Source organism: Colius striatus, chromosome 1, assembly GCF_028858725.1.
Source record: "Colius striatus isolate bColStr4 chromosome 1, bColStr4.1.hap1, whole genome shotgun sequence".
NCBI classification, from domain to species: Eukaryota; Metazoa; Chordata; class Aves; order Coliiformes; family Coliidae; genus Colius; species Colius striatus.
The window spans coordinates 87,982,502-88,054,590 of record NC_084759.1 but is presented as its reverse complement, the minus strand read 5'-3'; the positions used below and the strand labels follow the sequence as shown (position 1 = coordinate 88,054,590).

Genomic DNA, 72,089 nt, shown 5'->3' with positions numbered 1-72,089 from the left:
CGTATGCATTCTAATTTCACCCAAAAAGATGATTGTACCAATTTATCTCAATATTTTATACATCAAAGCAGTTAAATCAATACGTGTGTGTGTGTGTGTGTGTGTGTGTGTGTGTGTGTGTGTGTGTGAGTGTAAACCTGATGATGTTCATCTGCACTTCTCTTTTAACTAATCTTTCTGGCAGCTGCAGCATATCCTGCCTACTAACTAGTCCTTGTGTGGGCTTGGGAGAAGTTCAAAGACTGTAACTAGAAAAGGATTGAGCTGCAAACAAGACAAAGCAGAAGTGAAACTAAACTCCCAATGTGTTTTTCTTATTGCTCAGACCTCCTTTACAGTACAGCATCTCACCATGCCCCAGATTAGGAGGCTTGCCAACAAAGACTGTTTGAAACCTGTTTGATAAGACCACATTTTCTAATGCTGTTTAAATACATCGCCCTTTCTAGACCTGCAGTGCAGAAATAATTAACACTTACCAAATTCTAGTAACAATTTGTCTTTACAGGACCTGAGCTTAATAACCACCTTTAAACTTCTGCTGATGGTCATTCTTACCTTTCTCCTTAAGATTCAACTTGACTGACATTTAATCAGGTGGATGCTGGCAGTCCCACTGCACCAAGTGTCTCTGCTCAGCCCCAGCATCTTGTCCTTGTCCCTACTTCTTCATGTTAGTGTAAATATTTGTGCAGTTGGGACTGGTATAACTGGGGAAAAAAATAAAAAAAAAGAAGAAAGATTAAAAAATTGCTTTCAATAATATTAGTCTACTGATGCTGCTTTGCCTTGTGGATATAGAACCCATTTTTCTGGCAGAGGGGAGGAGTTAGCATAGCTGAGTGTGATTGCTAGAGGCAAGGAGAGAGCAGGACATCTTTCAGTGGCTGTGCTGACTTGGAGTGTTTGTCAGACAGTACATCCTTCAGTTCAACCTTCTATTTTATGTGATGCCTCTTCCTAATGAATTCTTCACAATAGTTGATATTTGTCATGTTGACTAAGTGCATCTGGTGGCACCTCACCCTGGGAGCTGAGCGTGTCTGGGCTGACTCTCACTGCCTGGGATGCTATGTAGGAGTCCTGGTCACTGGAATTCAACCCACAGTTAACATCAAATACTCAGCAATAACAAATGGGCAGAAAGACTTTGCTATGGCCTATCTGAAAGACAGGAGTAAACAAAAATCTTATTTGTGCTTACATGTTCCTGTAATTAAACCACTAGCATGCTGAAGGCTTAATCCAATTGAAAGTTCTTTGGTTATAGTGATTAAAAATGTACCTTCATTACAAACTCAGTAGGCCCTCTTAATTTGTAACCATAAACATTAATAAGGGGTATAGGAAAATCAGGGCAGCCTGGAGGATTTGGAGATGGTAACTGCTCTTGAGAAAGGTACAGATGTGTTGTCAGGAGTGCAGCTGATCAGAAGCTGCTACCAGGCAATCTGTGACCTGAGGGGAACCTCCTGGGATGTGGGGTGGGAACCTACCTAATCTCATCACCTTCCAGAGGGAGAAGAGACTTACAAAAGTCTCCTCATCACCATCTGCTCTGAGCACAGAGAGGGCAGCCCCAGAGGAGACAGGAGCAGGGCCACATGCTCTCTTCCTCAGGACCAACAGAGAATCAAGCATTGACAATTGATTTTCACAGGCTTTGTGTTGGTGCTTTTTGGATCAGGGCAGAGAAGTCATGATGGTCATGAAAATGACTGATAACAGAAGCCTCTCTGACTCAGCATGGTCTTTGTTCCCATATCTGCCTTTTTATTGAAGTTTTAATTGAGGTCCCTGGGATAGGCTTGACTCAACTAAGCTCTGGCTCTTGCATGTAGTTTTCTCACCAGCTACTTTGCTGGTCCATTCTTGGTTCCAGATACCAAAGTGATGTAACTGGAAAAGAGACCACAGGCCGGTGACCATTTCAAATTATACAAAGTAATCAAACAAATCTGTTTTTATAATGCTGAGGGGAAAAAAAACCCCAAAGTAATGATAAAGCAACAGTTATCAAGTGATTATGTATTAATCATAATTTGGTATCAACAGCACTCGGAAAACCACAACGCATTTTGGCAGAGGAAAGCCCTAGTGATCGTTGCTGTTTCACGGTTCATCTGCCAGCTCTACTAAATGGCTGTTTGGAAAGCAGGTGGAATTTGAGACAACAGCCTAGGCAGGGTTTGTAGGCACACGTGTCCTGTCAGTGCAAGCTCTGAAGGAGAAAAGGCAACAGATGAGCATATATTAGTCTCAGGGCTTTGAACTCTACCTGTTATTTCTTTCTTGGAGAAAAAGGCTTCTCATGCTCGGTAGGTGCACATCTAGCACATTTAAAGGGCAGCACTAGCCTCTTTCAGAAGAAATGCTCTAACATTTTCGGAGGCTGGGAAGCAGAAGTTCAAAGTAAGCGATAAAGTTACTGTAGTTGAACATATTCAACTATATGTTGACATCACCTGAGGTAAGGTAACTTGTTCTGAATATGCCCCAGCTGAAAGGTATTGTGCCTTGATTGAAAAACTCTCCCTGGAGGTTCAGCCAGGGCAGCCTCTGCCTCATCTGTCCCTTCCTGCTCTCTCCATCAGATCTTCTTTGAGACACTCCAGCAAGCCACAATGGCAGAAAGCAAATCCCTTCTGCTTCTGAGTTTTACCTGACTCTCAGCAGCACTGGAGGAGCCCCAGTGCCAGGGAGGAGGAGCAGGAAGGGTGAGAACAGGAGCTGAGCACAGCAGAGGCGGGGTGGGATTGCCTTTTCAGCTGCATTGAGTTGTTAGACAGGCTTCTCTGTAACATCAAACCACACCTTGAGTCACACCATGTCACTGTTGAGTCTGGCTGTGTGAGTGTACAGGATGGGTTTCCAGCAGCTATCTGCCAGGTGGAAACATGGCCATCTGCCATGGCTCCATTCTGTTGTCATATTGTGAATGCAATCGCTTTCCCATTCGTTGTTAGTACCGCCTGCAGCTTTAAAGGAACTGTTCCCATAATAACAGATGAGTCCTATTAGCTACAGGGGTAGACCTGAAAAGCTCAGACCTTTGTGTGCAGGGCAGCCTGTAGCTGGGTTCCTGTCAAATGCAGTCAGGGATGCAAAACTAGAATTAGAGACATACAAAGCATATGCATGGCTGTGCAGTGGTGGTGCATAAGAGGCTGAGGTAGGACATTTTGGGACAAGGCTTCTCTGTCCTAACTTTAGATCTTTACAGTGTAGACAGCTGCACTGATGTAGCTGGTGAGGCTCCCTTTGGAGTAAACTGGAGAGAAGCAAGCCCTTTTAGGATGCAGTTCATCCCATGCTGGTGTAGATACATGTGTACAAGTGACAAATACTTCTCTGAAATTGTAAAGGGTCTAAATTCTTCACAGGTGACTATTTTTAAATGAGAGAGTTCTACCCTAGGAGGTACAATTCCTTTCCAGCTGACACTGCAGAGAGCCCTCTGTGGCTTGCTGGAGTGCACACCTGACCAGGAGAATCCCACCATTTCTATCCCAGGACCTGAAGGCTGAAGGAAATGCAACATCTTTCTCCATATTTGCAGAATCACAAACATTCTCATCACCAAGCAATAACTCAAAATTGCATCAGACTTGGAGGGAAAGGTGGTGATGAAAGAAGGTACTGCATTCCATCCTCTGAAAGACAGAGAACAAAAAGCTTTTGAAAGGAGAAGAAAATTGCCACAAATTCAGCTTTGTTCTGGACTGAGGCAGACATTTCTATGCAACGTGATGCTGACCACACAGCTGTTTCTTTGCAGCTAAAAGCCTTGACACCTGTAAATAAGTTTATTTTTGTTTTGTTGTGCCAGTAGCACCTTGAGATGTGTATTTTATTTTAAAAAGTGTTAAAGCCAAAGGTAGATGCTACTTGATTTTTATTCTGAACATTTACCTACATTTAGGGCTGTGGAAACCCTCAAGGTGATAACACACTGTCCAGAGTGGAAGCCAAGGCCTCTGTTACAGTGCTTTGCCAGCTATGAGAAACTGTCAACACACATCTCCTAGGGGTATACAGAGACAAAGTATTCTTTGCTGCCAGAAGAAACCCCTTTTGCAGGCACAGTTACATGAGCAACATAGCCCTAATGGCACTAATTTCCTCCGAGGGTGGGTGGTTCTGCTACGGCAATGAGAAACAGAGATTCGTCAGTTTAGCAGTATCCACAGTAAGGATGTTTTGTCAACACAGATAACAAGTTAAGCTTTTGCACAGCTGCAGTACCAGAAGTGGTACCTGTTGTACTTGACCTTGGTGTGTGTACATTTTATTTCTTTTCAGCAGAGGTTTTTTACTGCTGGTTTTGACTTAGTCATTCTGAGGCTGTTGGTGATGGGCTACTTAGCATATTACCGGCAATAAACACTCTTCAGAGAGTTTTTGAAACAGTCACACTTCATCACTGATTGCTAAACTTCCCTTGCACTGCTTTATGAAGTCATGTGCAGTTTGTTCAAATTAAATTTATTCTTAATATACCTAGGATGCTTGTGTAAATTTAAAACATGTCTTTAGGAACAAAGTCTTCTTCTTTAAATTTGGGCTTTACCTGCTGTTTTTATTTAAATGAAGGGGCACCACTGGCTATGGCATAATGACATTTGACTGGTTTTGTGAAAAAAAGCCATGTGCTCCTGTAACATTTTTAAAGGAGTTAGGTATACTCTCTGACAAGTTCCTTCTCCTTAAGAAGAGTATCCCCTTGTCTCTGCTTCTGTTTGGGACAGGAAAACATGCAAAACAATGCTGTTGTTTAAGCCAGGCTGTTAATATTTGATCATCCAAGGGTTAACTGGTGTCATTGCATAGTTTCACTTCCTCTCGGTCAGAGACAGAACTACACTGTATGAAATAATTTGTTTATGCTCCTTTCCTATTCCAGACAGGCTGACGGAGCACACTGATATGACTAGCGTGTCAAACACTCTTGCATTCCTTTAGCACAGAGCAATTGAAAAATAATTTTTGAGAGAGTTTGGCTTTTTTTGACCTCTTCTCTAAATGGAAGCGATCCTCAGAAAATTTTGCATTAAATAAGTAATTTAAGCCCTTGCCCTGTAGAAGTATTTTCAAGTGTTTGGAGCGATAAACTGTCTCTGGAGACCAGTAATCCAGCAGATGGCTATGATTCTGTCTGTGGCAGACATGATAGATATGTAAGTTCAGGTATGCATTTCAAGTCAATAAATCTAGGCTGCTATTAAACAATCACTTTGGATAATGTAAAGGAAAATGTTTTTAAACAAGTTTTATTAAGTCAATATGCCTGTTGGATCATAGATGAATGATTGCTAGAAGAAAAGCCCATTGACAGCTCTCAGCAGCAGCATGCGAGACCATACTATAGATTCATTCAGCCCAAAGCACCTGAAAGGGGATAAAGTGGGGATAAGTGGGGAAATTAGGGATATGCAAGACTAATACCAGACTGTGCTGCAAGATGCTCAGCATTCATGCTCAGTCTGTGCTCTCTACTCAGTTGCACAGGAAATAATGACAAGATTAGTGACAAACTACAAGAACTTTTTTGAAGGAATGGAGGCTGGACAGAAGAGTCAGGGGGATGCTATGGGGAGGGAAAAGAGATGCTGGATGAAAAGGAGGAGAAAGAAGAATTTCTTATACTAGACTAAGCTTTCTCTCCTCTGTACTCTTCTCTGGGCAGCCTAGTCTTGCTTTAGGGACAGCTGTACAAGCTGTAATTTGACACAGGTCTTTTGCTTGACCCTTTTGTATTCCCTGCTACCTTATTTCCTCTACCCAAAACAAGCAGGAAATATATCTGCAAGGACAATATATGTATTTAAATGGTGCAGATGATGATCCTGCAGAGATAACAGTCTTGTTTCTTGACTCCATCGCTTCACTTCTCTGCCATAGTAGGTCATTTCCATTTGCCACTTCAGTGCTGCTCCTCTCCCACAGCATGAATCATGTTACCTCTGTCTGCCTTGAAAGGCAGTCAGGTAGCTCCCTGGTCCAGGATGCCAGGCTGCCACTGCAGGTTTTCCCAGCAGCAATAGAAAAGGAAGGTGGGCAAGCCATTGTGTGTTGGAATTGGAACAGGCTCTTCAGTTAGAACAGAAGCACTGCAGTAAAAATTTCTTGCAGTGGAGAAATACTGGAAGTTCTTAATTTCAAGGAAACTGTTGGTAGTTTCTGTGGCTGTTTGCGAAAGATTTATTGTGAGTGTGAATTCAAACAAAGGCCATGATATTTGCTTAGCAGCAGGACAGCGTTAGTGTGTGACAATGCTCTCTTGCATTCATTCCCCAGAACCCAGCCAAAGCAACCTTTCCCTGCACTGTGCAAAAAGAAGTCCCTTGAGCTAACTTCTCTTAAAGTTGTCAGTTCAAAACTTTCTTCTGTAGTTTCCTCTAATGCTGTTACTTACCTTCATTCTCATTTTCTTAACTCATTATTTCCTACAATCTGCCTTTTCTGAGCATGATCTCAGCCTCTGAGCCTCTGGCAGAGTTTATAGCTAGGTAGAAATGGAAACACCATCACATGGCATTGGGTTGGTTCTTCCACCCTAGGAACATGCCTCCAGTTCAGGCCATGCTCAGTAGGCACAGATTAAAACTACTGAAGGAAGGAAAAGTTTGCTTAACATTGAACGGGGAGTAAATAACAAAGTCCGCACCGCATGATGATTCAATGGATGAGAGAAGCCCCCAGAGCTTATAGAGACCCTGTGGAGTGAAAAACAGAGACATGAAAGACTGATGATTGACACATAGTATTTGAAAGATGTATAAACAAATCCTAGTTAAGTCTCTCTACTAGGTGAATCACTGCCACTAGTATTAAAATGTCAAAAGATACTAACATTCAAAATGATTGCTGAGATTGCAGTTCTCTTCTAAATCCCTGTTTTCAGTTGCTTCATGTCTTACCTTTGGAAGTGAATTTTCTCATTAGCCCTAACTTGGAAATGAATAATTGGGAACTTTTGAAATTCAATATTAAACACTGTTTTATGTGTTAAAATAGATTGATGTTGTTCTGAAAAATGTGTGTCTGGCTGACATTTTCTAGTAAAGCCACTGTCTTTATATTTTTCAGTCTTATGATTTTGACAGGTTGGGAAAATGTGCAAGGAGAAATACTATATAGATATTAGGGCTTAGAAAAAAAAATGCTCTGTATTTGGCAAAAGTTGAGTTTGGTGTTTTATATTCAGAAGAAAAAAAGAAGGAATTACTGGTGACACTGATACTGTTAAAGAGTTTTGGAACCAGTCTTCCAGCTGCAAATAAGTATCTGATTTTATTTAAAGGGTTACAGGTCCTGTGTAGCCATGATAATACAAGTCTTGTACTCTGAGTGACTGCTGTTCAGATGTGCCTTCTAAGAAGCTCAAAGCCCACCTAACTCACCAGCTGTTTACCTGTGGTTGAGTTTGTAGTGTTACAGGTGGTGGGAAAGCAAACATCCCTATTCAGAAGAACAGAACCACAGCCTGAGCAGAATTAATTGCAGGCCTTGTGATGATGAGGCCTGCAGAGAACACGCTCACCATGGCCTGGATGAAATGGCCTCAAATGGAATTTTTAAAAATAAGTATTTTTAAACTTCACAGATATTTGGATAGCAGAGAGGAAGCACCAGTTTTTGTGCCTCTGCAGTGGAAATGGCTGAGCAATAAAGATGTCTCCATCAACTGAAATTTTTGCCCAGAACTGTAGCAATAAGTCAGTAGCTGAGTTGTTATTAATAGAAACGCAGAGTTCTTGTACCAGAGCAGGTCTCCCACTTCTGGAGCACAGGTTTGCTATCCATGACTCACAGACAGGCTGAAGCCTGTAAGACGAGGGTGAGCAATCTCTCCCTACGCTGCTGAATCCAATCAAAATGTTTCCAATTAACAGATCAATAGTAACAAGGGCCCTGCAAGAGACTGTAAAGGCCATCAGCAGTCAAGTTTTTTAAAGCCTTTAGGAATCACCGCTTTCACAGCAGAGGTGTGCCTTTTAATTATGTTTTAAACAAATCCCTTTATAAACAGTTAAGGACAAGGCATTAGGCAGCTGACCAGCTCCCTCCTAGGCAGTAACCTCTTGCTGGCACAGATTCATATTGTTTCAGCAAAGTACTTAAGTACATGCTTAACTTTAACCACCTGAACTGTCCCACTGGAGCCACAGAGATGACTCATGAACTAAAGTTAGGCCCCTGCTTGCATCTCTTGCTGACTGTGGGCTTCTGCAGCATCTACTGACAGATGTTTGGGAGAGAAAATGAAAGAAACTCTGTAGTGGACAGTTTAGAGAATAATTTACTAACAGAGGAAATTTTGTATTGCTTCCAAATATCTTAAACGTGATCTAATGTAAGTATAGATATTTTGGTAGTCCAGACATAGGTTTAAACCATTTCTAGTCCAACTCAGGTGTTGACCTTTTGTGTTTATTTCCCTGGTTTATTGTTTAATGCTCCAGTCTGTCTGCATTGGTCTTTATCAGCTTTGGGGTCTCGTTCTTACCTGTGTATGCATCAATATTCTTCATGCATTAAGTACAACATTGCTGGGTAAAAACACATAATAGAAGAAAAAGAAATGCTATGCTCAGTGGATGTAACCCTGCATTGTAGAAATGCAGGACTGTAAGATGCTGGGCTTTCCAGTATACCTCTAGTTTTGCAATCCTTACACTGTTTCTCTTTTTTTTTTTTCCTTTCCAGCATACTTGTCTTTCATTTGGATCATCTTCCAAAAACTCCTTAATGGAACACAGCACAATCTCTGCATGAATGTCATAGTGTTGGGACAGTGTTAACAGGAGACTTCAGCCTCAAAATCTCACAACAATTTTCCGTGCCATAAGTGGCACTCATTACAATAAGGTCTTTCATTCAGATTATACAATCCCACACAATGCCCCATACTGGTCAGCTAATACAGTCAGAGCCCAGTTTTAAACACGGCCCTTCCCACAAATCAACACATAGGCGAGATACCTCCGATGTATTTTCTATAGGATGAACGAGACTATTGTCACTTGCTACGACCACGTGCATTTTGTAGAAGTGCTGTTTGTTTATCTAGCGCTGGGTTATGTGAAGATTTAGAGAAGAGTATTGCAGACCTATGGCAGTCTGACACAATCTCAGATAGAGAAAGTGAAAAATTTTATTAGGGGAATCTCCTTCTACTTGAACTCAACTTTCTCTGAGGGCTGACACTTAATTTCTTCTTAGTGATACTTCCAAGGGCTTTAATTCCTCAAGTGGCACCAGTAGAATAAAACTTGCCATCTTCTGTCTTTATCACCAGTGTGGACTTAGCCTCCTAAAACCACGCTGGACTGTTTATACACAGATGTCCATCTCAGATCTTAGCTGAATTACTTCCACTGGGTGAAATTGTCTAAGATGCTGTTCCACTTGCTGGCAATTTCTACAGAGAGGTCAATCCCTGACTGGGTTAAACCATGCTTACTTTAAAAGCAGGTTGCTCCAGGACAGGCCTGAGACAGGCTAGAAGGAGACTGTGTAGGAAGCCTTATCTTGCCAATGCATGTCTGGGGGGTTTTCTGGAAGGGAATGGAGACCTGCAAGATAGCCCTTTCCGTGAGCACCAGCTTCGTTTTGAAAGGCACTGGAGAAACAGTGCACAAGAGGGCACACTCAAAATACAACCAACTGCTTTAAATTCCTTCTGTCTGAGTTCTGCCCTTCCTTAATGTCTGTGGGAACTCTGCCAGTAACTGCCCTTGTGCTACAGTTTCCCCCTTTATATTAGTGTCTAGCAAAACCTCATCTCCATCTTAACTCAGAAGACGGCGTAGCACCTATTTCTAGTCTGAATCAGCAAACAAAGGTATTATGAACATGTACCTTATTCTTGACCTTACTCTCATCCTGTATGACAGCTACTTTTAGATATGTCATATCCTATATGGCAGACCTCTTTTCCTTGCTAACTCTAGAAAGCTTGTTGTTTCTCTGAAGTACTAAATTACTTTTAATTTCCATCCAGAAAAGCCCTTCCTCCATTTATTCTGTCCACAGAAAGATCATAGATAGCAGTGGATGAAACATTAGCTGATCTTTTAGAAAGTTCCTCCTCTGCTGTTCGAGCAGAGAAGACAGGAAGGGAATAAATAGCTACAGTTCTTCAGGCCAACTAGGTAGCCATAATTGCCTAAAAAGTCCTTAGAGTGTATGTTTTTAATTGTTACTCATCTTGCAGTCTACTTACATGCCTATATGATATGAACGGCCACCACCAGTGTCGCTCCATACTGAGTCTAGAATAATTCAGAACAAAAAATTAAATACTCATCTGGGTGCGGGTGTTCAAAAAGGTCACATTGCTGGTTTTCTCTGGTGGAGGAGGAGGGTTTCTGTGGCAGGTAGTTCCTCTCTTTTGTGGCTTTTGTTCAGGGCTTAAGGAAGGAACTGTCCCTCTGGGGGATTCTCACCTTGCTCTGTGCAGCTTTGTCCAGAGCCGCAAGCTCTTACAGGATGGCTTGTCGGTCTGGGCAAGAAGGGTGGGCACTGTTGGCACCAAGCTATCATTCTGCTCAGAGTTTTGCAGTCTGGGCTCATGCTTCTACATGGGTGGATCATAATAACTTGATGAAAGAAATAGACCTTGGTTCATCCACATACAATAGCATAAAATTGTTTGAGGGCTCATGACTTTTCAAAATGTATTAGCTTGCATTTGGGACTGCCTTAGCTTCCAGTCTAGTGAAGGGCCCATGCAATATGCAGAGCCACCATCAGAGTTGCTTGTACTAGATTGGCAACCTCTCACCCTGCTGTGAATGAGGAGGAAGGAAAGCAAAAGAACACACAGCTCCTTGGCTTCTTGTGCAAAGAGAAGCTGCAGCCACACTCCTGGCACTGAGGGCCAGGTCTGTGGATCAATCCTGGGCAGGCTACTGTCCATTAGGGTTTACTGTGTATTGCAGCAGGAGACTTCTTACTCTTACCTGCCTCACTGCTTGGTAAGAAGCAGGTTCTTTGCTGTAGGCATTGCATATATGACTTGGCTACTCTTTTCAGGCTTCCTCTGTGAGGTTTTTGAATATTACTGTGTACATTTATGGGTTAATCGTTTCATATATATTTCTGAGGGAAAAATAAATGTTTTTCTAAATGCATGGATGCATGTAACAAATTCAGCTGGTATATTAAAAATGGCAACATCAAAAGAGCTCTTATCCAAGTAAAAAGAATACATAACAAAATGGCTTTATTGAAAAAGTGTCTTGTAATGCTCATTTCATTCTTGTAAACAATGCGTCTTTTTAAATGTGGGCTGCAAAAATTACACACAATACTTTGGTTCAGAAATCTGCTGGCTGATTTTCTGAATCACTGTTTTTAATATGGGGACTGTGGGCGTCTGAAAAAGGTTCTATATATAATTCCGAAGAGCCATCTCATTCAGTTGCTCCAACTTACTTTAGCAGTTTCTCCTGATTCATCTTTTTCTGAAAGCTGAGTGTTTTAAGAGTACAGACTAAGAGAAAATGCTCTATATAGATCATTATAGTTTGCAGTTCTGTGACTTCCCAAGAGGTTATTACATCTCAAGCAGTGAGAAATAACCCACACTGAGTAAGAAATTATTCCATTGTGCAGTATTATTCAAGCAATTAGAAATCATACTGTGTACAAAATACCTGATCTCTAGGTAGCAATTTCTGGTGCTGTATCATGCCCACTTAAGTGTGTAGCTACAGCAAAAGAAGTACCGTGTTAACAATGCAACCATTTTTAAACCAATGGACTAACAGATTCAGAAAAACAACAATATACTGTAATTGCAACACACTTTAGCTTTGGCTTTAGACACCTCAATTCCCCACTCCAGAATCTCCTGGATTCTTAATTTGCCTGCCATTCATGAACTCTCCATTAGGTCAAGGAGAGTGAGGACTATTTCTCTGAAACTCATCACAACAATATTTTATAGCATGGAGAAGTCTGCAGGAAGCAAGAGGTAACACTCACTTTCCATCCACACCACTTCTGACCAGCTGCTTCAAAATGCCCAAAACCTGGTCTTGCATTTTTCCTGGCTACTACAATGGGCTACCATAAAATTAAGCAGAATGTTTCCAAATATTTGCTTCTAAAGATCTGTAGTCAGCCTTTTCCTTCAGAAAATGAGGTTTTATTGGCATATTAACTTGAAGGATTGTGTTAAACCCATCTTTGCAAATCATATAGGCAGGGGTTAAGAGAGACGAAGTTTAACAATTACCCAGCTCCTAGGGTGGATCTTGTTTATAGGCAGAAGCAGAAATAGATTCATTTCTTTTTAAAGTCAGCTAGGATATTTTATCAGTATCAGCTTCATTCAATAAGCTCCCAGGCACTTTAGAGATATTAATGAAAAAAAAGCCTCACAACATGCTGGTGAGGTACAGAGGTGCAAAAGCATGATAAATACTTACCAAAAATTTACACAGTGCCACATGTGACCACAGAAAGAAGAGTTACCATCTTGAAGGATTCTGCTATGTGACTGCTTACATAGAAAATGTTTTCTCTGAGAAAGTGGGAGATCCATGGTGTGTGCTGGTCCAGAGTTTGGAAACTATGCTCAGCTGTGTAGGGTGGGCATATCCACTCTCTAAACCATTGTAAGGCCCAGAGAGCAGCACAGTGTTGCACCTATGTTTCCTTCCATTAGAAGAATAAGGACATGATTCTTGTACCCATCTCTTCCAAACTGCTCAGTATATCTGGCAGACAGCCCATCAGCCATGCTGAGGGTTGGTGCATCCTGCACCATGGCTGCTGTGCCCCACATCTCTGGAGAGGCAGGAGACGTGCTATGACTTAAATCTTGGTGATCCTTCTCCATAGCTTGTCCTTCCGATATTGCTGGGGGACTTGCTACCATAGTCTGAAATCACCAGGCAGACTTGGGGCACTCAGAAGCATCTGTGGCAGGTGGATGGGTGTAGGACTGGAGGATCCAGTGCTGAAGGGTGCAGACCAGGGAGCACTGGACCAGTCTCATTCAGGAATCTCAGGCTTTGGAAATCAGTGCAAGTCATTGACACTGGGCCACTATAAAAACATCCTTAAGAGCCCTAGTGTTATGAGGAAGGAAAGAGTGAGTGTGAGAGAGGCAGGAAAGCACAGACACTTCTGTATGTAATGTCTACATTTCATAAGGCTTTCTGTTACCATGGCAATAAGCATGGTATAAATACCTAGTCAGATCTCCCTTGTGGTGATGCATTCTGCTGCTCCTATGCTGCAGGGCCAGTCTGTGTGCAGACATTTTGATGGGCTTCTTCAAAACCTTTCTGGTAACATTATCGATTTTGTTTAATCTCAAACCAACAGTACAGCAGGCAAAAGTGCTCTTTCCACTTAATTCACTACAACTTACTTTCTGGCCCCTCTAAATAACCAAATTATTTTCTTTTCAACATAAAGGTAGAGGATTACATCTTCATTAATTTGTATTCAGGCTAAATAATCAATAGGGAGAGCAACATTCTGGTTGCTTCAGTTATGTATGAAGTCAGGCTAGGCACAAGTATTTCTAGCAACAACTGAGTGCAATCAAAGCTGCTAATGCTGTTGAATTCTGAGTTTGTAAAGGAGTTTTAACAGATCCAAGTTAGGCAGTCACAGAGAAGCACGGCCTTAAGCTCAGTTCAATAAACTTTTTCTAAAAAAAACACCAACCCAGCCTGTTTCATAACACAGAAACCTTTCAATTGATTTTTCCAGGATGTGTGTGGTCTTGCTTGAGATGCAGATAGAAATAGGTGGGCTTTGTTTTAAAATATCCAGCACGATCCTATCTATGGAATCTAAACACTTTATTTTAACAGGCTCACTGCTTCCTTGTTCATTTGACAGGTATGGTAATGGCAGCCACCAGGTTTCCCAGGACGTCTCTCTTCCACTGACGTCTTGCTTTTTGAGTGTACAACAGAAAAAAGGAAAACAAAAGAGCAGAAATATGTATATTTTCCCTTATATGACATCGAAGCAGGAAGACATACTACTTCAGATGGGGGAAAAGCATGTCTTCATTTTGCAATGAGGTTTGCTCTTACATCGAGGTTGCTAATTCAAACTCAAACCCAAGCTAGGAGAAAAGATTTGGTATTTTACACATAAAATAGCTGTGTAAGTTACACACAAGACATCCACATAGGTTAACCCAACCTGTTGTGTGGAAAACACAATAAAAATGTCAAGCTGCCTGATTTTCTCTCACGATAGTTAACAGAGATGAAGACAAAATGGGTATGAGAGAAACGTGCCTTGAAAAATCCATACTAGGACAAATTTCTTCCTATACTCCTCCAGCCCCTGGTAATGAGCATGCAATCTGGAAATAGATGGGGCTGGAAGCAGGAGGTGAGTCATGGAAAAGCCAGGTGATGGGATGAAAGAAGTCTTCCTGGTACCAACACTGCGTCACTTCTGACAAGTTGAAGTTTTCCAGAGCTGCCCTTAGTCTCCTTTTAACTTCTGAATGATACAGGGTAGAGGTCATTGCAGCCCAAATGTGAGGGAAAAGCAAAAAAAAAAAAAAAGTGAATGTCCCTCTTAGCCTAACAGGGATGGATTTGCAGATGATTTAATGAAGAGTAACATTTTATTAATTCTAAACCCTTGGCCCTCTGAGAATGAACTTGAACTTCTTCCTCTGGAAAAAAAGACATTTCCTCCATCTCCCCACTCTGCATTTCTAAGGCAAACAGTTAAAAGTATCAAGGCAAAGTAAGAGAGAACATCAAACAGCTTGGAAGACTTTGTGTCAGCAGTGAGTGAGAGCTAGTTAAGATGTATGTTTATCACCCTCAGCATATTTGAGACAGAGTTCTAATGGAATGGTACAACAGTGGCATGCTGAAACTGAGTATCAGCTTGTACAACACTTAATGATAAATAATGTCCCAGTCCTGCAGTACTTTAAATTGAAAACTCATCCAAGAACTGTGAAACCAGATTGACCTTTCCTTGAACATAGGTGAGGTGATTCATAGTGTGAATGGAAGGGGAAAGGGACTTTGCATGAGTCACTTCTGTTTGTTATATGACAAGCACCTTCTAATTGGTTGCTTAAACAATTTTCATCTCCATCTGCCACCCTTTGACCAGGATAGAGCACATAATCCACAGTATGTGATTCATACTTGCTTCTTAATGGGGAAAGAAGTTATGCAGGCTATTCAGTGGCATCATACAATTTGGAAAAGGAACAGAAAATACTTGCTTGTGCTGACAAAACACTTCCTAGCCATTGGCTTGATTCTGATCCAAGACCTAGCATCTCAGCTGAAGCCAATGGAGATTGACTTAATGCAAAAATGCATGAAAAAATGTTTTCCTGATCACCCGATTCTTTCAAGCATTAACCACTTCTAGTAATGAACATCCTGAGTTAGCAGCCCCTTCAATAATGGCCAGACCTGGATGCCTAGCAACGTTTAGAAAAAGAGAGCAAGCATATTCCCAACATTTCCCTGTCTCTGGCAGCTCACAGCTCAAGGCTTTGCCTGTTCTTATATTCCCAGGACAGATTTCCTGGACTATGAGGACTATGTACTATTCTTTTTACAGGAATAAGTATCTGCCTGCAAGCTATGAGGACTACAATTGCTCATTTCTTTTGCCCAGTACGCACTTTCATGTGCTCTCCTGAAGGCCAGCAACAGCTTTTGCCACAGAAGGTGAATGCTGCTCTCTGACAGTGAATGTTCAAGGAGTGCTCCTAAGAGACTTGTGCATAGATGTTCCCTAGCCATTTGTGTAATGGCAGAGAAAGGTCTGTCCCTAAGGGCTGAGACTGCTGCTTTCATGCAGGATATCCTCTGATGTCAAATACTTCAATATGTAATATCAAGGGCATAAAACTCAGGATGTCCCAGACATGATCCTGCATTAGCTTCGAAGCCAGAAGAAGTTACCCTTCACAGGCTTTTGAATATCTATCAGAAGCAGAGCATGGAGCCCTGGAGTGTGTTAGAGATGACAGTCTTTCCCTCTCTTCATTCAGATCCAGGATTGAGGGCATGCCTTGCCGTGTTCTTTGCAGTGAGTAAAGGCATTTTTTCCTCTGCTTTTATCACCAAGAGGTGATATCCGTGGGACTGCTTTGCATTCAGCTGGCACCTTTGACAGTCTTGCCTGCACTCTGTCCACCAGCACCTGAAAGTGGCCTGTAACCTCAGATTAAAGATGACTCTAAAGCGCCTGTGCGTGCTGCTGCCCAATTCCTAACTGCCCCATCGAGTCTTGCCTGTAGGAAGGCTGTGGTAGCCTGGAGAGCTCCTACAGATAGGTAAGCACATCCAGAATAAGAGTTTGTGATGATTTTGGGGACAAGACAGGACACCCAGCAGAGAATCTGCAGGAAACTAGGACTATACCCATGGGGATTGATGAGCAAAATATTTTGCCTAATGCTAGAGGAGATTTAAAAATGGACAGAGAAGGAAGAAATATTTTTGCAAGATGCTAAATCCCACCCCCAAAAAGTAACAATCGTTTTGCTACAGGATCTGTAAAAATTTTCTCCATAGCCCTGAAAATTTGGTACAATTCTCTGCATACTGTGTTGTTCTATCCCTTGATATTAACTAGAAAGACAGCAGTGTATATGTGCATATGAGTGAGCGTGACAGCACTTAAGAAGATGAGAATGGAGCTTCTTTCTGCCATTTAAAGAACAAAAAATGAAAATGGAAAGCCTTGCCATGTGATACTCATCTCCATGTCTGGCATCTGGGATTGATTCTGCAGGCCTGCTGTGCCTGGATTCCCTTCAGGACTCTGCCAGAGCCGCAGGCACTGGGAGTGCAGCATCCAGCCCCAGGTACTGCTGTGCTCCTGCCTCCTGAGGATATTGTCTCATGATAGGCAGGAGGAAAATCAAAACAAAAATCCAACCAGGCAGCTGGGGAATTGGCTTATAGAGTTAAAATTTGAAACAGATTACAGCACTGCCTGACTACTAAACTATTGCCATTTGCTAAATATTTATGCAGATAATGCAAATAATTGCAGCTAAAACCAATTATTTCTGAGAAAAGAATACAGAGTGACAGGATAGGATATTTGTTTGGCTGATGTTAGGCATATTAAGTGAATCTTAGCCAGTGTTAATAAGTCTGTCAGTCCACAAGAGTGAAAAAATAATGCCTTAAAGGAAATAACAGAGCAGGAAAAAGAAAATCTGTATTCAGGACGGTGCTCTGGGTACCGGATTGCAGCACTGATGGAGACAGTCGAAGTGAAAGGCAGAAGCATATACCATTCCATATTGCTGTCCTAATTATCAGGCATGGTGGCTGAGGCAGTGTGAATTATTTAACTTCAAATAGGTATGTAAATGACAAGTAAATGTTATCTTTGATCCTTAAGCTTTTTAAATAGTTTTTTAGAGTCAATAATTGAGAAACACAGAAGGAAGCTGACAGTGATGTACCTAGAAAAGAGTGCAGAGCAGTTACCTCTGTTGTTTGTCCTTTATGCTGTATTCAACATGGTGACATGAATCACAGAACTGCAGGGGTTTGAAGGGACCTCTAGAGACCATCTAGTCCAGCTCCCAACACATGAAGACAATCCTTACCCGAAGGAGTGGAGAGCATGACAGGATGGGATGCTAACTCCACTACTCCTTTTGTTCTAGTTGAATAAAGTAGCACTTTTAAAAGCAAACAAGTGCAGTTCTGGTTGAGAAGTAGCATGTCTGAGTTACCTCCATGCAGTGCCAGACTTAGTAACCCCGGCTGAGAGGCAGGGCTGTGTTCACATGACTATACAGGCTTCTGGGCTGGAGCTGGATGGTAAGCCTCATTTTCACAGCTGCTAAGTGCCATACAAAAATAAATATTTAGACATTTACACATAACAAATGCACATTTGATAGGCTTATAAATGTCTTTATGTAGATGGCACTTGCTCTTAGATTGGTGTGAACCTTAAGTAATGAAATCCTACTATAAATCCCACTAAGCATGGTGTTTGCTCTCCCACCTAAATAATCTACAAGATCCAGCCCACTGACTGTCAGCAAGGCCCTAAGTGCTTGTATAGCTCAGTTCTTTCTGAAAAGGGGATGGAGGGTTCTGTATCATGTAAATACTTTTATTATCTCTATTGTTTTCAGACACCTGCAAAAGAGACCAAACTGAAGATAACGTGCATAACCTCTAACAGGGCAGTGCTTTTACTGCTGCCTGTATCAGCCTATGGAGACTCACTTCCTCTTTCCTTGCTTCAGGACATTGTGCTGTGAGGATAAATAGATAATGTCCAAGGCAAGGAAAGATACAGAAGGGTGGTTGCACATCCAGGGCAGCAGAGATGCTGTGTTTTCTGCAGGAATGGAGGGCAATGTCCTCTGCCCTGGCAGGGACATTCAGGAGTCATTCTGGAGGCTCCCAGATTCAAGATGATGAGGTTTCTGGTGCAACTACCCAAATTTTCCTTTTACTTCTCTCCTTCTTTTCCTTGCTTTAACTTAGGTAACCTTGGACTTACACATCTGCAACAAACTCTAGACTCAGTCACTGGACTGGCTGTCAGAAACAGTCAGTCGACAGCCTGGCCTACTTTATATGTTAACAGCATCTCGCAGCTGAATAAAGGGTTGATTAAGAGCAATCACTGCAGAGCAATCTGTAGAGACTGTTCTACCTGTGACTGATAGGAAGACCGTGCCCCTTCCTTACCATCAGAGGGATTTGCACTTGACCAGAGTTTTAAGTGTACTTACAAATTCCAGGCTTTATTATTATAATTCCCTATTCCCATGTATACAATTGCCAAGTTTAAAGTGAAAATCAATTCAGGACATCACATCTGCTCAAAGGCACAGCCCACAACCAATAACACCTCATCCTTTATATCCAATTCTCTCCTCTGCTGCTACCCTGAATACTGCAAAAAACTGAAAAATCCTACTTTTGTTTCCAGTGCTTTTCAGGGGAGTGTATAATCTACCCAAGGGCTGGCTGCACATCACGTGGTTTGGATCTCCCACAAGAGCTCCAGTGGACAACTGTAAAGAGTAGGTTCATGTCAGGGCAACATCTTTCAGAAACGAACAGGAGCAAGCAACACTTGTTTTGAAGGAAAATTCAAGACAATTTCTTCAGCTTTAGCCCTACTAATTGCCATTTGTGAGGGATACCCAGACTCCTGCGAAGAGTGCTTCAGAGCCACATACTTAGAAATGGCGAGAGGAAATTGTACACTTACAAAATGTACAGATATGAACACACATCTCCAAGCATTCTTTAAAAAGCTGCTGCTCAATCTACTAGGTATGATAACACATTCTTATACACTGGAAATATCATATGAAGGTTTGAACTACTTCAGGAAAAAAAAAGAGGGCTGCTGCAGTGTCAGGATTACTAACTACTTACTGCAAAAGCCACTGATAATTAAGCTACTTTCCCCCCCTATATTTATCCATTTAATAAGACAAATGTCTTCCTGCAATCAGTTGAATTCCAGCTGTATATGCCCCGTCCTGAAGTGCAAAGCTGTCAGCACGTATGGCTCTACAGCACCATGCAATGGGTACATTTCATCTCCAGGGCAAGATGTGGCAAAGGGCCAGTGGCTCAGCTATTTATTAACATAATGGCTAGTGTCTCCACAGGGAAAAGATTGTACCTGAGAGGATACAACCAATATCAACTCTGAAAATAAAATTCCAGCCTTGCTCTTGCAAGAGGGAAGTTTCTCTTATGTTGCATCATCTGAAAGCCAGCAACTCAGTTGCACAGGCCCCTGAGGGTCTGCTGATTGTTTTAAAAGGCTGTCTGAAAGGTAATTATGAAAAGATTCATTACACGGGAGGAATCCTTAGGGATCGTAGAATGGTAGGGGTTGGAAGGGACCTTTAGAGATCATCTAGTCCAACTCCCCTGCAGAAGCAGGTTCACCTAGATCAGGTCACATAGGAACATGTCCAGACCTCCAAGGAAGGAGACTCCACAACCCCCCTGAGCAGCCTGTTCCACTGCTCCCTATGCAAACTAAAACAAACAAACAAACAAAAAGGCTGAAAATCATAGGTTTAGGTTGCTGCCCTCTTCTTCCTTCCTTGAAGCCTCTACTGACAAGGTATGGAAATGCTTTAAATTATCTCCAAAAATGTCAGAAGATGAAGGCATTCGGCATCTTGCACAATCGGCAAATGAACTGATAGCTCCTGCTGCTCCCACCATCCTAGGTCTCTGTGTCATCCACCTACACACACTCACACATTCATTCTCTCTCTCATAACTTATTAATTCAATTTATTTATTTACGTAGGTCATTTTCAGTGGTAGTTTTACAAATAATGGTGGAAAAGAAAAGAGTAAGAGAGAAAGTTAGGGAGACAGATGGTAGCACACAGGGAATGGCAGGGGAAACTCTGCTGAAGACAAGACGTCTGATAGAGGATTGTTCCTGATCTTCTCCTCAGGCAAATTCCAAGTGACATCAGCTTCACCAACCTTTGCTCAAAACTGACTTCACACAGCCAATTCACCTGGTGCTCATGCTGTGTTCCCTGGACTTACACGGTCCTTCTGATTGTACTCGAGGCCCTTTAGAGCTCTCCAAAGACTGCATCTGCATTTAGAGACTATTATTTTGGTTTTCTGGGCATTGAGTCATTAACCGTGTTTTCAATCTTTAATCCACAGGTGTCTTTGCAGTAAAAAACAGGTATATTTACACAGCCTAACCTATGTGTCTAAATTAGATTTCTCCCCTTTATTTACATTTTAGCTGTCCTCTAAAGAAACTCCCTTTTCTACATTGACTCTACATGAACTCTAAGAAAATTACGTTCCTACAGATGTCATCAGACAAGGTGAGATCAGCTGATCTTAAGGCTTTCTGCCATTGAAAGAAGCAGTCTTGTTCCTTCACCTTGCATGCTTTTTCCTGGCTTCTTTCTTTCCCTGCCTTTAATTCCACCCCCACGTTGCCCACCCATGGCTCCTCGCGGTACTTTTGACCCTCACCTTACCCCTCACTGAGTTGATCCAGCTCACTGAACTGGCAGAAAATAAATCCAGAGAATTAAAAACCAGAGTTTTGTGATGAGTTAATGAGCTGGATCAGCTCAGTGAATACGAAAGTCAGCCCAAGGGTGAGTCAGGATCATGTAGGAGGGAGTGTGAAAAGGAAAGAGGATTGACCCTTTTCGAGGCAGAAAGTGATCAAAAGAGCTCAGTTTGTCTCCACTAATGGTATTCCTAGTTATGAATGTCATACAGGTGTCTGGAAATAGAAGGAATTTATCCTCACCATTCTAGCTACACAGTAATGAATTTATACTTCTTTCCCTGCTATGCTCAGCTGGCATGTTCTACAATTCATAGCATGAGGGTATTATAGAAGTCTCCTTCAAGCATGGGATCTCTATTACTCTAGGAAAATCTGTCTCTCAGGGCATTACAACAACTATGTGAAACACCAAAAAACATTATGTATCAACTATGACCTGCCCTCTGTTGCAGTATAGTGGAGAAGCACCTAAATGGAGCTATGAGCAGCATGGTTGTCAAACTGCAGAAGTGACTCCTCTCTGAAACAAAGCCTTGGCTGATCCATCTTTTGATATCTTCAGACCAAGACTGGGCACTTTCTTCAAGACAGGCTATGTCAAAGACAAGACACACTCCATTGAACATGTTATGCTCAGTAACAGGGTTCACTTAGTGAAACTGAAGGGTCTGTGATATATATTAGGTCAAAGGAGATGATCTTCTACTCTGTAAATCTGCAACATACAGATTGCACAGAAAAATAAAAAGAGACTAAAGCAAGACTTTTTGGGTGATGAGCACAACCCATTCCCATTATTTTTACAAAACAAAGAAGACTTCTCCCTATGCCCTTCATCTTGGATTAGTAGTTGGTCCCTACTGATACTAGCATCTTCTCTTACCTAACAGGAGGAGAGCTCACTTTCTTTTCATCTGTGGACATGAACACCGAAGCAGCAATTACTGAAATTGCGGGTCCTCTCCCCACTTAGAAGAGTAATTTTGGAATGTACACATGGCAGCTCAGCAGTGTACTGGAAGTGCTTTTGTCACTTCTGCTTCTCCCAGACAATGATGCCTCAGCCCTTCATGTTCAGACCGTGACAGAACCACATGCAGAGTGCACACTCCAAAGGATGCAAGACTATATACTAAATGGAGACCCTAAAAATTTAATCTCTGTTCTGATTACACAGTTTGTGGGAGATTCTTTCTTTCAGTGAGGGTCTCAGCCTCTCTTCATGGTTTAAGCATATTTTCTATCTTCACTGTAAGTTTTTACACGCAGAATGCATGCAGAAAAATATAGTCTGATCTACACTTCACCTGCCCTAGCAAGAGGTTTGATAAAAAAAGCACCTCTTTGTAAGAGTCCTTAAATCAGAGTCCTCCAGTGGCCTAATCAGTATCCTAGTTAGCTCTCATTCCCATCAGTCATGACAAGTCATGGATCACATTTCTCCTGCCTCAGTTTAAAAGCAATCTGGCTTCCTCTGGCTTCCTCCAGTTTCTTCATTTCCCTAACTTTCTCCCACTAACTGTTTGGGGTTTTTTTTTTCTTAGTCAAGATTTGTCACAAGTTTCTACCCATGGTCCGTGGCTACTGTAAATAGTGAGTCTGGTTCTGTAGCAAGTTGATTTCCTGTTGCAGCAACACACACGTTAAAGCAAACCACATCTATTCAGAGACTGATCCATTTTAAGAATACTTATTTGTAGGTCACAGAAGATCATCAGTTGTTGAGAGAAAGGGCTCAGATGACCCCTTAAAAAATGAGGAAAGCAGGGAAGGCCGTCCCATTTGCAGCTTGCTCCACTTAGGGTAGTTAAGCACTTCAAAACAGCTTGAGCTTTGTGTTTAAAATCGAAAGGTGCTTTGAAGGGAGGGACTAAAGAGGCTATTGAATGAAACTGTTCTGCACTAGAGGATAGGTTTTCTTATCTGGGGGGGGGGGGGGAGGATGACAGCTTCCATCTCCAGTGCTCTTTGTTACTTCTCCTGCACTTTCTGAATATTGTGATTTACAACTCTTAACATAGGACAGAATAATGGCCCTGGTCACATTCAGCCCTCCCTGCTGCCATGTGTTGAGTATGCAGACACACACCTCCACTACCCATCTCTGTGCATGTGCACAGGAGCTGTATTCACATCAGCTACCTTGACCATCGAGATTAGATGCAGTTTGGAGGGTGTGAAGAGTCCAAGTTCTCCTACACTCAGGCACCCATGTAAAATACAATTAGTAAAGACTTGCCGTGTTGTTCACTTGTCCTTTTGCCTCCATCTCCAAGAGGTGGATATACGATTTACTAGCACAAGCAATTTACTCATTTACCTGAAGCAATTTACTCATCCAGTGTAATATTACAAACAAAGCTGTCATATAATACAAACATATGTTGTGAATTTCTTGAACAGCCAAACCTTGGGGTAAAATGGAGAGCTCCACAAGTGGACTCAGAACTCTTTGGGGAAGTTTTCATTGTTTTCTTGTCACATTTTAGACTGATAAATACCTCTCATGCATAGAGATTTGCTGCTCTTTTCTGACTGGATTAACTGCAATTAAGATAGAACTTCTTTGTGTAGAGAAATGGGTCTGGGTGGCTGTTCTGCAGTGGATGTTCTGCCCTAGAAGACAATATGGTCTCTTTTTTTCACCTTTTAGAAGCAGATTAAGCTAAACTGCAAAAAGACACTTTTCTTATGGACTGAAAGGTTCTATGCAAGGAGAGGTGCAGAATAATCACGTTTTAAACACATATATTCCCTGATTTCCCAGCAGCTTTCTCACATGCACAAAACTGTCCCTAGAAATGTTTGAGGTTTTTTTTTAATCTACATTGTACCAAGCAGAAAGAAGAAAAATTTGGTTTGGTTTACATCCCTTGTTTTCTTCAATAAAATTTTCAGTGGGGCATTACTGTCCCTTGTTCTAAGTTCTTACCCCTTGCCGTACCAGTATTTTATCTACCGTATCTCTGACTAGTGCTTTATGAGATGCTGAAGAGAGAAAGAGGGGATTTTGCGTATGTCTCTGTGAGTACGCACACTATACACTCAGAACAAAAATCATCAAAAAGACCTCTGTAAGCTTCTCTCTGCTCCAGAGCAGCCTTAACACATACCACCTGATAAGTTTGGTTCATGTGCTTGTGCAGAGAACAGGTTTCCAAAGGCCTGTTCTGGAGAACCCTGATTAGGTAATACATAACAGAGAGAAGCCCTGGTTTAGAGGACTTTGTTTTCATTTGCAGCTCATTAGAGGCAGCCTAAAGCTAACTAAAGCCTCCTGGGTGAGATATGCTGAATCAAGGTAAAACCAGCCACAGACAAAACAGGACTGTTTACACTTGATACAGCCATACTCTGAGTTCCCACATGATCAAGAAATAATAAGCTGCTGAAGGAAGAGGCATTGTCTTCAAAAGCCTTAAACCCCATCCATCCAAACTGCTGTACTTGCAGGGGTATAGGCACTACAAAACTGATGAAGGGAGGTAGTAGCCTTTTGGCAAAGAGTCCTACATCTACAAAGGTGACTTTGCCCTCCTACAGTTTGAGATTGCAAGAGGTTCAACTAGACCAAGCTCTCAGCCCAATGCAGAGAATTGGGCAGGTGCAAGGGGCGAAGGCAGGTCTTTACCACTTCAACCTAAATTACGACAAAGGGCACTCTTGAGCCAAATTAAGGCAGCTCACATGAGGGCGAGGAAAAGGAAGAGTGCATATGTTTAACTAATTCTGTTTCTCAATTAATGTCATTAACTCAGTATAACTTTTGTGTGTGAGCAAGGCTTACTGTCAGAAAGCAAATGCTAAATTAAAATGAGAAATGGAGCGGTGTCATCCATTACAAAAGAGATATGGGCCGAAAGTGCTGCTGAATCACATGATAGCTTCTAAAAATACCAGAATGCAAGGATTAAGTACAAGTGAGTTAATAAGGTGTTACATTGAATTCTAAAGGCTGCTTAAAATTAGGTGTGAATGTGCTTTTGCTTGTCCTAAATACATTGCAGAAAGACACTTTAAAAAAAAAAAAAAACACTTTTTTTTTTGCATCTCTTTCAGTCTTACTTTGAGCTGTCACACTCTGAAATGTCTGGCTCTGTAGGCACTAGAGGGAGAGGCTGTTGCTCTTCTTTCCAATTGTGCTCTCAGGCCTGAAGGAACCAATTTTAACAAGTGATGTACAGAAGTGAAGCTCAGCCACTTCCCCATAGGATTTATTCCATGTGTGCTACAGTGTCACTGCAGAATGCTGTATTTTCTGTTGAGAAGGCATTTTCACAAGAAATGTCCATTTACAAACAATCAAAAGACAGAAGGGGCTACAGCTTTCCCAGCTGAACTTCAATTTAAACATTGCTAGCATTTACAAAGTTTCTACTGTGCCTTCTGCATTCTACAGCTCTAAAGAAAGGTAATATTTTTTAGCATTTTGCAGATTTGCACAGCACTGCAACAAGCTGTCAATTACCTTTACAATCAGTAGGGCTGGGAACCTTCTTCTTCTAAGCTAAAATTTACGCTGCACAAATTGTAAGCGATACACAGATCTCAGGATGTGGCCTGTGCTCACAAAGATCTCTCAGCTACTCTTGAATAGGTGCTGCCAGACCCCATGCAAAGCACTACATATCCCCCTGGCACAACAGGCTATCTTTAGTTAGTTGTAAGAAGTCTTTCTTCCCAGGAGAACTAGGATCCTTGCAAAAGTGATTCCACACTCAACTTACGTTAATCTGATCTTCCAAAACTGGCACTGGCCAGAATTGCTGCCTCTGTATGTGACCTGATGGCACCTGAGAGCAATCTGCTCCTCTTGCCCATAAGCAAAATATCCTGCATCTAGAGGACTGGTATTCCTGCATTGCTACAGGTGGAACATTCTGCCTTTTCACTGTACTTTTCTTTCATTTTCAATGGATAGTGAGTAGTCACTGGAGTTCACAAAGTCAACCAAGTTTGCAGCCACTCGGCTAAACACATCATCACCTCCTCAGTGCCTGGAGCCAAACCTGTTCTGGCATCCCCTTTTGTCAAAGCTGTCAACTTGAAGCTTTGTGACATAGGTAGAGTTTAGGTCAATTTCTCCCAGCTGCTACAAAAAGTGCTGCTCTAGCCTTTCCTGGGGGGAGGGGAAAAAATCCATTCTAGAAGCTGTGTAAAAATGAAACTTCTTGGATAGCATCTTAGCCCAGAAACTTCCCTCACATCCACAGTCTGGGTGGCGAACAACAGCTCTGGCATGATTCAGTGTCTCTACTTCTGAGGGTGAGGGTCGATATTTAAATGTTACCTGACCACAGCCGCATATCTACAAAGCACTTGCAGTAAGGCACGTTCTGGTACTCACTCCTGTCTTAAGAAAAATGTGAGAGCTTGCACTGTCTGAATGTTATTAGCCAGCAGCAGTTAAATGCAATTGAGCTGTCTACTTTTAAGTTTAGGACAGAATACTTCACAGCTGCAGTACTTCTCCCACGGGGTATGACTAATCAGATCTACTTCCCCAATATTCTCTCTTTAGGTGTTTGCACAGATAAATCCTTTTGGCCAAAAGTACTCTCATGTTGAAATAAATGCTCACTTTGTATTTTTCGAGCACACGTGTATTTTTTCAAATGCTGTCACGCTCAGGGACTGTTAGACAGGGAGAAATCACAGGTTATGGATGGTATTGTCAAGTTGTTCAAGTCACTGATTGAACAGTGCAATTCATCACTCCACTGCCATGTGCAAGACTAGGGGTTCTTTCTCTTTTGTTAGCTTTTCAAAGATGTGGCGTCCAGAAAGGATGTTACTGTTTTGGTCCTATTTCAGAATTATTTGTGAACTAAGCATTATTTTAACCCCAGCAAAAAAAAGAAATATATATCTATAAATGCAGCTTTTATGCTTGAAATAGCAAATTGAGTTGTAATTAACTTACAATAATATAAAAAATATACTCTTTTTGTATTTAAATGGAATTTAAAATTTACAGTGGATATCAACATTGTTAGCAAAGATGCCCAAAAAGAAGCTCAGACTGATACAGCTATGTTCAGCATCTAAAAAATAATCCATTTTGCATTATTATAAGGGGACTTCTGTAAATTGAAAGAAAATCAAAGATTCTATTTTATGATTTGGAGAATGTTTCTTTTCTTAAGTTGTTCACAGCATATAATTAGAACTGTAGTGTACTTTACTACACGCTGCACAAGAGAGTCTCTGTCTTGCAGTGGCACACTGTCTCACAAACCAGGAGTGACTGACAGAGACTCCTCAATCTGTTACTAAATGTTTTCTACTGCTCCAAAAAATACTTGGCAAACTTAATCCTACAAACAAAGCAGAGAAAAAAAGAAATGTAACTTATAATTTTAAAACGTATAGGTTGTTTGTTATTTGAAGGGTTTTATTGGTTCTCTTTGTAGCCCTTTTTATAAACAGGAAGAGAAGCAGAGCACTTGTGCAGTCACCAGCTATGAACCCCCTTCCTCTAACACACACACATGCACACACACACTCTGTAGGTACAAAAGCCCTGTACAATTTACAGACCAGTGATTTGTGTCATGGAGTACTGAGCTGTCAGCAAATAACGTAACCACTAATAAAGATATGGGCCATAAAACCACCTGTGATTAAAAGGTCATTGGCAGTTTTCAACTGGACTTTTATCATAACATCATAGAAAAAGCCTCATGTTCGTGCAAGTGCTACAGTGGAAAAGTCTAAACATTTTTTTTGGCTATTGGTATGTGTTTGATTCATGGTATCTCATTAGAATTTAAATACATGCCTTAACTTTTATTGAATGCAAGGCTGAAGCTTTCTAAGTTCATAATAAGCAGCACTGCAAAAACTGATATAATGTGTGGGTTCTCTACCACACCATATCTGATTCTCTGATGTCTTCTGAAAAAGATGAAAGATACCACACTCTTATTATTTATACAGGCATTTGGATACAACACGGCTTAAATTTCACTGTGAGGGCGAGGGAGCCCTGGCACAGGCTGCCCAGGGACGGTGTGGAGTCTCCTCTGGAGGTTTTCAAAACCCACCTGGATGCATTCCTGTGTGATCTGATTGAGGTGGACCTGCCTGAGCAAGGGGTTGGACTAGATGATCTCAAAAAGTCCCTTCCAATCCCTGCCATTCTGTGACTCTCTGATTCTATGAAATATTGCAACACTTCATAAATCAAATGATTAACAAGAAATCTTTGCACTTTAGTCATGTGCTTTTATTTTTCATTATTAAAAGAATGCTTAAATATCGAGTTCGGAAGTGTCTACGTGACCAAACACTGCTCTGATAAAAAAAGACTGTCAGAGAAATGGAATGACCAAGCTGTAAGCCACATGAGTACAGGATAGCTAGAAAGCCGTCTCATAGAATGTGACATGGTCTACCTCCCTCCCACTGAACATTTGTCCCATGGCTCCAAAGAACAGTAAATGTTTAACTTCTCAGGAAACAGAAAGTCATCTGGTGTCCTTTCTATTAGCTCTGTAACAGTCAGCTCCATGGATAAATAGCAACAGGTTTTGATCCACCAACAAATCCCTCCCTGAAGATAGGCTTCTAGGCTCCCCATTAAGGCCACAAAGAGGGGACGATTTAAAATATTGAGTACATGATTGCTTAAATATCCACATACAGGGGAGTGCAACCACTAGCATAGCTATTTCACAAGTGAGGAAGCTGAGGCACGGAGAAGAAACGGCATGCCTGGAGTCACAAAGTGTATTGATAAAAACGTTGGAAGGAGAAGCTGACGTTCAGGCCTCTCAGTAACATCTGGACTAGCAAGATCTGGGCTGGAAATGCCTAGCCTTTCTTGAGCTCAAAACTCCTTTCAGACAGACTAAGCGGTGCTTTAAACCAGCAGTATAGTTCTGACCTGACAGCCATCTGTCACACAGCAGAGGACATGGCATGACACCTAGAGAGGCTACAATGCTAGGCAGCCCCTTGAGAGGGCATCACCCTGATTCCCCAGTGTGCCCACCACATCCTCCTGCCAGGCACTTCCCTGGTTCTGCTGAGGCTCTGAGACCCTCCCTGTGCTCTGCTGTGAGATAAGCCAGGTAGAGCCACAGCAAGCTAAGTGTACGGACAAGCCACTCCCCACATACCAGGTCACTCAGTTGGACAGGTGTAACGCCACACGGCATGTGTTTGTGATGTACTGCCACTCTGCAGGAAAGCCCAAGGCAAGAGCCAGCTTGAGGCATAGAGTCATAGAATCATTCATTACTAGAGAGAAGAGATCGATTCTCACCTCAATACAAGTCCCCTTTCAAGTAGTTACAGAGAGTGATCACGTCTCCCCTCAGCCTCATCTTGTCCAGGCTAAATGTCCCCAGACCCTTCACCAGCTTGACTGCCCATCTCTCGACACACTCCAGCACCTCAATGTCTTTCTTATAGTGAGAGGCCCAGAACTGAACACAGTATTCGAGGTGTGGCCTCACCAGTGCCAAGTACAGGAAGTCGACCACTTCCTTGGTCCCACTGGCCATACTATTTCTGACAGAAGCCAGGATGCCATTGGCCTTCTTGGCCTCTTGGGCACATTGTTGGCTCATATTCAGCTGTCTGTCAACCAACACCCCCAGGTCCTTTTTCACTGGACAGCTTTCCAGCCATTCTGTCCCAAGCTTGTAGCGTTGCCTGGGCAGCCTGTACAGCAACACACAGGGGCTGGCCTGCCAGCATGGAATTAACGCTCTGTCTTGCTCAACACACCATTTTATGCTCCACCACAGAGGCTATGGGAGAGCTTGCTTGCCAACAAAGCTAATCCTTGTCAGTTGGCAACTGGCTCATAACCTGGAGCAAGAAACATGCTCCCTGTAGGAATATAACTGATTATTCTTGTCACTGGCAGTGATTTAAAAAAAATATATTATTACACTGTTGATTACATACTTCTCAGACTGACAAATGCTTCCTTTTTATTTTTTACTTTCCCCTTGGAAAGAGATGACAGGTTTTAAAAAGTCTACATTTAATACAAAACAAGTAGGATCTTTTCTTTTTGCTAAACTTCGAGAAGTTTGGATATTTTTGACCATGTTACAGGGAATTTTTTGTAATCATAAGGCAAGAATTTATGATCTAACACTTGAGTGAATCATGGTACAAAACACTCAGGATTTATACTGTTTCCTTACACGGTCCACTTTGGTAATCAGTACACACACTATATTTTATTTTTTTAAAAAGCCATCTTCAGTTGTTTACAGACCTTTCTTCTGTCACCCTTCAGAAGTGTCAGTTTATAGAATTATAGAATCATCACGGTTGGAAAATACGTTTAAGATCAAGTCTAACCACTAACCTAACACTGCCAAGTCCACCACTAAACCACATCCCTGAGAGCCTCTTCTACACATTTTTCAAATATCTCTAGGGATGGTGACTCCATCACCTCCCTGAGCAGCCTGTTCCAAGGCTTAACAACCCACTCAGTGAAAAAGTTCTTCCTAATCTCCAATTTAAACCTCCCCCGGTGCAATTTGAGGCCATTTCCTCTTATCATTCACTACTGGCAAAGACACCAACCCCGGCCTCATTACAACACCCTTTCAGGTAACTGTAGAGTCATCATGTCTGCTCTCAGCCTCCTCTTCTCCAGATTAAACAAACCCCGCTCCCTCAGCTGCTCCTCATAAGATTTGTTCTCCAGACCCTTCACCATCTTTGTTGCCTATCTCTGAACATGCTCTGCCACCTCAATGTCTTTCTCATAGTGAGGGGCCGAAAACTGAACAGAGTATTCAGGATGCAGTCTCATCAGTGCCGAATACAGGGAGCCAATCACTTCCCTGCTCCTGCTGACCACACTATTTCTGAAACAAGCCAGGATGCCATTGGCCCTCTTGGCCATCTGGGCACACTGCTGGCTGTCAACCAGGACTCCCAGGTCCTTTCCTGCAGGACAGCTTTTGACATACTCTGCCCCCAGCCTTTAGTGTTGCATGTGGTTGTTGTGGCCCAAATTCAGGACCCAGCACTTGGCCTTGTAGAACCCCATGTGATTGCCTTCAACTTATCCATCCAGCCTCTCCAGGTCCCTCTGAAGGGCAGTTAATCTAAAAGACCGAAATATGTGAAAGTTCCCACGGCTTTGTGTTGATCACTAGCTCTTATTGATCGCTCTGCAGCCTATTGCTCCGTTTCCTGGCATTAACAGACACCTCTAGTCTTAATTACCTGACATTGCTTTGCACCTCTCAGGAATGCTTCACATATCCTAAGTCATTAGAAAGGGATTAGTCAACCCAGCACCTAACACAGACTGCTGTTTCCTTGACAGCCTAAAGAACGGTATCAAAGGCTCACTGAGAAGATAAGTCTCTAATCTGGCACTCCTTCGCCCCGCGTTTCAATAACGAGGCCAGACACAATGGGAGAGGCACCGCTGGTTCCCTCCCCCATTACAGACGTTTCACTGGGGCGCTGCCGAGAACCACCTCAGAGAAGGCAGCGAACTCCAGCCCTCGTCCCGACAGCTCATTCCCGAGCGCAGCGCCATTTCCCCTCCGGCAACCAGCTTCGGCCCCTCCAACCTCCCCCCTTGCCTTCCCGCCGGCAACAGGACGACTATCTCTCCTCCTCCAGCCCCGCCCGGCTGTGGGAGAGGTGTGGCGGGGCGGGCTGCGGGGCGGGCTACAGGCCAGCCCAGGGCAGGTCCGGGCAGCCGGCGGCCGCGCGCCCGCCCTCAGGCACCAACGGCCCCGCGGCCGCCGCCGCCCCCTGCCGGCCCCCGCTCGCTCGCGCGCGCTGCGCTCACCCCCCCCCCCCCCCCCGCGCCGGCCTCCCTGGCGTGTGCTCACCCTCCCCCCCGCGCCCCTCCGGCTTAGGCTTTCCCGGAAAGGTTCTCTTTCCGGTCCGCCACAGCTGTTCACTTCCGGTTCCGTGCCCCCAACATGGCGGCGGCCCCTGCGCCAAGCGGGCTCTGAGCGTTGCGGGAGCCCCTTCGGTTCCGTCGCCGCCCGCTGAAGCGCCGGGGCCCGCGCCCTCTCCCACCGCTGGCCTCCCCGCTTTCTCCGTGCGGGGCGAGTCGGGCCGGGTGCCAGGGCCATCGGGAGCGCCAGCCGCCCCGGGCTGCCGAGAGGTTCCTGCCTGGGGCTGAGGCGCCGCCGCCGCTGCTGCCGCCGCCATGGCGCCGGTGCAGCTGGAGAGCAACCAGCTGGTGCCGGCCGGCGGGGGCCCCGCGTCAGCCCCGGCCCCGCCGGCCCCCGGCGCCGTGACAGCCGCCGCCAGCCCCGGTTACCGGCTCAGCACGCTCATCGACTTCCTCCTGCACCGGACCTACGCCGAGCTCACTGTGCTGGCCGATTTGTGAGTGCCCCACGTTTTCCCCGACCCACTCTTGCTCCCTGCTCCCGCGCCTCGCCCTGCCCGGCGGCCAAGGCTAGCCGTCCCGCCTCCCAGCATCCCGGGAGGACGAGGAGGCCTCGCCAGGCATCTGTCCCGGACCCCAGCCGGGGCCGGAGTAGGGGGGTCGTGATTGCTCCTTCTGCCACGCTGGGGAGGTGACCTGTTTGTGCAGATTTGTCTCTGCATCGGGTAGTAATCGGGGGCTGGCGAGTGATCTGTCATACAGAGAGAAAATGATGGTGAGGAATGCAGAGCAGCTGAATGCAAACTGAACTCTGAAGTTCGCCCCCAAGTTATGGTCAAAAGCCCAACAGTGGTGTTTGTGTTGATATCAAAATATGTGAAACTGAAAAGCTTGAAACTAATATTTTTCAGATCCTGCAGTTCCTTGAGTTACTTGTGTAACATACCATTTCATTATTTGGGGTAGATAAGCTATTTACATTTACTTTGTGATGTGCAGTGCTGGTGGTGTTCTGTTTGAAGGAGCAAAACAAAGGAATCTTTTTGGTCCAAGAAAAACTTTCCTGAAAGCGTTTGGACTCTCAGTAAACTCGTTTCCCTTCTGCTTTGTTTAATCTTAGAGGTTCTTTTGGAGAACCTGTGTATTTTTAGAAATTACATATAGAACAAATGGAAAAAAAGAATAGGTGTAGTTCTTGTAAAATACCCTATCTGGTAAGTATGCAGATAGAGTTTTGTTTGATTTGGGGTTAAGAGTCTTTGAACTCTGGAAAGGAATGTTAGTTTGCTTTGGAAGAACTTCCAAAACATCATTCAGGAAGTCTTTCCTGTATGTTTCTGATCTATGTAGACAGTAATTGATACTCTGGATATTCTTGTAGAAGCGTGTGTCTGGGATGTCTTTAATTCTTGTTTTAAGGTATAGAACAGGGTCTTTTGAATTTAAGTACATAGTTGAGGTACCAAGTAAAATGAGTGGTGTGAACAGCACGTGGGCACTTGGATTCAACAAGTAGTTTAGAAGCTATGTGATGTCCCCTCTTAAAGCAGAGTGAGCTAGATTCTTCGTACCATATTTCGCCATAAAGTATGGATTTGGCTAGTAGAAAGCCCAGCTGGAAAGTATTGTCCTCCTTGCCTCCAACAAAATGACTTCTCACGCTAGAATAAATAAACATAGCTTTTTTAATTGAACACCTGTGGTACCTGTAGAATACTACAGAAATGCAGTAATTTCTGTGCACTAGTATCTATCACACAGGTTGATGGTAAAGTTCTGGAGCATGGCACTTCTCCACTTTTAGATTAATTAAAAATGGAAGAAAAACTTCTTTCAGGTTAGTTAGGGAACAGCCAGTTTTAGATGCAGATGTTCTAGGGTTACTGCTGTGACTCTAGTCATGGATGCTTGATGAGAGCCATGAGTTACAAAGCACAGGCAGTGATTCCACGTGGCTCACTAGGTGAGCAGATGTCTTGGGATTTCACCAACTTTTGTTGAGCTTGTAGGTAAATTTGACCAGTTGCAGCTTACCTGGTAGAGAGTAATGGCAAGTGCCCTGAGGTGCTGTTATCCACCTGATTTTACTTATCTCGCCCCCCCCCCCCGCCCCTTCTGCCCCAGCCCGCTTTTCCCCCTTAGGCTACCAAACTATCCTTTATCAAGCATGTCATTTCATTGTACTTAGGAAACATGTACAATCAGAAATGCTCTTGGTAGGTATATAGAAGTTCTTATATTTCAGTTAAAGGTTGCTAACAGAATCTCTAGTAGTCTGGAATGCAGTAGAACAGTATATAATATGCATTTTGTTTCTTTTTCTTTTCAATACAGGTTACCAAGGAAGACTGATATGGAAAGGTGAGTTACAGTAAGACAATCTGTAATGTATGTTAAAATATGGAACTCTGTTTAGGGTGTGAAGATTAATATAAAACTGTTTAAGTAAAATATCTCTCTGAATTTAAGTTTAAACTTTGTTTTTTAGATTTTATGCAAGAAAATAAGCCTTGTGTGTCTTGCTGTCACTACATAGTTTCAAAGTTTTTCTCAGTATCGTTGGCAATATTAGCTTTTGTTGGGTTGAGAGCTTTTTTGTGGTTGTTGCACTATTCAGTAACATGCTGTGACTGTTACAGTAGGTGAACTCTGTTAAGGGCATTTTTCTCTTTGTGAAAATTGTAGCAACGAAGGGACAGCAAAGCTGACATGAAAGGGAATTGGATAACTTAAATAGATTCTAGTTAGTGTGATAAAGAAACCTATTACTCAAAAGCAGTGGTTCAACAATGAAAGTAAAGTAAGCCCCTCTTTTCTGCTTTTTTTTTCTATGTTACCTGATCTTTCTTCCCTTGAACACTTTTTTTCTGCATCTGCTCTATGGATTTTAAAAGAGTGAAGATTATTACAGAACAAATGCAGGAGACCAGAACAGGCCTTCCCACCTCTTCCCCCCAACAAGTCGAAAGAATTTGATTTATTCCATTTTTATTTATTCTTTTGTTTCTTTGAATATTTTTTTATGGAAGTTGTCAGAAAATAGTTCCCTTTATTTATGTGGATATGCCGATTGACCTAATTTTCTTTGAACACCTTAGAGCACCTATGATATTTCTAAGATTGTTCTGTGTGCCAGGATGATCATTAATTCCAAAACTCACGTAACATGTTGTGGAATTAATCCCATTTTCAGGGAATTGTAACTTAGGATGTTGTAACTTAGACTTGTAACTTAGAATCATAGAATGGTAGAGGTTGGAAGGAAACTTTAGAGATCATCTAGTCCAATCCCCTGCTCAAACAGATCCACCTAGATCAGGTCGCACGGGAATGCGTCCAGGTGGGTTTTGAAGACCTCCAGAGAAGGAGACTCCACAGCCTCCCTGGGCAGCCTGTGCCAGGGCTTCCTCACCCTCACAGTGAAATAGTTTTTCTGTACGTTTAAATGGAACTTTTTGTGTTCCAGCTTCATCCCATTACCCCTTGTCCTGTCACCAGATACAACAGCAAAAAGTGATGCCCTTGTTCTCCTTTTCCTTATGCATAATATTTTCTGAGGAGAAACAATCTGGGGTTTGGTGGGATTTCAAATTTTTTTTAATTGTCACTCTATTTGCTGAGGAAATTGCAGTCAGCTTAGGTCCAGAGCTCCCATGTTCTGATGGGGAGACTTCTCTCATCTAGAGCAACAATTAAAAACCTAATGGATTATAGATAAAAGAGAACGAGAGCCTTCAATTGTTACAAAGAATGTTCTACAGTTGAAATTAAATGTTGACATTATTGTTAGCTTTAACTTACACTCATCTTGGTAAAGTGGCTTTCTAACTTTTGGAGGAAAATTATGAGGAACGTAGCTCAATTATCCAGATTATTCTATTTTTCCTAACTCTGAGAGCTATAATGGCAGCAGCAGTTGGTCTTCAAGCTCTGTTTCTTGAAGCTACCCTGGTGACATGGCATACATACTTTGGTGCGGATGTGATGGTTATTATCCTCTAATAAAGTTCACATAAAATCTAAGTTCATAACTACAGTGTCTTAGCTAACAGATGCCGTGATAAGAACATGGAAATTACACAGCCTAATATAATACATCTTTGCTTTGTAAATTATCATTTATCAGCTATCAATGATAGGGATAAATAACTTCTGCAACAAGAACTGGTTGGATTAAAAAAACATTAGTAGTGTGGTATAAAATTAATAGTGCTGAATTCTGGGGGAAATCCAGGGGCTTGCTTCTTGGGAACAGAGACCTCATTCACTATTCTTTATCTTTTCCTTTTTATCCTCCAATAAAATGCAATACATGGGAAACTTTCTCTAAATACAATCATGGCTCTATAAGATTTATCTGGAACTTGGATTTTAATGATTTTGCAAGGTGCTGTCTTCTGTTGTGGGGAAGTGGAAGGTAAAACCTTACACCTGCATTCCGGAATGAACCGTTCCAGCTGAGAAGTATTTGAAAGAGAAATATTGTTAAAATACCTCCAAGAACTGCAGAAACATTCTGTTTTCTTAAAACCAGGCAGTTTTATTGTTGGTTTTGCTGTTGTTAACGAACCAGACTGTTACTTCTAAAACTTGCAACAAAGATTCTGTCATCTACAGAAGACTGAAAAAAACCTCAAACATTCAGAGCTGTTGTAAAAACACATTATTCACGACTTCAGCAACACTGCAATTACACACTTGTTTTTTGCAAAACATTGAGTTTCGTCCTTTTCTAATGCCAAAGTGACCATTATACCACAACTTTCATAGACACAGATAATAATCTTCGTTGGAACAATGCTTTGAGGATACCTAATCCCCTGCTTGAAGTGAAAAACAGTTTCAAAGTTGATTTGGATTGCTCAGGGTCATATCCAGTTGAGTTTTAAATATCTTCAGAGGTAGAAATCCTCCAACCTTTCTGGGAAGTCTTTGACCACTTCACTCTGTGTTTCCTTGTTTTCCTAATGTCCAACTCATTTTCCGCTGTTCTACTTAGTGGCTGTTGCCCTTCAGCCTTTTGCACTTTTGAGTGGAGTCTGGTTCCACCTTCTTTATAAGACCCCTTTAGGTATTTGAAGATGGCAGTAGGATCTCACCATAGCCTTCTCCTTTTAAGCAGTTGCTTCTGCTTAACACACACCTTCCTCAGCCCCTCCTTGTATGTCACGTGTTCCAACCCCTCATCCACATTTACACAGCAATATCTTTCTTGGCTAGGGAGTATAAAACTGAACATAGGACTTCAGATATAGTGTCACAACTGCTGACTCAAGGTGAATGATCACCTTCCTTGAGTGAGGCCACATTGGTGTTAATACAGCCGGTCGTTGCTGCAAGGACACATTTGCTGATGCCTGTTCACCTGTCCACCAGGATCCCCAGGTCCACTTCTGCAGAGCTACTGCTTAGTACTTGCCCTGTGCCGTTACATGAGATTGATTGTTTCCAGATGCAGAACTTTGCATGTGGTTTTACTGAACTTCATGAGGTTCCTGTTAAGCAGTTCCTCCAGCCAACTGAGATCTTTCTGTGTGCTCCCACCAATTTGACATCACCTGTGAACTTCGAAAGAGTGCATTCCTTCACCAGCATTAAAGAAGTCTAGTCCATCACAGCCTTTTATTCCTTGCAGTCCAGATAGTTTTCCACCTAACTTGTAGTCTGCTTACCCATGCCACACCTCACCAGCTTGGCTTCAAGGATATTATGGGAGATCTTCTTAAAAGCTATGCAAAAGTCAGTGTAAATGCATCTTCTTCTCCACTTGATCAGAGAGCTGTTCATCCTATAGAAGGCAATTGTGTAGACCAGGGGTGGTTTGCCTTTGGAAAATCTCTGCTGGCTCTTCCCAGGCTACTTTCATGTTTGGTAAATATCTGGACATAGCTTCTGGAAATATTTGTTCTACAACTTTCCTTCTTAACTGAGCTTAGGCCAACTGGCCTATAGGTCACTAGATTCTTCTTGTCCTTGAAGAAGGGTATGGTGTTTGCCTTTTTCCAGGCATCAAGAGCTTTGATCACCATGTCCTTTTGAAAATTTTAGGGCGCAACTTTACAGTGGCATAGGTCAGCTCTGTCAGCACCTTTGGATGCATCCCATCTCCTTCAATGGACTTAAGCAGTCCTTAACTTGATATCTTCTACTGTAGCTAATGCTTCACCCCTCCAAACTCAGCCTCTAGTCTGAAGGATCTGAAACCCCTGAGATCAGAACTTACATGTAAAGACCAAGGTAAAGAATGCACTGAGTACTGTGGTCATTAGAAAGATTTTTAATGTGCTTTACTTTGCTTTTACAAGTCTTGTAAATATACTCTTTTGCTTAATTTTCATCTTCCTTGAATAATTTTTTTTTGTGCAGCCTGACATAAGGTCCTATATCTATAGTAAAAGACAAAGGAACACAGCAAAGACTTCAGGTTCTTAGTTGAGAAGTAGGTGGATTTGAATTCCCTGTGCAGGTGTCATTCAGCGATGATGGTGGCAGTTCTAGCAGCAGGATTTTGTCAAATGGAAGTAACAAATCTTCTATAACTTCAGACCCATGATATTAACAGAACAGTTACTGGAATACTGTGTCTAACTTTGTCAATAATGTAGTTATTAAATTGATGTACTTTTTTTCCTGGTTTTGGGGGAAGTCATCTGTTTTTGATTTCCAGTCACAGAACATCAGTTTGATGTTTCTTGTTATCATGCCATTTTCACCACAGAAGTTTGATTGACATAACTACTAGATTTTAGCAACTTCTGTATGGAGTTTGTCTGAGGGGTTACTGACTAGTCTCACAGTAGACATCTTTCAAATCCTATGAAGTGTTTCTGAGTCTTTTAAAATTCTTAACATCTTGTTTTTGTAGTGTGTGGCTACTGTTAGAGCAGTATGTACATATAACAGCTTGGTCACTGCTTGAAATCTTAATATTAGGCTGAATGTCATTCTAAAATATATGCCTTGAAACATGGAGAAGTTACTGGCTTAACACCCAAGTTCATGCGTGAGGTTCATAGGTAATGCAAGCAAATGCATTGCATGGTATTAGTTGTTCTTGTGGCCTGAATCTGCCACAGATTATGCTTCTTGCACACACAGAAAACTTAGCTACATTACACCAACACTTTGAGCAGAAACAAGGTCTATCTGTGTTACAAGCATGTGTTTTACAGTTTAGGATCAGAAGGAGGTGCATCATCTGTTTGGTAGAGGCCAGTATGTGTTGCACTGTTCTTTTTATCCAAATGCTTTTGTTACTTTAGAAAACTATATCAAGTAACGTGTTGAGTTTGGTGTTTTGTTGGGGTTTTTTTTCAAATTAACTGGAAAACCATGGTGAAGTTAGTCCATTAAACATGTAGAAAGGGAAGAAAACCTCTATAAACAGTAGCTGAAACAGTATTTCAGAGCGTATGGTATTACAGATCTACATTGTAGATCTATGTGTCTCGTCTAATGCATCTACAACGTAGATCCGTAAGGAAGGAGGAAAATCTGGGTATGCCCCTATAACATTTTTTTTTAAGAAAGATATTTTGTAAGACACGTAAACGTCTAATTTAGACCATCTCCTACAAAGCACAGTGAGAAGAATATCTACTATTAGTCATTTCTCTTTATCCCAGTTTCTTTACAAGGCGTGAATTGAGAGGGAAGTAAAAGCGTGAGGGGTTTTTTGTGTTCTTCACCACCACCACCCTATTTCCTGGCAAAACAGGAGCATGTTGTAATATACTGTGTAGAGATATCTTAAAATTACTAGAGTTACATTTTATTTAGTATCTTGATTGTTTTTTAAAGTTTAATGTCAGTGTAATGTGACTGCCTGGGCTTAGGTATGTTGCATTGTCTACTTTAAACTTCATCATAAACCTTGGTGAAATCCTGTAAAAGGTACAAAATATTTCAGTTGAGTTTGCCATGGAATTCTTTCTCTTAAAATCAGTGATTAATTAATGCAAATATGCTTTTTTGGTTTCCCAGACAGTCTTGGTTGGTTAGAACCTTTAGATGTTGTTAGCATTTAGGTATTCAGAAGTGAGCTTTATTCTCCCCACTATGTTCTAATCAAACAAGCACTACATTAGTGATGCCTCCATTAACAGGATTAGAAATGATCGTTACAGCTTTTTTTTCCTTATTGGCACAGAGTTAAATTGCATCTTTATTATATAGCTGAGCACTGGCTTAATATACATTTGTGTTTTTTCCAGAAAAATAGAAATAGTGCAGTTTGCAAGCCGCACTCGTCAGCTGTTTGTTCGTTTGCTGGCCTTAGTCAAATGGGCTAATAATGCTGGAAAGGTGGAAAAATGTGCGGTAAGTCAGCAACAGAGTTTGGTATGAAGTAATCTCTTAAATGATACGGGATTGTGGTACACACTCTTAACTTCTTCTTACTGTAGAAGTGTTTTTTAAAAAGCCCGTTTCATAGGAAAATGAATATTAAATTATAACCAGTTTACCTCTATTTATAAATGATATAGTTTTGACTTTTAATGTTTTATGTTCTCAAAAACTCATCCGTAGCAAAAAAGTCCACACATAGTTTGAGGAGTGCTTTGGGATTAGGTGATAGGACAGGGAAGATGGAGCTCTCAGTGTATTAGTTCTTACATCGCTTTCATCCTGCTTGGGGTTAAATAATAATAAAATCCAGAATGTTGCAAAAGAAACAAGCCCTGCGTGAGTACAAACAAGTATGGTTGCATTCCTCTAGCAATCATCAGATAAAGAGCTGTGAAGCTTAACATATCCTACACAGCAGCAGAAATGGCATGTGGATTTGAAATGCCCTTGCATGCCAATGTAAGAAATACCCAGAATATTCACTCTTTCTTTGTTTTGTAGATGTGATTACTTGAACTGTAGGATAAAATCATCTCGGTCATGTGCACGGTGAATTGAATATAAAGGGGCATTAATTTGTGTGGTTTTTTTGGACACACAACTTTATTTTTTCTTTCCCTTCTTGTCTTCCACAGATGATATCAAGCTTTTTAGATCAGCAAGCCATTCTATTTGTGGACACTGCGGATCGTCTGGCATCGCTAGCTAGAGATGCTTTGGTTCATGCTCGGCTGCCTAGTTTTGCTATCCCATATGCTATCGATGTTCTGACAACTGGATCATACCCACGTCTGCCTACCTGCATTAGGGTAAACAATGCTTCCATATGTCTGGGATGGGGGGGGCCATGGGGAGAAAACCCTGTACAGTATCAAGTGCATGTTAATGAAACTAATTGTCTATGTGCAAATGGAACAGTAATTTAATACAGGCCTAGGGCCAAGTCTCTCTAGTATTAGTCTCATGCAGAGCACTTCCTATTTGAACAAGTTATGCTTGCCCAGTAAAACATTCTCTCTGTTTAAACTAGGATGAATGTAGTAGCAACTCTTCTTGATTGATTCTTTAAGTATTTGCATACTAGACAAATGGATTGTGAAAATTTGAGATACTGACATCCATGGGTTTTAGAGGTTTTGTCTGTATTTGGAAATGTACTGAAATATTTAACAGCTCTCTAATGCTGCTGCCTCTTCTTTCTGTTTCAATGCAGAGTTACAGATTTTGTGAAATGATATAAGCAGTAGTACCTGTGACTTATACCTGTTGCTGCAGATAAGGATTGGCTTTCAAATCTCAGTATTTAAAAGCAAGCTTTGTCTAATGTAAGGCCATTAATTTATTTAATTGATCCAAGTTGAGCAAATTTAGTCAGCAGACAATCTTGGGTACAATATGAACAACTAGTAAAGAAATCTGAGTGTAAGATATAAAACTTCATTTGCCCATAATGGCCTGTAGTGTTTATGTTTTCAGACCTCTAGTCTGGTTAGTTTTCACCATTGCTACAGTCAATGTATGTCAATGATGTTTGAGATAAGTAGGCTTGTTTGTGTTTATTTTAACAGGATAAAATAATCCCTCCCGACCCAATAACAAAGAGTGAGAAACAAACCACACTTCATCAGCTAAACCAGATTCTTCGACATCGACTAGTGACTACAGATCTCCCTCCACAGCTGGCAAATCTTACAGTTGGTAAGAACTTGAATTACTTTTTGAAGAGTACATTATGTATTCTTATCTGATGTAAAATTGTTGCTTCAGTACTAAAGCAAAGCTAAACATAGCTTAAGTGAGACCATTAGGCATGCTTCATCCATTAAGACCAGGATCCTGTCTCTGTATGAGAGTAAAATAAGTGGTTTTCTCTATTATTTACTTGCAAGAAGAAATCCCATGCAGGTAATGGCAAAAGGTTGTAGATGTTATCTTGCTCTTGTAGATGTCTATAGGAATATATCTGTATGTCTGGAATTGTAAAGGCATATAGTGTGTTAAGTGATTGAGAAGAAATTTGATCTGCAGGTTGTAGTAAGGACTCATACGAAATTGTTTGCTCTGCCACTCATTCTCTTTATGACCTAGTTTTGACAGTCTTTGGTCCCAGTTCTTGAAACTAATAGCAGTGCTCACAAAGATTTGAAGATATGTACGTCAATTAGATAAATAGTGTGCATGTATTATGCAAAATATTATCCTCTTCACATGTAAAATTAAGTTATAATATTTTAATGTGAAGTAAATGGTTTGCATTAAGATGTGTTTCCAGGGCTAAATTTCAGCCTGGACTGGGATTATGTTCTAAACCTCTCGTGATTATTGCTTAAAGTGTTCATTCTTAGTACAGCAGAGAGTTGGAAAAATTAAGCCAGATGTCTTGTTTGTGTAACTTGTCAGACTAGTAGTCAGCTCAATGATAGTCTGTATTATACTAACACAAGTATTAATAAGTTATCATGACTAAAGTACTGCTGTTCTGGACAGTTCAGGACAGTTTGGCATGTCTGTCCGTGCTGCCTATTAACATTGGTTCTGTTGAAAAATTTTCTGTGAAATCTTCAGAGTTGCACAGAAAGGTGTGCAACAAAGCAGCTGCCGTAGGGAAGTTATTTTGAGGCATCTTAGGAGACCAAGTGAAGTAACACATAATTTTCTTCCTTAGCCAACGGCCGTGTGAAGTTCAGAGTTGAGGGTGAGTTTGAGGCCACCTTGACAGTGATGGGTGATGACCCTGACATCCCTTGGCGCCTTCTCAAACTGGAAATTTTGGTTGAAGACAAGGAAACTGGTGGTAAAATGTCAAACTTTTATGTTTTCTTTTTAACATGATATTCACTTCTGATGCTGTATAAGCCTTGTTTGTACTGGGTCTTTTGCACATCACAGCTTAAGATTGTGTAGCTGTATATACTTGTCCTATTTTCACCTTACTCTGTATGCTTTTAACATCTTGACAGTGTGGTAGACTGAGTGAAATTTCCAGAGTAAACCAAGGATTTTGTGGTTGAGTGTTTTTGTTAGAAATTGTGATATGAAAATTGTTCAGTACATGAGTGCGTTTGTCTTTTTAATTTAATATTTTATTTAATTATTTAAAATGCCTAGTTTCCTGATGTCTAATGTGAATTATTTTTTGTTCATGAAAGATGGTCGAGCCTTAGTTCACAGTATGCAGATCAACTTCATTCATCAGCTAGTCCAGTCACGGCTGTTTGCTGATGAAAAGCCACTTCAGGACATGTACAGCTGCTTGCGTATCCTTCTGAAAGTTGCTTCTGAATAATGTAGCCTTGCTCCTCCTAGTAGCTGGAGGCCAAGAAAGATGGATTCCTTGTTAAGCTAAGGGGTAATATCTGGGCATGGAGTAAAAATGATGGCCTTACAAACAGTTATTCTCAGGTGCCAGCACGTAAAATTTGATTTTGTACGCTTAATCAGCAAAGATAAAGGTGAGGTACCCAAGACATAGGGTTGTGTGGTAGGCAAGTGCAGCAGCAGCTGGCTGCATGTAGAATCATAAAATCGTTTCAGCTGGAAAAGACCTTTAAGACCATCGAGTCCAGCCTTTGTCCCAGCCCTATCAACCACTAGACCATTTCCCTAAGTGCAGCATCCACCTATCTCTTAAACACTTTCAAGGACAGTGACTCCACCACCTCCCTGGGCAGACCATGCCATTTCAGAGGTAGAATACTTGGAAGGTACAGGAGCTGACAATTCCTGCCACCAAGAACCTCAGTAAGGTGATGTAGTGTATTAACTGTATTGCACCCATGTGAATAATAAAATGAGATACAGCATGTGTAGGAAGTAGTGCAGTGATTGTCAGTGAGCAAATTGCTTGACAATGTGAAATAGTTTTCAGTGAATAGGTTTCTGCAGAAACAAACAGAATCATGTTGTTTTAGGGTGACCATAGGAGGTGGGGTTAGTGGTAACTATGGAGTGAATTGAATTGCTATGTTACTAATCTTCTTTTTCTGAAAAGATGATCAGAGCTAAAATCTATAAAATGAAGTGTCTATTGTGACATTCCTGTCTAACACCCTGCCCTGGACAGACTCACTTAGAGAAATATTTGATGTTGTTTGTATGTCTTTAACTCTGGATTTGTACCTTAGTGTATTTTCAGACAACATCTTGTCTAACTTTTTGTGATTTACGTAGTCTACATAGATTGTTTGGAGGTCTTATGTTTTCTTAACTCGGTTTGTTAGACTCCTTCTGCTTAGCACTTCAGTTGGAAGTCTTGCATTCACAAACACTAATGCTGATTCGAGAGCGCTGGGGTGACCTTGTGCAAGTGGAACGATATCATGCAGGGAAATGCCTCTCACTCTCTGTTTGGAAGTAAGTTAATTTTTAAAGAGCCATTGACAAACAAGGAATGAAATAATAGGAGGCTTTTGATTTACTAAGCTTGAACCAGAATTTTCAGAATTGTACTTGTCTTTTTGATGTGAGCCTCCTAAACTCTTGTAATTCTTGTACCTAAACATGTTGCTTGACTAGCAAAGAAGTGAGAGGTGTACATTTATGTACAAGAGAACAATGGATACAGTTATAAATCTGCTCATATTTATGCAGATATCTAAATCAGTTAGTTAATTATTGGTGTTTTACGGTATTTATTGCTTGACTTGCACTAGTCGGAATTTTAAAAAGCAATCCAAGTGCTCTTCAGATTGTGTTGGATTCGCAGCCATCTGAAACTTTTTAATGCAATTACAGTTTGCTAACAGTTTTGCATTAAAATATAAACCAAGATAAATACTTTTTTCAGTTCAGATAATGTAGTCTTACTGTTAACCAGAACTCCCAGAACCACGGATTAGCTACTGAAGAGCATATTTCTGCTATTCCAGTGACATGGATTAATTATTCTCTTTATTTCAAGTCAACAGGTGCTTGGTAGAAGAACAGGGACCGCATCTGTTCATAAGGTCACTATTAAGATTGATGAGTGTGATGTCTCAAAACCCTTACAAATATCTCATGAGCCTCCACTGCCAGCCTGTGATTCCAAACTGATGGAAAGAGCCATGAAGGTAAAGGTTTACTTTGCAGTAGGCATCTAGACAACTGCAATCCATTGCAGTTTGTTTCATTTTGATTCTATTTAAAGGACTGTTTCCAAGATTTCTAGTGAGCTGTTACTCTAGATTGTGCTGTGATTATGTTGAGACCTAAAATTGTTGCTACAATTTACCGACCTTGATTCCATCATCAAAATTACACCTACTTCACAGTGCATTATATGCCACTTATGAGGAAGAATGCTGAGGTTGGGAGAAACAACAGCAGAGTTCCACTTATGGTTAGTGTTTGGCTTGAAATGCTTTATAGAGAGACAGTTCTTCCATTTCTTGTCTTAAAGATACTGTGTAAACTTCCTGTGTAAAAAATCGGTTTTCCCACATCACTTGAGTTTTGACTACCCAGCAGTGCTGTTCACTTTAGAAAACCTCACATTATTATTTGGAAATCTTGTGTAAAATAGTTACTGTGGTTTGCTTCTTACAAGTGTTAGGTGAAGCTCAGTTTTACATGATCATTAACCAGATTATGTCATGAGGCCTATTTGAATGTGCCTTTGTGTTGTTCAGATTCCTATAGGTTAAAGGTGGCATTGTTGGAATGATTAAAAATGAGTAGCCACAGTGAAGTTCCTACTTGGATAAGGCTTCACAGGTGATAGTTCTAGATCTTGGCTAGTGATATCTAAGAGAAAATGCATTCTAGGTTTTAAAGGTGTTCTGTAAGTTCCTCAGCAAGTCCAGCTGTGATATATCAACATATGTGATTGTTGTTATTTCTTACTGTGTTTGGGTTCTGAAAGAGTTAATAAACTGGAATGAATGTTGTAGTTTTCAAACTTTCAGTATGATTTTTCCCCAGGGAAAAATTCCCCATCTCAGATTTTTCACCTGTTTGACAGAACTTTCTACTGATAATAGCCTTCACCTACTGTACATACTTGATAATTGTGCTTCTTTGACCCATCTTGGTTACCAAGTCTAACAGATAGGTCTCTAGATGGTGAATGTCAAGAACTTCATGAGTTTGGGCTACAGAGGAATGTGCAAAACTTAGCAGAGCTTAGTAGCCTTCTACTCCTAGCGTCAAAATTCTACTGTTAGTATAGTAAATATATACTAAATTTACTCATTTAATAGACTGAATTGGGATATTTAAGCTATGACATATACAGTTAATTTATTGAAGATACTGTATTTATGCCCAAATCCAGGATAATGTGCTTTACCTAGAACATTCACTAAAGTTCCATTGGAGTTGGTGCAGTGTGAGCTCACTGAATCAGGTCTGCAGGCCTGTAGATTAAGATACAAGGCCATTGTAAATTTGAGATTTATCAAAGTTAGCACTGAGCTTAAAAATATATCAACTATGGTGTATTATACACTGTCGTTCTAGTGTGTGAATAATGATCTCAGGTGTAATGACGTAGCTAGCACATTATATTTCTGTTTATTTAAGATACTGTATAAAACAGTGGCACAAACACTTATGTTTCTTTAAGCAGGTTATTATACATTAACCTGTGGAAAATTACATGTAGCTGTAGAACCTGTAGTCTTTTGTTAGTGAGGAAGATTTAGCTCATAGCAGCTGCTGAGTTGAAATACTCTTGTGGATGGATAAACACTTGATTTTTAAGGCCGTATCTTGGAAAGCCTTATCTAGTCTTCAGGGGAAGGTCATTCTGGTGTATACAAAGGCATGTCCTGACATTCTGTGTAATTCTGTTCTGATAAACTTCCTCTGCATTTATCTTTTATGCTAGAATAAAAATCAAGTTTCATTCACCTTGAAAAGTTTTCAAAGCAATGTGAGGTTAACTAGAAGAAGGATTTTCAGTAATCTGTGGCTCTGTTTATGCAAAATATTTAAATCGTATGACTATAGTAGGAATGAATATAAGTGCAAATACTTTCATTTAGGTTTCGCAAGTAAACTACAGTGAAAATTAGTGATGGCATAAGCTTCAGCACTGGCAATGCAACAGACTCTAGAAGGAAGCCTCTAGGATGTTGCTGGGTTCAGCAGTTGCTCATATTTGGTGTTCACTGCATTGTTAGCAGGACTAAAACTTGTGTGATGTGTTTCGTGCTACAGCTCCACATGTGTTTATTGTGTTGAGGCAACCATACTGTGTTGGTTTTGTGGTTTCATTTTTTTTTTTTTCCCCTAGCTTGACTTAGTTACAAAGGCACACATGCTGAGCTGGAAAATACTCCAGCCTTGAACTAGAGAAAGTAGGTGTGCACAGGGAGTGGTAACAGCAGAGTTTGTGAAATTTATTTTCTTTTAGATTTTCTTCTGGTCTTCTCAGAAACCTTCCCACTGCCAGCCGCACTGCTAGAATCTTGTGTTAGTTTGTTGTGTTTTATACTGATCCAAATACTCAAGTTAATGGTTCATTTGGTCCACCACAGTTCTAAGCAAATACTTTCTGAAGTGATTGTTTTTTTAAGCAACTTTGTTCCGGTGTGGTAATGAATAAAGCCTACACATCAACTTCTAACTTGCTCAATTGCATCTTTTTTTTTTTTTTTTTATAGATTGATCACCTGTCAATAGAAAAACTCCTAATAGACAGTGTCCATGCAAGATCTCATCAGAAACTCCAGGAGCTCAAAGCCATTCTTAAGAGCTACAATGTTAATGACAATTGTATGCATTTTCTGCTGAAGTTGATTTCCATTTGTGCCTGGGAATGGTTTATTTTTTTTCCATGTTTCTGGTTTTCATCAATTTAAATAAAAATACTAAAGAAATAAAGGGAGATATGTTCAGAATTAACAAGACTTAGCTTTAAATCATTCTGCACTGAGAACTGCAAAAAGCTTTTGCTTCTAAATGTACTATAGTAGATGAAGCTGATAGAGCATTGCAGTCTGGGTTGAACAGTTAAAAGTTACCTGTTAAAAGTGTTGTGTGTCTGAACACTTGTACGTGTTCAGAATTCAAAGCTGGTCTTTCACTGTCTTGAGCTAGCTTTGGATGAGACTTGCTTAAACTGTTGTTGAAACTATTGAGTTTTCAATTTAGCTTAGAATTGTGAAGCAGTAAGTGAAAAGATATTCAAGGATTAATAATGTTCAGATTTGGTCTGTCTTGTCTCATTGGTTTGTTACTAGCACTGTTTTAACAGAGAAATTCTTACAGTTCCATCTTTGTTAGCAGTGTAATAATGTGCAAGTGAAGATTGCTTCAATGAAAGCAAACTAGTTTTGTGATTATAATGGACTAAGTTTTAATGTGGTGAGCCTGAATTTTGTATCCAATTATTAACATCAATTTTTGTTCAGCATTCATCGAGACGGCTCTTCCAACTCTTGTCATTCCAATTTTGGAACCATGTGGTCGATCAGAGTGCCTGCATGTATTTGTTGATCTCCACTCTGGAATGTTTCAGCTGATGCTGTATGGTGTTGGTAAGTAGATGTGAAAATCAAATTGTATTTAATGTCTTGCAAGAATCCTGCATTGTGAAACAATTTTATGTGAACAATGCTGTCAAATCTGCCATGTTCCATATGTAAGTTGGGGTAATGCAAATGAACACTGGGCTTGGGTCACTGTCTAAATATTTGATTTTGAGAAGCAGAGAAGTGAATGTGCTTAAGAGCGACCATTCAGTTAGTTATATTTTAAGAGCACAACAGACTAAATACTATTAGGCATCATTGCAGTGGATATTCTTTATGACTCATGATTCCTGGGTTGTGTTGTTGCTGCATGCAGTCATTTCATGTGGACCTGACTGAGAAATGTTTTATGTGACCTTATACATCTTGAGTTACTTCAGGCTTCAGATTACTTAAGAAGGAAAGTGAGTTATTTTAGTTTGTTTGCCTAATAACATACTGCTGTGGATTTACAAGCATTGCAAGTAATTTATTGTGTATCTTAAACCTCTCTCTTCACAATGAGCCACATAGATAAGACAAGGGGAAACAAGTACAAGTTGCACTGGAAGAGGTTTCGTCTCAATGTAAGAAAGAAATTTTTTACAGTGAAAACAGCCACTGAAACATCTTCCCCCAGAGACACGGTGGAGACCTCATCACTAGCAGTTTTCAAGATGCAATTGGACAGGATGTTGGATAATCTCCTCTAGGTTCCCTTGCCCACAAAGGATTGGACCAGATAATCTTTCAAAGTCCCTTCCAGCCTGGGCTGTTCCGTGATTCTATGATTGTTTGTTAAATTTGATGAGACACTTCCATTAAAAGGTCAAAATCTTGTTTGAAGAGCAGATATTAAGACTATTCACTCGTCTAATATTCTTGCAGATCAACTGACACTTGATGACATAGAGAAGTCCATTAATGATGATATGAAACGTATCATTCCTTGGCTTCAGCAGCTCAAGTAAGTGACTTGAATGATTCACTTGGTTTGCGTAGAATTAATCACCATGTTTGTATTTTGGATGACCACACTCGCATGGCTCTGTGTTTTACCACAGTAGTGGATACACTTTCTCGCTGTTTTAAGCAACCCTAAATATTTGCCGTTTCTTCTAAATGGATGGAGGAAATTCTGCTTGTGGTTGGGGTTGATTCTGTAGCCCTCCTGTAGGCTGCCCCTTACACATAGCCTCACACATTGCTATGTGCATATTCGACATGAAGTCTTCTCGCTTTAAGTCAGTAGCAGACTGCTTGCTTCTTGGCAATCTCATTTTATGTTCATGTCCATTTTCTATCTCCTTTATTCCACTCTCTGTTTCTACAGCTGAACTCTGCTTATTTCTCAGCAAGAGTGATCTCACTTCCCACAATACAGAAGAAAAAACAGGAAGTGGCCTAGGATGATTAAAACAATATCTTTTTATTTTCTAACGTTTCAACCCTTGCTGGTTGAAACCTCGTAACGTTTCTTCCATAAAGCCCTGAGATTTAAGCACAAGATACATTTGACTCCCATAAGAGGTTGTAGCAAATAACTCAAATATAGTTTGCATCTGCATGAAAACTAAGCTCCACCTGCTCTGTTGCTTTGGAAATTCCCAGTACTCTGAGCTAATTGCAGGGTGAAACCTCTATTTGAGGAATTTAGCTTCTAAAAGAAGCATAATGACGCATGAAGCACTGGCACCCTGGAGCAACTAATCAACCTCCCTTTGTTATAAATAATGTACTTGAGATAATGGCTTTGTTAATGCTGCAGTTTTTGAGGAAGCTAGGCAGTCCTATGAAATGTCTTTTAGGACAGCTATATCTAAAATGTATCTACAAGAATAAATGTGGTGTGTCGTGATGGAGAGATGCTGAGCACCCACACTTTCTACTGCTGTTTTCAGTGCAATTTTGGCTGAAAAACCAAGCCACACATTTTTGAGCCCCTTTCAAACCTAGCTAGGCTTTCTGGCCTTGCCACTATGGCCAGAATCCATTGGAGCAGGACAAAGTTTAATTCCAAACATTAGAATAAATTTAATATCTTGCATGTTCTTACTCAGGTGAATGTGCTTTTAACATGATCCAGAGTGACATCCAGCTTTAGTGACTTTTTTTACTGTATTGCTTACCAACATGTGGGAATAAAGATTTTCTTTTCAAAACAAAAAAATAATCAAATATTCTAATTTATAAAATAAAACTGTAGTTTTCCAATTTGACCCTTCATTTTTATATTGTAATTTCATATTGTGGTGTATAAAAATGTATTTATCTACTCCTTCAGTGAATAATTTCAGGGCTTTTGTTCTGAAATTAACAGCTGTCTATCAGTCAAGCTGAAGACAAGATGTAAAGACAGCATAAGAAAATACAGTCTCATGAAATTTTCTGTGTGGTTTTCTGTATATAACTTGTGCATCAATGACAGATGCTAATTTAGAGTATGACTGGCTCTTGATTTAGCACTAGTGCTTGGAACAGCAGCATACTAGAATAATGTAAAGTAGTCTTGAGATACTAATACCTTTTATTTCAATTCAAGGTTCTGGCTTGGACAGCAACGTTGCAAACAGTCTATAAAACATCTGCCTACAGTGAGCAGTGAAACTCTTCAACTAGCTAATTATGCCAGCCATCCAGTGGGAAACCTTTCCAAACACAAATTGTTTATCAAACTCACTCGCCTTCCGCAGTACTACATTGTAAGTAACTGAAAAATACCTCTATCTTCCGCTCCTAGCCATGAATATACCAGGCATTTTGTCTGTTGCCCTGTTAACTCTAACATAGGAACCAAGTGATTGATGTAATTCTCAACTGTCCCTTCTCCTTCCTGCCATTCTGTGGGTTTGTTAAGCAACTAGGCTTACAGAGAGGAGGGGATGTAAAGGTTTATTACTCAGTAACCTGACCGTTTTCATTACCTTTCCTGAAAGTTTAGTCTTCCTTCTCTCCTTGGATCTCTTTTGCAGCCACAGTATTAATATTTTGAAAAAGAATATCTTTTCTTTAAGGGGGAGAGGACAGGAAGTGATGTAGACATATTCTTAGTTTGAGGATCTGCTCATTTTTTTTTTATTTGTTTCAATGTAGATTGTAGAGATGTTTGATGTTCCTGGCAACCCCACAGAACTAGAGTACAAGTACCATTTTCTCTCCGTGAGCTATGCCGAAGGAGATGACAGCCCCGCTACTGCACTTTTATTACAGCAGTTCAAACCAAACATTGAAGAGTTGGTACTAGACACAAAAAGTGGGAAACAAATGAAAAGTGGTGTAAAGCGCAAGGTATGTTCTTCAGAAGCCATCAGGCTCATTACAGAGTATGAGAGCTAAACACATGTTCTGAGCATCAAGACCGGCTTTACTAGCATTGTTTCAGAAGTCTGTATGGCTGACATCTTACTTGTGTTGGGGCTTGGTTCTCTGGACTGCTTCCCTAGGGATATGTTGGGAAACGATTTTGAAATAGTTGTCTTTTCCTGCCAAGCCTTCTCAGCTGCTCTGAGGAGCCAAGGCAGAGCACTGTGCTGAGGTAGCTGGAGTAGCTTGTCTACATAGAGCACTGGTGCCTGTATGATATGCTTTGTGCTGCATAGGTTTAGTCTTTGAAAGACTCGTGGGGGTTGATACAGTTACTTCTTGGGGTCAGGCTGACATGGCTTTACTGCTATATAAATACTGTTTTAAGAAAAGAGCTGATGATAAAATTACTCGAGTTGATTTAATTCAGTCTGGAAGCTGACCAGATCTTTTCAGTTTTGTGCCCAGGGCATGATTGATTTAAAACTTGGATGAATGAGATGATTCTCTGACGTCTTTTCCAAATGTTTATTCCAACTGTGTGAGTACATTTGTCTTTATTTTCATTCCAGTTATCTGGTGATCCATGTTCCATAGAACCCAAGAAACCAAAACGGTCGGGAGAAATGTGTGCCTTCAATAAAGTGCTAGCTCATATTGTAGCCATGTGTGATACAAATATGCCATTTATAGGGCTTCGTACAGAGGTATGTATTTAAAGAGAAAATGTGTTTCCTTCTTCCCCTCTACTACTCCTGATTGTCTTGTCTAGATGCAGCTATTCAGCAAACTTGTGGGCATGTGTTCACTTCAGAGTTCCCCCACAATCTGAGCCTGGGTGACTGGTGTTCTATACTGCGTTGCTTTGGTCTTGTTAGAGCTGGTTCTCTAATACCAAGCACTGCAAAATGCTTGAGAAGTTGAGGAAAAAGGGAAAGAAGAGGGTGAAAGATACACTTGTGGGGTGGGGGGAGGGAGACTTTTATACCAGATTTGCACAGACTGTTTTTTGGCTTTCCAGTGCGTGAGGATGTGAAACATCTGTCACCCTTAAGGAAAGAAAAAAAAAAGGCTTGAAAAAGTTTTTTTTTTTCCCTTGACTTTTCACTCAGAACTACATTTTTTTTCATTCATTCCTAGTTATCTAATATGGACATTCCTCACCAAGGAGTACAAGTAGAAGGAGATGGCTTCAGCCACGCAATACGTTTATTAAAGTAAGAGGATATGCTTCTGTGTTTTATTACTGTATATATGCTTGAGAGAAAAAAAAGGATTGTTTGGAGAGTAACACTAAAAATATTGGGGGGACGTAGATTTTTTGGTTTGGATATTTGTGGTTGTGTGTCTTGCACTCTCATGTGAAGCAGTGCTGGAGAGAGAGGGAGCTAAGGGTAGACACAGAGCCAACTATAATTTGTATCCTTCGTTAGCCTGAACTGGAGAGCTCTAAAAACAGTCCAACAGTCCTCAGTCCTGAAATCCAGGCAGTGCTAAGGAAGATACGGAAGATTCATGGATATTTAATTGCAATTTTCTATCAGATCAGAGACCTACATACTCCATATGTTATTTGACAATTACCAGTATGTGATACTGCAGAGAAAAAAGCAAAGAATCCCAGAAAAGACACTCACATGGTAAAAAAATCTGTTGAGGAAACATCTGAGAATTGTACAGCAACTTAAGAGCGGAAGAGGTGTGTGGAGGTCATCTGCTCAACTTTCTGTGCAAAGCAGGGCTGATCAGCTGCATTTTCCAATCTCCAAGGGATGTTGAGCCCTGCATGTGCACAGCAATCTCAAATGCTGACTAGAGGAGAGTAGTCTCTTGACTGCCTGGCTGATACAGGCCAGAATACAGCAGTCTGTCATTGCTAGAAGAGCACGCTGTTGACTCCTGTTCACTCTGTCTCCTAGACCCCCAAGTTTTTTTGTTGCAGAGCTACCCAGCCAGTAAGTCTCCACTCTGTGCTGTTGCTTGACATTATTTAGGCACAAATGGCAGGACTTTGCATTTGTTTTCATTGAACTTTGAGGTTCCTGTTACCTCATCCCTCCAGCCATCTGAGGTCTTTCTGAATGACAGCCATGTCCTTCAGCACATTAAGTGCTCCCTTCGGTTTGGCATCATCTGCAAACTTGCTCTTCCTTTGCATCACGGAGGTTAAGCAAATTGTTAAATAGTATTGGCTTCTGTGTTAACCCTGAGGAATGCCAGCCACAACCAGCCACTAATTTTACGCATGACTGTTGACTACAGTGTTTGGCAGTCCAGCCAGTTTTTCACACTTTTTCAAGTCTGCTTCAAGCCACACAAGTTAAACTTCGAATTGTGTTATGAAGTAAACCAGATTGAATCAGTTAAAAATGTAAAAAAAATCCAGATCCTGAAGCACCTTCTAGAGTAAAATCTACTCAATGGGTTTTTTTATGTTGCTGAAATATATAGTGATATAAAAGCATTAGGCCCTACGTTTTTAACATTGGGTATGAGCAGAGAAGTATTGTTTGCTGAAGTTAAGGGTGGTACATTAAATTTCTAGATAGACTCTAAAGGGATTTGAAAAAGAGATTGGTATGGTTTTACTTAAACTTTATTTAGCATCTCCCCTGAGCTCAATTCTCACATTGGGATATGAATAAATTACTGGCTACTAAGGTAACTGCCAGGTTGTTCATTGCATTTAAAGTGAGCTTGTTCTAGAAGAATTGATTCATTCATTCAGGTTGCCACAGAACTTATTTAAATATTTTCCTCTTTTTTGGCTTGTTTCTCTGTATAAAAGCTTTATATTTGTGTTACTTCTATCAGGACATCAGAGCAATTCAACAGGTCTCTTAACAGTCTGTAATTTACAAGTGTTGAACCCATATAAAAATCGGTCTTAACTCAGAGTATTGATAAGTGATAAGTAACACACGTAATCAGAGTCCTTGAAGAAGAATAGGCCATCTTACTGTGCAGTCCAGCTGTCTTTGCTATTGTTTTGTTCAGTCTTTCATGTCCAAATGTTAGAAGGTAGTATTTTTAGTTTTGTTACTGTACTGTGTATAATTGAGGTGGGATTTTGTTTTTATCATGAATAGAATTCCTCCCTGTAAAGGCGTAACCGAGGAAACACAGAAGGCTCTGGACCGATCTCTTCTAGATTGCACTTTCCGATTACAAGGTAGAAATAATCGCACGTGGGTGGCTGAGCTGGTGTTTGCAAACTGTCCCCTTAATAGCACTTCATCCAGGGAGCAAGGTGAGTTTTATTTAGGAAGACTGGTGTACATTTTGTTTCTTTGTGGTTTACATTGTCTGTTCTAGTTGGTCCAATGTTGTGGTGTTACCAGACAACTGCTCTTAAGATTTCTAATAAATGACAGTATACGTGAATCAAAATGTTGACTGGTGAGTTGTGGCACTTGTATTATTTAAACATGCTTCCTGGGTACTCACTACAGTTCTCTTGTAGTCTGGAAAGCACACTTCAGGAACCACTAACTCGAATCAGTATTTGCTGTCTCCTAACACTGCAGGACCAACCCGTCACGTTTACCTCACGTATGAAAACCAGTTATCTGAACCAGTTGGAGGTCGCAAAGTTGTTGAGATGTTTCTTAATGACTGGAACAGCATTGCTCGGCTGTACGAATGTGTCCTGGAGTTTGCACGATCCTTACCAGGTATAGAAATCACCTCCATTTTGTTAACAGGATCTGTTTACAGGTTACTGTTATTTTCCCACTCTAACTCTTTTCCCTTCCTCTTTTCAAAGACATACCCAGCCACTTAAACATCTTCTCAGAAGTTCGGATCTACAATTACAGAAAACTTATCCTTTGTTATGGAACTACCAAGGGGAGCTCAGTAAGTGCCTTACAATCAGTCCATTCTAAGCCCATCTATTCTGTTTTCAAATATAGAGTTCTCAAAGTTGTGCTACAAAATATTTCCTTATATTGCATTATTGTGGAATTAATATTGATGAATGTAGAAAAGACAAGAGACAGAGGGTGCCAGATTGCTGATTTACCAGGTTACTAGACGTTCAGAATTTGTTGAGGATTCGTATAAGACACTTTAAATTGTGGGAAGGACAGTTGCATGCTCCTGATGGGTGAAAGCTGGTGTGGAATCCTTTTCCTGACAGACTTAAGTGTTTCTACTGGTCACTGCTGGACTGAAATATATGGAGATATATATAAGTCAAGTGTTTAATTTCTACCTTGGATGAAAGGGCTCTTAACAAAGTTTGAGATGTAGTACTGTACTCTCAAATGAGGTAGGCCTCAGTTACTTTGTGTGATAGGACTGAGAAAACCAGCCTGCTTCCAGTGACTCGTTAATCAATTCTCTGCAGCATGAATCTCTCGAGTTTCATCTTCTTTGTCTTTGGTAGAAAAGGCTTTTTATTATTTTTGATTGACTTGTGAAAATAATGACCAGTTTTGTGGTTGCCAACAATCCAGCCAGCTAAATGGATGTTAAAGCTAACTGGGTGATGCTTTTTTGTTTCTTTTTTTTTTTTTCATCATCTCAGCAGCTTTTCAGGAAGATGTGTTAGGAATCTGGTGAAGTTTGAAGAAAAATGGGGAAAAAATTAAAGCTGAACAGCTTTCTTGTTATAACCTTGTAGCTGTTCTAGTTTCCAAGACCTTTTCTTGTGTTCTTGACATTGCAGATAAGCATTCAGTGGAACTCCATACTCCAGAAGTTCCACATTTCACTGGGAACTGTTGGTCCAAACTCAGGTTGCAGTAACTGTCACAACACAATTCTGCACCAGCTCCAGGAGATGTTTAATAAAACACCAAATGTGGTCCAGCTGTTGCAGGTAATGTTTAAAAAAAAAACTTAAGAAAAGAGCAAGGTAATTAAGAGATGAATTCTGATTAAACAGTTCTCTTGCAAATTGCATGTGTATGTTGTGGTTGTTTATGGATCTCCTCAGCAGAAGGTGGCTTGGGGAAGATTGTATCCCCCTGGGCGCTGTTTTTCCTAACCTTTGCTTAAAGGTAAGCTACTTAATCTCTCCATATCTTTTCTCTCTCAGGTTCTGTTTGACACTCAGGCTCCGTTAAATGCCATCAATAAACTTCCAACGGTGCCCATGCTGGGTCTGACTCAACGCACCAACACTGCCTATCAGTGCTTCTCAATTCTGCCACAGTCACCCACGCATATCAGGCTGGCTTTTAGGAACATGTACTGCATTGACATCTACTGTCGGAGCCGCGGCGTCGTCGCGATACGTGATGGTGCCTACAGTCTCTTTGACAACAGCAAAATAGTGGAAGGCTTTTACCCCGCGCCCGGATTAAAGGTGACCCTTTCTGGCATGTTGTATGGAAATCGGCTACTAACTTGTAGTGTGGATCTGAAGTAAAGAGCTTTGTGAAGCTTTTTTTTTGTGGAGAGCTGCAGTCCTTCAAAAATTCTGAGCACAGAAGGAGTTTTCAGATTTCTCAGTAGATTCCAAAACTAGTTTCAATTAAAGTATTTCCTTCAAGAAAACTAGCATCATATGTCAGGACTTTTTTTCTTATCTATATAACAAAATAACCCAGAGGCTACTTCAGACATCCTTTTGTTAAAACTTGCTGGAGGCTTGTGACTAGGCTAGATGTATTCTTCAGGGTTGACAACAACTGCTCCTCACAAACTACATTCTGTGGCAGGACAATGCTCATACATTGCAGATGACAAAATGTTCCATGTCAGATGATTCTAGACAGAAACTTGTCTTTTAAAACAGCTTCCGTCACTGTGTGGCAGGAGCCTGTGGCTTTGCTTCCAAATGCAGTGCTGGTTCACTCTTCCTGAAAAATGAATATGAGCATGCTGACAGAATACCTTAGCTGAGGGCAGCTTGTACCAGAGCTAGTTACACTGAAACGTTGGAAAGTGAGGACCCATTGTGAAACAGGATGGTTTGCCATTTTTTCCGTCTGACAATTGCAACTGAATGCTGATTTCTCTGGTACTGCATTTACCTGATCCTTTTTCATGAATTCCAAGAGGAAAGGTATTATAGATAATAGTGGAAACTAAAAGAGCCTTAAATTGGTGAGCTAGAGGAAGAGGTAATTCAGTAGAGTTGGCAAATTCTTCTGGGTACAAGAGAATGCTATGGGGAAGGTGACCTGGGCATTCTTAGCCAGTGTAGGTGTGCTACGATGGCCCAGTAGGTTCTGGATACTGATGAGTTGTTCAGGTGTAACTTTTCCTTATTTTTAATGTAATTTCAGTTAACTAGAGATATTTCACGTTAAAGAGCAAGGTTTCTTGTATGATAGTGATGCAAGGCCCATTTTTAAAAGGTATAAAGGAATTAAATACCCACTGAGAAGCTTTATTTATGCATTGGTATATAATGAGTGCCCACTAGTAGTCAGTTCTAGAAATCTGCCCGTTTCTTCTGTGCTGTAGCTCATACAGGTAGTAGCAAAGCTCAGCAAATGCTGTGCTTATTCATGTAATAAAATTTAAATGGGGAAATTGCTAACAAAACTGATTTTTCCACAGACGTTCCTGAACATGTTTGTTGACAGCAATCAGGATGCACGGAGACGGTCTGTAAATGAAGACGATAACCCACCGTCTCCTATTGGAGGGGACATGATGGATTCTTTGCTGTCACAGCTTCAACCCCAGCAGCCACCACAGCAACCACAGCAACAGGTACCCTCCAGGCAAAATAAGAAATGTTTGTTGTCTCCCACGACTGTAGGTTTGTAACCACTTACATTCTAAAAGGATTAGCAGTGAAAAATGGAAAGGGAGATTGTAAAACTGCTCCGCTGTGGAATTCCCCTTGGGGCAAAACGTATTAATTCATTTTGCTATTTCTCATTCCAGTGTAAACAGCCCATAGCATAGAAACAGAAGCTTTGGAAGGTCACGTGAGGCTTGCTGCCCTATAAGTGAAAGACTTGAAGGAGAGAAAACAACTGTTTAAGATAAAGATGGGAGGAGGAGTCAGGAGAGTTTGCTATCACAGAGTAGCAGATAAAAAGCAGTGAGTTGCAGAGGTGTTATGTCTTGAGGACAAACTGCAAAAGTCACTGAATAAAAATAGTGAGCACTGAACAAGGTGATACAGAATCAAACAAGTATGTTGATGCACCTGTAAGATTTTGTAGGTGGGGACCAAACTCTGATTACTGTTGTCCTGCACACACTTAACTTCAGCTTTAGTACAAAATGATCAAAAATTCCCGTTGTCCTGTGTTGACAATTTCAGGCATTTGCAAAGCAGGCAGGAGCATCGGGAGCATATCCACTTACTTCACCACCCACCTCCTATCACAACACAGTGACACCATCTCCATCTATGATGCACACGCAGTCACCAGGTAAGGTAGCTGAGAGTTTTTGTGCTAATCTGCTGGAAATGCACACACAGCTTGTTGCGTGTGCATGCTTCTGTTATCTGAGATGTGTTTAACTTCAGGTTAGCCCAGGGAGTGCACCTTATATTGTGGAAAAATAGCAAAGCCCTGCCATGCATGTTTTGGAAAGTAAAAAACAAAAATGATTTGGTGAAACTCATCTTTAGATGTGTAATGTTTGGGACAGTTTCATTCTTACAGCTTACAACTTGCTCAGATCAAACCTGTTAATTTTAAATATCTGCCTCTTCAGAAGAGGCTTTCATTACCAAAGCTCTCTTTCTGCTCCTAGCTGTTAGAGCACAACAGCTGAAAACATTTATATCTAGGGAGGGGCTAGGCAGGGGGAAAATGCCATTCTTCGATCCAAGTATCTTGGAAAGTTTTCTTTGTGTGGCGAATCAATCTGGAAAATAGAATGTTCATGCCTTTGAGTGCAAAAACAAATTCTCATCAATCTTGTTTGCTGTCTTCCCTGAAAATTGAGCACTGAGCACTGGAACAGGCTGCCCAGATGCATTGCTGAGTCTCCTTCTCTGGAGACATTCAAAACCCACCTGGATGAGTTCCTGTGTGACCCACTCTAGGTGGTCTTGCTCTGGCAGTGGGGTTGGACTAGGTGATCTCTCAAGTTCCCTTCCAACCGTTAAGATTCTGTGATTCTGTGAAAATGACATAGCTGTAGCAAATGATAGAGAATTTTCTAACAGAACAATGGAAAATGTGTATGTTGAGTGACATATGATGTCTTTGGTTAGGAAATTTGCATGCTGCCAGCTCGCCTAGTGGAGCTTTAAGAGCACCGTCACCAGCATCCTTTGGTCCAACTCCTTCACCTTCGTCTCTTGGAATCACAATGGGACAAACAGCTAATTTTGCCAGCCCACATGGTGAGTTCTTCACTGGCAGGTGTATATATATAGTAACAGGGAGAGCATATTTGCTTCTTGAAATTAAGTCTTCCAGAGCACACTTAAGTTAATTGAGAAAAATTCATATTCTGTAATTGGCGTAAGTAGCTGTTTTCATACATGTGGGCGTAACTCTTCAACAGCTGCATGGCACGTTGAGGTGTTCCTAACATTTTAAAAACTGACTGTCAGTCACTGTTTCCTGCTTACTAATGTGAGGAAATTACATGTGATTTTGTAGCAGAACATTGGCTGCAGCTTTTAATGAGCATTGTCTCGTGTTAGATTAGTTAATGTATTTTCTCTATTTATGTTTCCTGGGAAAATATCTGGAACAGGTTAGAAATTCAAACACTTGCAGTTTGAAAACATCAAAGTCTTGCTGGTCTGACAGAGCTGTAGGTGTGCAGCATGCCTTTTGGTTGTTTCCTTTATTAATTTTTTGGGGGGAAAGATCCCAAAACAATTGTTTGTTGTAATCACAGTGCACTGGAAACCGTCCCATAGACAACAATAGCCGAACAGATCAGGTTGTAATTTTAGTATACCAGTTTAACTGTCAAAATGAACAAAGTGAGATTAGATACACAACAGACTGCTTAAGAAGCTTGTTTTGATCAGGCTTTGTAGTGGAGTACAAAGCCAAGGATGCTTTTGCAGAGATAACTGCAAGATACTGAATAGATATGGAACAGTGTAGCTGAGGCTTTCATTTGCCAAGGAGCAGCAAAAGTCCAAGTCTATGGGCAAGAGCTCTTTTTAGTTCAGATCCCATGTGTTGAGCATCCCAATTTGCCTTAATGTTCATTTTTATGTTACTGTTATACAACCAGAAAACCCTTGAATCTGTATTTTGATCCCCCCCCATTGTGTTTTTTATATGGTTGTAAGATGTAGTGTAAAAGCCTGCAAATGCTTTCATGCTTTACAGATTTTAGTGAGTCTTTTTTTACATTTCCAGATCAGAAAACTTTGTACTTTAAAAAATATTAACGGTCTTGTAACATCTGTAGGTACCTTAGACCCAAGCTCGCCATACACCATGATGTCACCCAGTCAGCGTGCAGGGAACTGGCCAGGATCTCCCCAGGTCTCTGGTCCATCACCAGCAGCACGGATGCCTGGAATGTCACCAGCCAACCCTTCCCTCCATTCACCTATCCCAGATGCCTCTCATTCCCCACGAGCTGGAACAAGTAGGCTTCTTTATCAGTGTTATGACTGTGAAACACTCATGTTTAACATTTCTGGTTCTGTCCTTCTTTGTACTTTTGTGTGTCAGCCTAACAGTCCTTATTGCTGTTGTGCAGTAAAATGTCTAAGGAAATGAAGCCTTTAGTCTGTCCTAGCTGAAACCTTGTATAACAAATTGAAAAAAAGGGTTAAAGCATATAACATAAAATTCAGCAGAATTGATACTTCTCATTGCAAAAATTAGTCTCAAACTGTTGAGCTTCATGATTTGAGCGAAAATTTGTTGGAATGAAAGCAATTATTTAATGTATTTGCCTACTCAAATACTAACTTTTCCCATCATAGAGTTGTAATGCTGCTCTTGCACAACTGATTTAGCCATCTTTACATCCCATTGAGCTTGTTGTACAAACTTGCTGTCTGCTGGCATGCTGCAGGAAGAGGAAAAGCGAGTAGAATTTTCATGTTACCGAGATTCTTTGCATGGATGGAGGGTTGAAACTCTAATGCTTTGACTTTGTCTATCTGTTACTGTCACTGGGCAAGCACGTTCTTGAATAACAAGTATTAAGCCCTGGCCCAGAGAGCTTGTTCCTTGTATAGTGGCAACAAATAAAGTGAACATGTGTCTTAGTTTTCAGCTCAAATCCTTCCTTACTGCAAGTATTTTCTCCATTCTCAACAGGTTCCCAAGCAATGCCAACTAGCATGCCTCCACCTCGGAAACTACCTCAGCGCTCTTGGGCTGCATCCATACCTACTATCCTCACCCACAGTGCCTTGAATATTCTGCTGTTGCCCTCTCCTACCCCTGGGCTTGTGCCAGGCCTAGCTGGCAGCTATCTTTGCTCCCCTCTTGAGCGATTCCTTGGATCAGTGATTATGAGGAGGCATCTTCAGAGGATCATACAACAGGAAACGGTATGGTTTAGGTTGTTTTAATATTGACCTGCAGGTATGACTTCACAGCTGTTCTTTTTCATACTTCTGTACTCCATGTCTTTCAAATCAGGCACAAAGTGAAATGCTTCAAGTATAGTAAGCTTTTTGTGTTCAGCTTTTGTTTTACTCCTGAATCTTGATGTCTGAAGCATCAAAACTTGGAAACAGCATTTAGTTTCTCTTCTTTTCCACACAAATTAGAAGTGGAAAGCCCGTTTGGTCGGGGGGAATTTGATAACTGATAGGATAGCAAGATGATAACCAGATTTTCACGTGCCATGGCTCCTGTGAGTTCAGCATGTCCATTGGGGGTTAACTACAAGAGCCACAGGGTTACTGTTGGATGCCACTATTTGGCAGGAGGGCCCAAGCAGTTAGTTACTGAACTACACAGTTAGGAATGTTGCTTTAGAGTTTGGGACAGACAATGTGTGGCTCTTCATTTCTTAGGCATTGATTCAGTGACAGAGAAGGAAGCCAAATCTCGCATAAGCTTCATTCTTAAAGCAGTTTTACCTGTATAGAAACATCAGATGTTTCTGGAAGGAGGGTAGATTGATCCCTAGAGTCTTGGGAGAAAAGGAGGAGGGGTGTGTGTTTGTGTGTTCATGCATTTATTGAATGACTGACTGTGACTCTTCTTTTTATGCAGCTACAGTTATTAAACTCCAATGAACCGGGCGTAATTATGTTTAAGACGGAGGCACTGAAGTGTAGGGTTGCTCTCAATCCCAAAACCAACCAGACCTTGCAACTGAAAGTAACACCTGAAAATACAGGACAGTGGAAATCAGAGGAGTTACAGGTTTTGGAGAAGTTCTTTGAAACAAGGGTGTGTACTCAAATCATTAGTGTTTAAATCTTTTAACCTCTGGTGGTGTTTCGCGTGATATTGATGACTTTCACTGGCACGTGTAAGGGCTGTAAAATATAAAAGTAACAGCTGTGCATGCTGGTTACTATGTTAAATGATATAGCTATTATCTAAAGAAGCAATGCTAAATAGAGTCTTGTCTTTAGGTTGCAGGACCACCTTTTAAAGCAAACACCCTAATAGCCTTCACAAAATTACTAGGGGCTCCAACGCATATCCTCAGGGACTGCGTCCACATCATGAAACTTGAGCTGGTAAGTTAACCGTTCTACTGAGTTCACCCAACTTCAGTTATTACATGTTTTTTTAAAAGGCAGTGTATCTTTATCTATAAACAAATTAATTACTCTAAATAAATACATATATTCTACCATTCTATGGTTATGTAATTATATATTCTACCATTCAGGTTATGTAATGTTATTATGAGAAGTTTTCGTTTTACTACTAGTTCTCCTGGAAATTCCTAAAATGTCTGCTCTTAAGCTGATGATTTGGAGAAACTGCACGCACGTTACCGCACAATAGGCCCATGTGTAGGCTGGCCAGAGTTTTTAGTGTTAATATTCTTGTTAACTCTCTGCTCCATTCTTTTAGAGTTATTCTGACTTAGGTTAAACATGGCAAGGTCTGCAAGCGTAGCTTAGAGAGGCACGTTCGACTTTCTTATACATTACTGGTTCATAGCCACGTATGTCACTGACCTGAGACCTTTGCTGTTCTTTCTGTGGTGCTCCTCTTTCTAAACAGTTCCCTGATCAGGCAAGTCAGCTGAAATGGAACGTGCAGTTTTGTTTAACAATTCCTCCCAGCGCCCCGCCAATTGCGCCTCCAGGAACACCTGCTGTCGTGCTGAAATCCAAAATGTTGTTTTTTGTAAGTAGAGCTGCCTGTTTTAAACCTTTTGTGGGCCACGCACCTTTGAAATCGTCACGGGTTAGCAGCAAAACACCAGCACGCTGGCTCTGACAGCTGTAATAGCTAAAGATGTTCTGCCGCGTGGAAGCCTAGATTTGCATGCGTCTCTCTTGTAATGAGCTCAGTTAGTGTTCCTGTTCTCCCTCCTGTAAAAGCACAGCAAATCTTCCTGTTTTGTTGTCTTGGGAGAGATGTTTACAACAGATAAAGTTCAATTCCCTCTGGGCTGCGAGTATCTTCAGGCTTCTAGGTGTTTTATACTTCTTTGAGTCACTAACCACCCAGGTTAAGTGAGAACACTCATTAGTGGTGCTGGGAGAGGAGAGCAGGAATGAAGTGTTTCAAATAAATTTGTATTGGTGGCGTCTCTGAGGCAACGGTCACTGTAGGGTGCTTTTAAGAAGAAAATAGTCTTCAGTCAATTGATAACTTCTCTGTTAGAGAACTGATGTCTGAAAACTGAAGGGGTGGCAGTGCATGCTGTATGTGGGCCTGAAGTGTTTTAACTGCTTTGGAAGTTGTGCCGGAGTATGTGGTTGTGCAATTTAACACACTGTTTGGGTTTTTTCCTGCAGCTCCAGCTAACGCAGAAAACAACAGTCCCACAGGAAGCTGTTAGTATTATTGTCCCAATTATTTATGATATGGCTTCGGGTACAACGCAACAGGCTGACATTCCCAGGCAGCAGAACTCTTCTGTTGCTGCTCCAATGATGGTTAGCAATATTCTAAAGAGGTTTGCTGAAATGAACTCACCACGACCAGGTACTGTACACGTCCAGTAGATATATTCTCTTCACCCAGACACCTGTGACAAATCTCCAGTGTAAAACTAAACTTGGTTTCTTACTTCTTTAGTGACACAAACTCCTGATGTGACAGGCAATAGATAGCTTAATAGCAAGTACTGGCAACATAGCAGAAGGTGACCCTGACGATTCAGACTGGATTTTGCTGTTCTGCCCAAGTGATAGGTTGCACCTTGTGTTGGCCCAACTCTTGCTGGACTACATTTTAGCAAATGGGCCCAGAATCGGCCACAAGAAATACGCTATGGTCGAATGTCTGTTTTTATGGTTAATTATGAAGTTACTGAGCTTAACAGTAGGATATAAAGGGATGTTGAAATAGTTATCAGAACTTGTCCACATGCTGTGAATGATTTAAAAGTAATTGGAACAATTGCATGCTCCTTTGATAGCGTGTACACTCACAGAGGCGCATACAGTTCTGCCCACCAAACATGCTGTGAAGTGCTTGAGCTAAATAGATTGTTCTGAATGTTTATTGCCCCACAGGTAGTGTGTACTGTGAGCAACGTTGTGCTTTGCTTTCCCTCTTGTTTGTCACGCCTTTGTTTTCTTTTTTAAATATCTGAAACATTGAACAAGAGCAGCAGGTTCTTCAGGCAGCATGTTGTCTGCAAGCAGTGGTTTGGAGTCTTAATTCACAGATACCTCTTCAGAACTTTCAGTTCAGTACAGTACAGTAGAACTTTCAGTTCTAGTGTAGTAGAACTAAAAGACTAAGCCTTTTCCTAATAACCCAGTGAACAGAGTGAAGTTGTGAATCCAGAGGGTGAATTCTATTCTGTGTAGTTACTGATCTCGTTGTTAGGCAGTAGTTTTAAACTATGTTTGATGGTTTATTTCAGTTGCTAGCACATGATCAGTGTTTATCTTAAATTAGTGTGGATATGCCTATAGTTCTGAAAATTGTGATGAAATTGAAAGTGACATGCATTTTTTGTTTAATATATAGTAGTAGTGTAGGAAAGTAGGAGAGAGTAGCCTTGAGGGCATGTGGGGTTGCCTGTAAGACTTCTGTATCTGGTAGAGGACTGTTGTTTGTGTAGCACTTTTATTTCAAGATATATTAACTAAACTTTAGGTGCTTCTTTTGGAAGGTGCTTCCCCGTTGAGTTTCCCCAGTGTGGGGAAGAGTAGATACTTGTTTTTCTGTTTGTTATTGCACTAAGTTGTACTTGAAGGTAAACCCTCCACAAAATATTGCAGCATAGGGAGCAATTGTCAAAGCTGCTCCTGAATATCCCAAGAGAAGTGTCTTCTGATGGTCATTAGATAGATGAGGATAGATAATTTTTGTTTGTCACACAAGCTTTGCAGTGATTTGGGAATGCAGTACAGGGAGCAGGGGGGAAAAAAAAAGCTTGTGTGAAGAGTTTGTGGCCCCAAGGAGGACCTTATCCAGGTGAAGGATAATGTAGCTACCTAAGCAGAAGACATTTCTGGTAGTCTTTCTTCTGACTTGTAGAAAGAATGAGTGATTCTGTCTGTATTTATTTATTTCCACCATCTAAACAAAGCAGAATCTTCCCTGAGGGTGCTTGAAATATGGTTTTCTTACTTGTCAAAACTTCCACTATTATCTCTGCTGAAAGAGAACAAGATGCCTTCTTTTCTTTGCCATTGAAAAGAGAGCCAACAGATGAAAGTAGATAGTTGGGAGACTTCTTTTACAACAGCAGTACACAGGAGATCCCCGATGCATATCCTTTGTGTTCTGATGTTTTTGCTCTGTACCCAGGATTTTCCTCCCTATGTTAGCTCTGCTGCTGCACTAATTGCAATGTGCTTGGCTTAAGTGAATTTTTCACCACTTCAGTCAGAAAGGACCAGGGCTTCCCACCGTGCACGTCTGATATTACTGGCACTTTCATTGTAACCCGTAATCGGTGTTGCCTCATTTTGGCTGTATCTTTTTTTACCTTTCTCTCTTTGTGAGGAAGTATTTTGTATTTGGCTTAATTTTCCTCTTAATAAAATGGTAGTGCCTGAAAAGTAAGTTCTTTTGGCAGAGTTTTCTTTTCAGATTTGTGGGCAAACATATTGTGTTTAACAGTACAACGCTGACTCATTGCAAGTACGCTGTCTTTCTGAGATCACTTTGAGATTGATTGCGGGGGAAAACAAAGTTATTTTGGGGAAATAATGACATGAACAGAGATGGAATCAGTTCCCTGGAATAACAGCAGTAAACTTGAGCTGTAAGTCTACAGCCTGCATTACGTAGTGGACATCAGTCTGGTAAAGAAATAAAAGTCCCTACAGATACTGGAGGTGACCCTTAGAGAGGAGTTCCAGAGACTCATGTGATATTTCTTAAAGCACTTCAGAACTAAACATTTTCCAGTGTCTGAATTTCAGTGATGCAGCGGAGGGTGTTTAGCCCAGATTTGTAGTTTTAATATGATAATGAATTGCCTCTAAATTATCTTGGGAGTCCCTAGTTTGGCAGTTAGGATTAATGCATCCCAGCAAGCTCTGCTCTTATCTCTGTGCTCACGCTGTTGCTTCCTCGGCATCAAAATTCAATGTCTTCTAATTGGTGTTTCTTGAAATATGCAGGAAAAATTTAGCCCACAGTGACCAGGATGAGACAGTGCCTATTAATTGTAGTCTTTTACCAGGAAACAGTAGATGGAAGTCACAGCTGCCTAATACTTCACCATTTGTTGTTCTAATTAAAACCCTTTTGATCCTGTCGGTTTTAACTTTTTTAAGCAATTTCAGGATGTGTGTGTGTGTTTTTGTCCAGAAATGCTGATATTCAGATCTCGAGACAGCTGTGCCTGGTTTTTCCTCTCTATATTAGATCTCAGCTGTCAAAACAAAAACATTTGCTCCTTAATTTTGTTCTGCAGTTTATACCTCAAGGGTAGAGCCAAAGCAATTTGGTCGAAAGAAAGAGATTTCTGATTTTTGCCCAGTCTTGGAATTACAAACATTTCCAAAATTAGGCTTAGGACAGAAAACATCTGAAACGGCTGTTTCAGACTTGAGTCTTAAAAAATGCATAGTTCTGCTCTTAATACAAATAAGCTGGAACATAAGAGGTTCCAAAGAAATACAAGGAAGACTTTCTTCACAGTGAGAGTGAGAGAGCACTGGAACAGGCTGCCCAGGTGGGTTATTGAGTCTCCTTCTCTGGGGACATTCAAAACCTACCTGGACGAGTTCCTGTGTGACCTACTCGAGGTGGTCCTGCTCTGACGGGGGGGGTTGGACTAGATGATCTTTCAAGGTCCCTTCTAACCCTTAAGATTCTGTGTGATTCTGACTCAAAGAATGGGACAGGGTGGGGGGATTTCTTTATAAGTGCTTAGTTGCCAGTTGGGATTAAGTCGTGCTTTTAATGAACAACATAGAACCATCTGTTCTATTCAATCTGACGCTCGAGAGCGATCACAAGGGCTTCCCTGCGAGGTCCCCATTCCCCCATCCTGACCACCCTCGGAAGCAGTGGGGCTTTGAAGGGGCTGGGCGAGTGGCGTGTCGGTGTGGGGGTCGCGTTGAGGGGTGGCTGCGGAGGGCGCTGGGGTACGCGGGGCGGCTCTAACGTGTGTTTCTCTCCCCGTTGCAGGTGAATGCACGATATTCGCGGCCGTTCGTGACCTGATGGTTAATCTTACGCTGCCCCCTGGTGGGCGTCCCTAGACACTTTTAAAAGAAGGCTGAAAAGTGAGACAAAACGGCAAAAAAACCTTCACAGAAAGTCCCCCATCACACCCCACCCCCTAAAAAAACCCCACCCACTGAACAAAAAAAACCCCAACACCAAACAAACAAAAAGGTCTCTATCTAGGAAAGCCTTCGGTTAAAAGAGGACGTTTTAATCTCACTTCTTTTTTTTTTTTTTAAGAAAAAAAAGAGCTAACTATAATAAAACTGGCAAACTTTTCAGGGATGCACTTTCATCAAATGAGTTTCACCACGACTTTTGTATAGTGCTGTTGTATAGCGTGTTTTAATGGGAGACACTCGAAGCTAGGTCATGGATTTGAGGTATCAGCTTGCTGGTAATAGATTTAATATTCTGTTTTATACTATAAAGATTATGAAAATGCCAAACTTGTTTGGTTTTGGTTTTTTGTTTTCCTGTTTTGTTTTTTTTTTTTTCTTATGTTTTGGTGTAATAGTCTTTTTTTAAGGCAGGTCTGTCATTTTTGAATACTGTAAAACTGTGACAAACTTTATATTGAAGCTGTATTTTAATATGACTGCTTTGAATCCTTAAACAATTTATTTGGGCTTGTTGTAAACATGTCCCCAAAAAACAATATTTAATAAACTGGATTAAAAAATCTTAAACTGGGTGTCATATCATCTTAAACGTTATTCCTCTCTGCTCTAGCCACTGGCCAGATCTCTTGCATTCACACTTACTTGGCTGTCTCTGTATGGGATCTTGTTTCTGCATACAAACACCTGCTGCTAACTTAAAAAACAACCCAAAATCTTATTTATTTATTCTGTGGGTTTGGTTTGTTCCAAGTCCTAAGCAGTTTGTTAGCATTCCTGGTTTTATAACTAACCAACTAGTTACTGAAAACGGTGCTTCATTTCTTACACTCATAAGGAACTGCATCTGTTCTATCCCAAAAGCAAAGTGCAAGGGGAGAAGTTGCTTTTTTTCAACTATAGTGGGATTTGTAGTTGTTGTCGTGGTTTAGGCCCATCAGGGAACAAAAGACCACAATTAGCCTAAAGTACTGAAGAGGCTGAGAACTGCCAAAGGGCAGGGAGGGCTTAATTGCCGCTTAAGGTCCAGGACAAAACAGAGCAGGCTACTCGGCTTGGGGAAGAAAACAGAAAATAATTTAATGCAATATCAACTAAAACATAACCTTAAAACCTCAAAACATAACCAAAATAAAACAACAGAGTGGTACAACAATGAAGAGTCTGACTAGCCCTTTAAGAACACCTTCTTGCCACACCTCCCCTCTTCCCGGGCTCAGAGCCCTGATCCCAGGGTTTTTACCTCCTCTGCCCCTGAACGGCTCAGGGGGGCAGGCAGTGGGGGTTTCAGTCAGTCTATTCGCGATAGCTTCTGTCGTTTGTCCCTCCTCAGGGCAGGTGGGCTCCCCACCTGTCCTCCTTGCAAGTCCATGGGGTAACTCACACGCATGGCAGCCCTGCACGGGCTGCTCCGACATGCACTTATTCCAAAGGCTGCAGCTCCTCTCTGCCTCTCGTGTGGGGCTGCTCTGCAGCACACAGGCTCTCCAGCACGGCCTGGGCCATGGCCGTCTCCCCACACAGTCCCTCGCCCGTCCGGGCTCACTCACATGGAGCTGCTGGTGGCTCTCAGTCCTGCCACGGATCTCCATAGGTTGCAGGGGCACAGCTTGCATTCTCGCTACGCCTTGCAGGGGGGTCTCTGGTCTATTGCTTCTCCTTCCTTCCTCCTTCTCTGGCTGTAGGGTCGTTGTGGTCGCCTCCGTCTTGTATCACTCTTACACCTCCTGCCAGCACTTCAAATTCCCGTCTCTAAATAGTGATGGCAGAGGCGCCAGATTGGCCCAGGCGGGCCGGAGGTGGGTCTGAACCCAGGAGCCGGGGGAGAGTCTGCAAACTCTTTACTGGGTCTTCACTGCAACCCGCTGCCCCTGTTACTAAGCCAAAAGCTGCTCCTTGCTAAACCAGAACAGCAGTTAAAGACACACCTATAATAAGAGACTCTTATTTGTGTTATTGTAAAGGCAGGTAAGGTGGGAGCGTGAACGGTATACCATGAAACTGGAGAAGCTGATCCAAAAGAGAACCCTCACGTTTAACTTTTTGAATTGAGTGGGTATAGATAACTTTGTCAGCGATGACTGAAGACTCTTGAATAAGATTTCCATCCTTAGGAATTACTCTGTCATTTAAGTGTTTGTCCTCAATGGATCAGTGTTCTCAAATTTTGATTAGGGTCAGTCCGTTTCCTGGCTTGATGCAAGGGCAGCTTTCCGCTGTGGTGTCTCAATCCCTTTGCAGAGTGCTGTCAGTTCCTTGCTCAGCTGAAGGATCTTTGACACTAATTTTGAAAGTCTCTAGGTGGCTGTATTCTATCCTGCCTTACTGGCTTGAAGGCTGCCCATTGCCCCTACGACTGTCGCAGCTCTTCTTTCCAGATGAACCAACAAGTCTCTCTCAAAGCTCTTGCCATTGTAAATAATCTTTTGGCTGGTGTCCGCTTCAGATTTCAGCCTTGAACCTGTGGGTTTGGGTATTGGTGCTGTGTCAGAACTTCTCTGGCCTGCGTGTCTAATGAATGGTGATGGAGTTTCATAGAATGGTAGGGATTGGAAGGGACTTTTAGAGATCATCTAGTCCAACCGCTCTGCAGAAGCAGGTTCACCAATACAAAACTCCTCCACTGGAGCGAAAACCCCAACAATCTTTAAATGTCACTGCTGCAGCCGCTCAGTTGGAGAGATTTTGTATTTCTATCTTTTCTCAACTAAACTGATGTTTCCAAATGGAGAGGTGATATGAGTACATCTGAAAAAGAGTGGTTGTTATGCTGGCTGCTAGGCTGGATTCAAGGTCTGAGCATTGTCATGCCTAAAAGCAGCTTTCTGACATGCGGGCAAAGGCTTCCCCCTCCTTGAGAGCTTCAGCACTTGAAAGTAAAAGGAGTGGGGAAGGAGGTGTCTCCCCACAGAGCAGAGAAAAAATACATCAACTAGTGACAGATGGTTGTGAACTGATATTCCCAATCTGAGATTGTGGGAAGACTGAAATTTGTTTTGCATTATGCACACCACTCCTTAACATGCACCACATTTTAAGCCTTTCTTCCAAAGAATTGTATTTTTAAGGAGAACACTACCAGTGAAATGAAGCTTTTCCCTCTGACCAGTGACACTTCTTCCTTTCCAATAAATGGCCATGGGTGTTAGAAGTGCAGCTTTTAAGCCTTCCGTGTGTCCAGTCCAGCTTTGTGGTAACCAGATGTTATATACCTATTGTGTTAGGACTATTTGTAGATTTTTCATTGTTGCAGGAGATTTGTCGTCCCTATATTTCACTACAAGTGCTGCAGTGTGACTCTACATCCTGCAGTACCTATAGATTGTTTCTGCCAAACCTGCCTGCGAGACAA

At 41.3% G+C, this 72,089-nt stretch overlaps 1 protein-coding gene across 1 annotated transcript; it reads left to right on the top strand.

The window, feature by feature from the left end:
- Nucleotides 1–31,961: 31,961 nt before the first annotated feature.
- MED14 (mediator complex subunit 14) lies at nt 31,962–68,852 on the top strand. The gene is made up of 31 exons (XM_010205464.2): nt 31,962–32,385; nt 34,223–34,249; nt 40,102–40,207; nt 40,873–41,046; nt 41,806–41,935; nt 42,903–43,031; nt 43,387–43,494; nt 44,458–44,590; nt 45,138–45,288; nt 47,824–47,935; nt 48,574–48,699; nt 49,561–49,639; nt 51,215–51,374; nt 51,766–51,960; nt 52,548–52,682; nt 53,116–53,192; nt 55,065–55,225; nt 55,503–55,649; nt 55,742–55,833; nt 56,648–56,800; nt 57,020–57,289; nt 58,492–58,647; nt 59,210–59,321; nt 60,116–60,247; nt 61,282–61,464; nt 62,148–62,383; nt 63,057–63,236; nt 63,425–63,532; nt 64,029–64,154; nt 64,772–64,961; nt 68,580–68,852. Exons 1-31 carry the CDS (start codon nt 32,204–32,206, stop codon nt 68,651–68,653), a joined length of 4,344 nt encoding a protein of 1,447 aa, XP_010203766.2. The 5' UTR covers nt 31,962–32,203; the 3' UTR covers nt 68,654–68,852.
- Nucleotides 68,853–72,089: the final 3,237 nt, after the last annotated feature.

What these genes read in the sequence shown, in the direction of transcription:
- MED14 (XM_010205464.2), top strand. Translation starts at nt 32,204, where the DNA reads ATGGCGCCGGTGCAGCTGGAGAGCAACCAGCTGGTGCCGGCCGGCGGG. An exon ending in CTCTCACTCTCTGTTTGGAA is followed by an intron (nt 44,591 to 45,137) that starts GTAAGTTAATTT and finishes CTTTATTTCAAG; the next exon opens with TCAACAGGTGCTTGGTAGAA. An exon ending in CTACAATGTTAATGACAATT is followed by an intron (nt 47,936 to 48,573) that starts GTATGCATTTTC and finishes ATTTTTGTTCAG; the next exon opens with CATTCATCGAGACGGCTCTT.